The following is a 52310-nucleotide window of genomic DNA, read 5'->3' on the forward strand; positions in this document are numbered from 1 at the left end:
GTTAGTCCCCCAGGGGATGCTACCCATCCGTTCCCTGAGGGAGTCGAAGTCTGCTTTCCTGAAGTCCAGGGTCCGTATCCTGCTGCTTACCTTTCTTCCCTGTGTCAGGATCCTGAACTCAACCAACTCATGGTCACTGCCTCCCAGATTCCCGTCCACTTTTGCTTCCCGCACTAATTCTTCCCTGTTTGTGAGCAGCAGGTCAAGAAAAGCTCCCCCCCCAGTTGGCTCCTCTAGCACTTGCACCAGGAAATTGTCCCCTATGCTTTCCAAAAACTTCCTGGATTGTCTATGATATGGACTGCCATGGGCAGTTCTACTGCACTGCAATCATGGCCTTATACACCAAGGGCAGGATTTGCTCCAAACTCAATATCAGGAAAATCCATTTGCGACCGGGGTCCCAGTGAACTGCAAAGAATGGGGCAGACAATTCCCCAATAGCTGGTGGATATTCCAAGATTTAGCTTTACCAAGCCAGCATAAAACAGCTTCTTTATTATCTCACTGGTTGCCCAGAAGCCAACAACACACTTCCCTTGAAGTAACCCAGCCTCAGACCTCCATCCAGGTACCCAAGTCAAATATGATGAAGATTTCTGAAAATCTTATTTCATCATATAAAAGAAAAGGTTCCACAGGATTGGACACATTACCTCCCAGATTAATAAATATTCCGGATCTTACCCAAATACATGCTACAGCCAATTATTAATTAAACTAAAATTTATTTAAAAAGAAAGAAAGAGAGAGTATGGTTAAAAGATCAATATACAGACATGAGTTCAATTCTTGAGGTTCAGATAAATAGCAGAGATGGTGAGCTCTGTAGTTGCAAAGAGTTCTTTTTAGAATTTAGTTCATAGGTTATAGTCCAATGTCCCATATCATATCCAGGGTGGACCAGCTGAACTGGGATCTTATCTCATGACTCAAACTTCCCCTGATGAAGCTTAAGCAGATCTGAGATTAAAAGGATCAGGGCCCAAGGATCTTTTATACAATTTCAGGTCGTCTTTGACAAGTTTGAGTCCCTCTGGGAACAATAGGTAATCAGGGCATCTTTGAAGTGGGTCCATCACCAGTACTTAACTATATGAATTAATATAAGACAATTGCCTGTTCCTCCATCATTCACCAATGATCTGCTCTACATTTCAAAGAGAGATGAATACAGAGAGATCCTGTGTTTACAATTCATTTAAATGCTAGGATGTTCTTTTGATCTCTGAATTAATAGTTATACTGACAGACAGGAACTGTCTGTTTACATGGCTAGCACCAAAGATACACACAATTAATATTACCTCTAACTTCTAACAACATAGGTTTGCATTTCAAAGTTCTAGCCTATTTATCATGAATGGCCTTAATTACCATTCACATACCTTTCTAACATGACTTTAAAGGTGGGCTCTTGGTCATTCAGCCTGCAAGCTGCTTAACCCTTTCTGGCCATGAGTTATATTTTGTATAAGTTTTGCTGCAATTATATAGCAGTAGTAGCAACAATGGTTTGTATAATTATATTTTAATCAGACAACATCACACCATTAAATCCCACGTTTAGGGGAGAATTGTCTTGTTTCCATGACAAATTCTCCATCATACCTCTCTATTGTGACAGCTCCCCCTGCTGGTGTGTGCTACAGTGACCTCTCCTTGTCAGTCTTAGTCCATGCTTTCCTCTGTCATTGTTATCTCCTGAAAGAAGTTGAATCTACCTGACTGCTGTGAACATCCAGCGCAGACAAGAAGTAATTAGATGTGGCGATTTCCCTCCTGCTCAGTTAGACCCGCAAACGTGGTCGGACAGACCAACATTAAAGGTGCTTTTGGCAGGATTCAAAGTGTTAACAATTTGCTATACGCTAGGGGCCAGATCCTCAGCTGGTGTAAATCAGCATAGGTCCATCAGTGGAGTTACACCAATTTACACAAGCTAAGGTCCTGGCCCTAGAAGCTTCTCCCCGACAACCTCAGTCTAGGGTTGAAAACTGCAGTGATTAATTCTAATGCTATAGATGGCTAGATAAATACTGAATAAGAATATGTAGGCTGTAAAAAGGAGTTCTCAAAGTAGTCCGTAGAAAGACCTGTAACGGATTCACCATCTCCACTGAACAAATGGTACTACATCCCACTCATTGAGGCTGCCATTTTAATAATGCTTCTCAGCTGGAGGCACCGCTTTATAATGCAGAATAGGACATTCAAAAATCTGCTTTTCCATTAGAGAGCATGGGAAATTAGAGTCTGAGTAGTTGTAAAGTCCTTGATGTAGCTTATTCACTTCTGGTTAATTTAACACTTGCGTAAACTCTGTTACATTCATTTTTAAAAATGAAGATATTTACATCAACTGTGTAAGTCCCTTTCCAGCTGTCTAGTAAGAGAGCTATTCTACAGTCCTATTCCGCATTTTTCCAACTGTCAAATTAGCAGCCTCCTCTTTGATGGCTTCCTATTTTTAAATATTATTCACAAGCATTTTTACTGGTTTACATTTCTGTGTACTTAGATATAGTGATTAGAATAACTTGTATAGCACACTGGCATTTTCCTTAAAGCACCAGTAACTGGAAAAGCTGAACACGCTGGTTTTTAGTTTGCTTTGGCATCATTTTATTTACTTTTAAAAAATATATTTAGCCTGCTGGGTAAGAGAAGCATCTTTAGGCCACAGATGAGATAAAATAAATTGAAAGCATGATTGTAAAGAATTTTAACCATAAATTCTCCCCAAACGAACTTTTTCTTTCGTGCTTGAGAAATAGAAATAGGGCCAAATTCTGCTCTCATCTGATGGACACAGGCTTCACTGGGGCTGCACACCTGCACAGGGACTCCCTGCTCACAGATCTAATTGCAGGATTGGGGCCAAATTCACTGATTTCTGTCGACACTGGGGTTACCCTGGATTTACACTGGTGTAAATGAGAACAGGGAGTATCATACAGTGTTTACTACCTAGCTATACAGTGCAACTTCTGTGTGCTTCTCATACCTACCTAATCTACAGTATTTGTGGAAGATTTTATTTTTGTGTAACTCAAAGAACACAGACTGTATTGTTTTTAAAACAGCAGTACCCAGCTGATTGCACACGTGTGGGGCCATTATTGAGAAGTGAAATGTATGTTTGAAAGGGAAATGAGCTGTTATGCAGAACTGCAAGCCAGCTGGACTGGACAGCCCCCTGAAGACTTGATCCTACTCCCACTGGAATTGAAAGAGCCTTTGATTAATTTCATTGCGCATTTACACTTCAGTGAAGTCAAGTCTCTCACGTTTCAGAGTAGGCTGCACAGTAATCTGTGTAAGGTGGCTGAGGGCAGTGATTGTCCAAAGCAAGAAACTGATTGGCTATTAGATGCTGTCTTGGCTTCATCACCAGTGCCTGTTCAACACATGGTTATGACATCGATTGCGCTTTGCCTTCATTTGCATATTCAAACCAGTGACATTTGGTAGGTAACCATAACAAGCTGGGGTAAAATGACTGTTCCTGATTCTGTTACAGGAAGGCTGCATGTGTACACGGATGCTCCTCTTCAAGAAGGTGCAAGTGGCTCACTGGGGCACTTTAGCCTGATGCTTGAGAGGAGGAGTCAGGCATAGACCACAGGAGACAACAGTATCTCTTGAGCAAGTCATGGGAGCGAGAGAACATGAATCCAGTCCATGGAGGTGAGGAGCCAGGCACCGCCCTGAGGGTCGACGAACACACCCCTATGACCCAGGACGGGGAGGAAGGTACCAAGAGTTTGGTCACTGGAGGCGAGGAGTCAGCTGATGTCCTGATGACCCAGCTGTGCCCTCTGAGGCTGGAGGAAGTGGTGGTGACTAAGAATGCTCTACCTGATGGCCTGTTGGAGCATTGCACAGCACAGGCCACTTCTGAAGGTGAGGAGCCATATGTGTCTGGGAGGGTGAGAGGCCTGTGCGTACAGTATCCACACAATAAACATTAGGTGCTGCAGTGTCTCCAACCAGAAAGATCTCCAAAGAAATGGCATTGGGAGGCCTTGGGCCCAACTGCGTCCTAACTACCAAGGTGCTTGTATGGCCCCAACACCACAGTGCCTTTGAATATCACACAAACATTTACGGATCAGGCTCCAACTTTCAAAGGTGCCGCGGGCACTCAACACCCATTGGCTTTCAGTGGGAATTGGGTTCCTAACCCCCCAGGGAAAATCCCAACCTCAGTCCTCACAGCGCCCCTCTCAGGTGGGGAGGGTTATCATCTCCGCTTTACAGATGGGGAAGTGAAATACTGAGAGAAACTGGGCTGGATTCTCCAGTCTGCCAAGTTCTCTTTGCTGCATGCACCTCCTGGGCTGGAGATGCTCTTTCAGGCATTACCGGACTGTGGTAAAGAAGGAGTGGAGAGGTGGTGTGGGATCATGAGGCTCTACCCACCTCCTAAGGGCCTTTCAGTCAGCAGCATAAGCCACATTCCACTGCAGCTTTATCTTGCACCAGAACGAGGCATCTGAGACTCGGGGAGCTGCGACTGGCTCCCGGACAGCCACTTCTCTCCACTGCACCCAAGTTAAGTGACTTGCCCAGAAGTCTGTGGCAAAGCTGAGAATTAAATCCTCATCTCTTGATTCCCATTTCTGTGTCTTACATACAAGACTCGCCTCCTCTGAATGCCAGGGAGGGAGGGGCAGCAGGTGTTTCTATATTCTTTTTCCCCACCATGCACCCCTTTTAACCAGCTACAGCAGAATTTTACCCTCTCCCTTCTTATCAAATTCAGAAAATTCCAGTGAAGCTTGTGGGACAAGAAGGCAGGATGTGGGAGAAAAGGAGGACAAAGTGCAGCCGGCACTGGAGATGATGGCACTGAATGATTGCAATATGGTAGGAGCATGCTCCATGTCTCTAGCGCAGAGGTGGGCAAACTACAGCCCGCAGAACCCTCCTGCCCGGCCCCTGAGCTCCTGGTCCGGGAGGCTAGCCCCCGGCCCCTCCCCTGCTGTTCCCCCTCCCTCGCAGCCTCAGTTCACCGTGCCGCTGGTGCAATGCTCTCGGTGGCAGCGTAGCTGAGAGCCGCGGCCTGACCCGGTGCTCTGTGCTGCGCAGTGGCAATGCTGGCTCCAGCCGGGCGGCATGGCTCTCTGTCCTGGCGCTCTGGGCAGCGCGGTGAGTGGGCAGGGAGCGGGGGGGTTGGATAGAGAGCAGGGGAGTTTGGGGCGGTGGTCAGGGGGCAGAGGTGTGCACAGGGGTCGGGGCGGTCAGTGGGCGGGGAACAGGGGCATTGAATGGGGGCAGGGGTTCCCGGGGGGCAGTCAGGAAGGAAAGGGGGGGTTGGATGGGGCGGCAGGGGGGCATTCGGGGCAGGGATTCCGGGGGCAGTCAGGAGACAGGTAGAAGGGGTGGTTGGACGGGGCAGAGGTCCCTGGGCGGCAGTCAGGAATGAGAGGAGGAGTTGGATGGGGCGGTGGAGGACAGTCAGGGGACAGGGAGCAGGGGGGTGGATGGGCCAGGAGTCCCAGGGGGGCCGTCAGGGAACAGGGGGGTTGGATGGGGGCGAGAAGCAGGGCGGGTCGGATAGGCAGCAGGGGCCGGGCCACACCTGGCTGTTTGGGGAGGCACAGCCTCCCCTAACCGGCCCTCCATACAGTTTCAGAAACCCAATGTGGCCCTCAGGCCAAAAAGTTTGCCCGCCCCTGCTGTAATGTCTCTCTCCCCTCACACTTCTATGCACTTTAATCCAACCATCCCATGACATTTATCATGCACACAATCCAGCTAGGCATTTATGCAGTGCTTCTAAGTGCCTAGGGTTCTGACCTCATTCCATCCACTCAGCGCACACATTCAGGGGCCAAGTAACTTGATTTCTGATTTTACTTCTGTGGGGGGGGGCAGGGGTGCACTTGTGTATTTAATAATTGCTTCACAACAGAGAATGTGTGAATCTTCAGGAGGTGTTTTGATGGGAGCAGTGTCTAATGACTGATGTTTGTCTCCTTTCCATACTTATATCACATGTTCTTTCCTTGCTTGGATGGGTCCACGATCCATGAAGGAACTTGACAGGGGTATCAGCGGGCACGAACAGAAAACGAACTCCCTTCACAGCCAGAAACTCATGGTTGTCAAGCAGATTGTGGTGAGTAAGATCTGCCCATGTGACAGAGTGGGATGGATGAGCTATATCTAGAATTTCAAGGAATGCTGCTCCTAACCTGTCTTACGACAGCACAGATGACACAGGCGTGGGCTCAGACAGAGCTCAGACACTCCAGAAGCAATGAGCTGTGTTATCCATGTTATCCAAATAAAGGTGCTCATTGAATAACCAGAAAGGTTAGTATAGAGGGAGGGGGTAGCTATAAAGGGCCACACATGGGTGGTGAGTTTTCCTGACACGGGGACACTGTTCCAATGCATGTCTTTGTGTATTTAATTTGGAAGGACTCTACTGCAAGCGCCATACAAAAGCCAGAACACTTAGCATTATATCGTCACAAAGGAGATCCCACCGGCCCATCTGTGCTGCCCAGGCAGCAGCAGACCAGTCTGGCACCAGGTCAAACTTTCGGGCAAGCCACCTCTCAGTTCAAGGGATCTCTTCCCCGGGGGCGAGGGAGTTAATGCAGAATCCAAGAGGCAGCCCAGAAAATGATCAAAAATAAACCAACTGGAATAAATGAGCCTTGCAGAGTACTTTAGAGGGAGCCAGTGAGTGGCTCTGGCCTACATCTCCTGAGGTAAATTCCTCAGCAGAGGACTCTCCACTGAGAAAGCTCCATCCCTGGCTTAGCTAGAGAATGGACTTGCCCCAGCTCACTTTGACTGTCAAGCGGGGACACAAGGCAAGAGGGTCAGAGAGGGCTGCTCATTATGGTTTTATTCACTTGGGGGCCTGGCTGGGACTTTGGTCTGGCCTTGGGGGTCAGCTACCCCCCTGTGCTCTCTGGAGATTGGGGTCACCCCCTTGTTAGGGCAGAGGGACAAACACTGGGGTTGGCAGGGCTGCTGGGAGCTCATCACTACATTTGTCTCCTCTGAGATTCACAGAAGCATATTAAATCGCTGCCGCAGGATTCGCTGGACTTGCGCTCCAGTGCCGTGCGCCGTCAGGGGATGCTGCTCATCACAGACTGCAGGTACTTGGATGTCTCACCCTGACTCTGTGGAGCCAGGAGTCCCAACCTCCCAGGAGGGACGTCCAGCTCCCATTGCCGAGCATTCAGAGGGATGGAACGGGGAGCACTCACCTTGCTCGCCGTCTGGCTGGGTGGGTTGTTCAGACTGACATGGAGGATCTTGAATCCAAGCACTGTGAATGGCGTCTGAATGGAGTCTCCCCTCCCACTCTGTTCAGATGTTTGCAGAGGTTCCCCTGTGAGTATGGGCTAATCCTCTCCCCAGCAAAGATACAGGATGCCAGAATAGCCACACCCCTGCTGCTTTCCCCAATGCCAGTCCTATACTCTGCCAGCAGACGAGGAAATGTGGTCTCCCGGTTATGGCCCTGGACTGGCACTCTGGAGGCTGGATCACTTCCTGGCTCTGCCACAGACTCCTGAGTGGGCAAGTCGGTGCTTCAGTTTCCTGTCTGTAAACGGGAGTAGTAATGATACTTCCTCTGCCTGTTTTGGGTAATTAGATTGTAAGCTCTTTTGGGCAGGGGCTGTCTCTAACTATGTATGGGGGCCACTGGGGCCCAAATCTCAGTTATGGCCTCTAGGCACGACTGTAACACAAATAACAATAATATTAATTAGCCCGGTCCCTGCTGTTCTCATCCATGCTGCTCCTTTATGCCGAAAGCATTAGCACAAACCTCTGTCGGCCACGTTTTCCCTTCCTTTCTCATGGTCCCACAGTGACAGAAATGAAAGCCCTGGTGCCCCTTCCACAGCAGGAATGCCAATGGGTGCTTATTTTTCTGCTAGCAAAGTGAAGCCGCCTCTGGAAGGTAAAGAGAAGTTGGATGTGGTTATTGTCTGCGTTGCCAGCATCTTTGCCCTGCCCTCAATCGAGGCCTTGCAAAGGCAGGAAGGCCACAAAGTAAATGTGAAGGTAATTCATTGTCCTCCTCTGAGCACATTGCCTCTGTGTCCTTTGGTTGATTTACACCCACTCCCTTGGCTTGCCTAGAATCTGAATCTGAATCCTTCCTGCACCATCAAATGTTGCTTAGGCACAAACAAGGCTCGGCCATCCCTGTGTATCCTGGGCCATTCTCTGCATGTCCTCCATGTGTTACGTCCCATAAGAGTCCCTCTCAAGGTCCTGTTTGATGGAGGGGTTCTTTAAGGCAGCCCCTTTCCTGTGTTCCTCCAACTGCCCAATGGCACACCTTCCCATGGCAGACACGCTGGCTTCATTCTTAACACATGGCCCAGATAGTTCCGTCTTTTTTTCTGCAGAACTTTGGGAAGTTGTGTTTCTGTAGCTTAACTCCTTTCTAGGAGGATAGGTGGTTGGCCTATCACTTGACTCCCAACCTGGAGGACCCATGGACTGCTTTTCATCTGGTCCCCAGCCTTTGACTTGTCCAGCTTGGGTGTCCCTCCCAGGAGTTGCAGCTCTAACCACCATAGCTCACAGGGTCTTTGGTGCGCACAAGCCTTCCCAGCACATCAAAGTTCTTTCTCCAGGGAAGTTTGGTTTGCCTAGAGCTGATTAGAAAAGGTTTCCCCCTGGTGTCTGGTGCGTAAGAGGCATGTGCATTGTGTGAGGTGGAAAAAAGACTAGAGATAACAGAGCAAGGAGGAGCTCTCTCCACCCTGCTGAGACAATTACACACTGAAGCTGAGTCCTTGCTGGGCTTTGGGTCACGAACAGTGTCCAGAGCCCAGTGATTGTGTTGCAACTTCCCTGTCCTATGCCATGCTGCAGATAGAGCCCTCTTCTGAGAATGACCAAGAATCTGGTTTCATATCAGGCCTCCTGGCAGTAACAGCCAATGGAGGGGTCTGAAGCAGAGATTGTAAAGTGCGTGTGCGGTGTCACAAGACCCCCACAGACAGGCTCCTAGACGTCACAGGCTTTGTCTGATGCCAAGTGCTGCGGCTCTTCTTTGTCTTTTCAGGATTTGTACAACCAGACTGTGGATGCCCTGGAAGTGATGCTGAGAGCTCTCCTGTCAGAGAAGCCAAACCCAGCTGAACTGCAGAACTTCTTGGATGTAAGCAGCATTGAGCTGGTACGGGCAGAGGGTGGGGGAAGTGTCATCTTGTGGCGGTGTGAGGAGTGGAGAGTACGAGGGAGAGACGGGAGGGTTTGTGTTTCTGTTGTTGTCTCTCGAATGGGACCCTACATCTTGCTCCATAGAGCGGAGATCACGTGTAGTGTTAGCTGCTTCAGGGCAGTAGAAAAAAGTCATTTCAATTGAAAACAACGGAAAGGAAATCTGATATAGCTTTTCAGGAGGCTCGTCCTGTTCTTCACAGCCAAGGACTCCCTTTGTCCTTCCTTCCAGTCGCTGACAGCTATGGCAAGGCTCTCCCTTTCCCCTGTCCCTCTCTCAGAGGAATGGGAATGGAAGGTGGGTCTCTAGCATCAGATTGTGGAGCATTAACTCTGGGGTCTCCTGTCTAGCTGGGCGAGTTTGAAACCAGAAGCGAAATAGCAAAGACTCTCACCCTCCTTCCTACAGAAGCTATCAGACCTGGAAAAGTAGGAATGGCTCTCAGGTGCAGAGGGACCCACTCCTCCCTTCCTCTCCAGAGGGATTGAGTGATCCACGGATGGGGGAGTGGTATTCAGAGGAGACTCACTCCCTTGCTTCCTACCTAGAAAGTCCTTGAGGCCCAGGGATGGGGAGGATTGTGAGATCTACCTGAGTCTTATCTGACTCTCTGGACATGACAAAGGGTTCAGAAGGAGAATGGGACCAGCCCTTTGGAGGGATGGAATACTGCAGCAGTCCCTCAACACAGTAGGCTGATTACAGGACACTGCAATCCTGATGAACACAGGGGTGAACCGTATGGTGCTAAAGCCAGATTTACCTCTTTATAGGGGTATGTGTCAGGGGGATTGTCTGTGACACAAATCCTGCAAGGGAGCAGGACTCAGACAGCCTGTCTGGTTAATACTGTGGTGATCAGGTCAGAGAGAGATCAGCTTTCGGGGTTCACTGCAACACATGCCCCTGTTCTGCAGTTTCTAACACAGGCCTCCCTTGCTTATTCCTGCAGCACTTGGCCCACTGGATGACATCAGAGAAAGCTCATGAGCGAGCGAGGGCTGTGAAAACCAGTGTTTGCCTGTTACAAGCGGCAGTTGAGCATCCTAAGTTCTGTGTGAGTGATCTCTGACCCCTGGTAGCCTGATGCCATGCTCTCTTCCCCTTGTGTGGCACATTTATGGCTACTGATGACAGGTTCTCTTTGTCCACCAAACCAACATACTGTTTCCTTCCCCCTTTGATTTTCACTCAGATGTCACACGAGTTCCCCAGGCTGGGGCTCCTGATTGGACGGCTGGCCCTGCGTGTTGGTGACCCGGAGAAGGAGATTGGCCGCCAGGCTATGGAAGGCTTGTATTTCCTCTACTCCCTCATGTGGTACCAAAAGGGTAAGAGGGGGCTTTCCAAACGCAGAGGACCCAAAGCTCGTGCCTGTGTACAGCTGGACACGAACCCTAACACGATGATGAGTCCCTGTAGGAACAGGTGTCTTCTTGGAGAACTAGGCTAGAACACAGCTTGTAAGCAGACGACCATCTTCCCTTCTCTATGCTATAAACGGATTAGTTCAGAAACCCCAATAGGTCTTTAGGTGAGAGCCTGCTAGGGACTTTGCTGCTGCTGTTGATTTTCTGTGGAAGGTTCTCAGATGCTGTGTCGGTGGGTGGCACTATAATACTCATGGAGGGATGGATGGAGAGCAGGGCCACTGTTAATGAAGGTTACATTTAAAAGAGGTATATTTTGTAAAGGGGGGTAAGGGCAGAGTATGCCACAGGAACTAAGCTATCTGTAGGTCACTGTGAGTGTGTAATGTTTTGAGGGAAAGAACCAGTGAAGAATATTCTCTAGGGAATAGGATAAGGCTGTTAGATATTTTCCATGGTAGGGTGTTTGTTACGCAACAGACCTGCTGCTCCATCAAGCACTGTGACTTCAAGCCTGAAGTGCAGCTATGGTTCAGGAACATGAATGAGAATGGGAGAAAGCTAGTCTTTTAAGAGCAAAATGGGAAGCCTTTCAAACATAGAATCATAGAAATAAAGGGCTGGAAGGGACCTTGAGAATCATGAAGTCCAGCTCTCTGCACTGAAGCAAGACTGAGTACACCTAGACCATCCCTGACAGGTGTTTGTCCAACCTGTTCTTAAAAACCTCCAAGGATGGGGATTCCACAGCCTCCCTTGGAAGCTTATTCCAGAGCTTAGCTGTGTTTAGAGTTAGAAAGTTTTTCTTAATATTACCCTAAATCTCCCTTGCAGCAGATTAAGCCCATTACTTGTCATACCTGCAGTGAGCATGGAGAACAATTCATCACCACCCTCTTTATAACAGCCCTTAACATATTTGTTATCAGGTCCCCTCCTCAGTCTTCTTATCTCAAACATGCCCAGTTTTTTTTTTTAACCTTTCTTCATATAAAAGGTTTAGAAAACCTGACCTCTTTTTTTGTTGCTCTCCTCTGGACTCTCTCCACCTTTCCCAAACGTATTGTCTTCTCCTAGAACCTGAGAGGAAGATGAGGTCTGTGACAGCAATGCTACATCAAATGCCCAAAGAGATCTTGGGTATCTATGAGCCCACCAGGACTTGTCATAACATCTCTGAAATTGTTAAGGTGAATCCTCAACACAGCCAGAAATACTTTTCATTACACCCTGCATGTGTGTTCCCAGTGTTGTGCCTCTTCGTATACAGTGCAGAGCGGAGCAGGCTGAAAATAGGAATTTCTGTCCTGTGGAAAATTCTGATATTTCAACATTTTTCATCCCAATTTGGGATGAAAAATTTAAATATCAACATTTTTCACAGAATGGAAAGTTCCAAAATATTTCAATTTGGAAATGTCAAAATACTTCATTTTGGCTCAGTTTGACATTGAATTGCATCCAGCTGCCATGGTGCTTCATGGGAGTTGTAGTTCGGGTGCCTCTTGCCCCCATTCCATTTCATGGTCCAGGATCCCCAGGTGGATTACATTTCCCGTAATGCACTGTGGCAGTTCAGCCAGAGGAGGATCCGGGGTGCATCATGGGAGTTGTAACTCAGCCCATAGAGGAAAATGGGGGCACCTGAACTCCCATGAGACAGTGCAGCAGCACAGGTGGATACAGATTAATGTCAAACTGAAATATTTCAATTTTTTTTCTTGTGAGGAAAAAAATAATTTTCTGGAAAAATTGAACAGAAAATTCCTGACCAGCTGTTGCTCAGAGCCTGTCAGCCATAATACTTTCCTTTCATCTATATTTTACATAATAACTACCTGTCCTTTATCTAAGGCTCAGTGAGCACAAAAGAAGATACCTATGAAGCTTGGTTGGCCTCACTGACTGAATAGTTTGAACTAGTGACTAAACAATATCTACGGGAGTATTGGGTTTGAAGCAGTGACTAAATAATACTCCCAAGGGTATTTGTTTACAGGATCCCATACACGCAGCTCAGGAAAAAGTCAAAGGTTGAATGCATCACACACCAGAGCAGTTGAGCTCTTGTGAAGCATTGGTAAGGTTGAATGGCCTTGAAATTGTTGGAGGCAGCTCATTCTTAAATAAGTTGAAAAAAGCCAAACTTGTCCTTGTCTGGATTCTGCTTATCAATTGTGCCAGCGGCAGAGTTGGTGTCCAGCTGGGTCACCTACATCAGGTGCTTTGGTTGTGTTCTTCCAGGGATTTGGACAATTTCTCAGCCCAGACGAGATGGCAGACCTTCTCCTGACAGCTGTAGAAAGCCTGAAGAAGGCCAATGAGAGCACCATTGAAGCATCAAAGACTATTCTGAATGTAATCCTGGAGAAGTACAAGCATAAGATACAGATGAAGGTATTAGGCTCTTGGGAGTTGGGGAGCATTTAGAATCTCCTGTCCTGGGGTATTGTCAGCGGGACTCTTTCTTCATTGTGATGCTGATATTTTAAGTGTTGCAAGTGGACTGTCTAAAGCTGGGAAATGAGCCTTTGTTCCATTGTCTCGGGACTTGAAGACTGCATCTGAAAGCACAGGGGGTTCTCTTCAAGCTGTTGCAGTTCCCTCTTGTTCTGGTTAAAGAAGTCCTACTGATTTGCTCTTCAACTTTGTTTGTAGCTATCAATCTCTCCTACAAAAGACTAGCAAATCTATCATTGGGAACACTCCTGCCTTGGCAAGGAGAAGGACCAGGCAAAGTTAGAGGTCTTCTATAATGATGCTTGATGTGCTCTCCAGGAAGGTGGAATTGCTCTCATTAATAGTGTCTGCCCTATTATGCTCTGATTCTTACCCCAGAAGGAACCCCTTACACACGTGAACGCACACACACTCTAAGCTGTATTGTTTTCTTCTAGGTGCCAAAGATTGTGGACAGGATCCACTCCCAGCTCAGAGCCATCCATCATTCCCATGCCAGACAGGTAGTGATGACGGCCTTATGCCTCCTGGCTCGTGCTTTCATGGAAGAAGTGTCCACAGCCCTTCTAAAATGTCCGCTTCCGCTGGACAGGTATGAAACTTCCTAATGACCAGGATACTGACAGCTCACTCTTTGGATTCCTTATTCCTTCCTCTCCTCCTGAGAGGTCTCAGACTGGCCGTAACTTCCTTGCTGTGCAGAAAATGTCTTTCTTGCAAGGTTAGATTACACCACTAACCACTGAGAAATGATACCCCCTCTGGCTTCCATCCCATAATGGCACAAATCACAGATTTGCCCAGATGCCTTATGTGACATTTACTAACTATGCTATTCGATGTGTGTCACTCGCTTGCTTGCAATGAGTGGAAGGGGGGAAATCCCACAGAGGAGAGCACCTGAGGCTAAATTCTCCGTCTGCAGAACTGGCGCATGACCACACATATAGCTGCCTGTGCCTGAAAAACAAAAATCTGCATGTGTACATGGGTTCTTGTGTGCACTGGTACCATTGTCTCCAGAGGCTGAACATGCTCTCCCTAGACTCTGGGTGCCTCTAACCACAACTTAAAATTCTCAGTAGTTAGGGGGGAAAAAATCAGAGTAGATGGCTGAAGTCCACTGCCCCTGCCCCCCCACAGCTACCGTCAGATATAGTCCCAAAACATGATTTCCCCAGGCCATTGAATAACCCTCTTCGACCCGTATCCTATCTCCTCCCCAGACAGCCAGGGTAAAAGATGGGCTTTGCGGTGTGTTCCAAAGGGTGACCAGTCCAGGCTGCAGCAGACCAAGAGGGAAAATCCATTCCACAGCTTCCACTGTTCTGTATCAAGGGTGTTGCAGCTTGAGGGCTTTCAGAATCTGCAGCTATGGCAATATGTTATGGGGAGAGATGGACTCCCAGGTAACCCAGAAGTACAGGGTTTTCTTTGTTGGTACCCATGATGGGTTCCCCCCGGGAGTGCCACCTGGAAGTGGGGTACCACTGAGCCCCCTTGACCCACCAGCCTGGGCTCTCTTTTACACTGCACTGCTGTGACACACTCGCTCCAGCCTGTACTTTCACCAGCACACATGCAGGTAGGCAAACACCCAGCTGCAGTTATATGCAGATGCTCTGACTAGCTACTGCATGGGAAGACTCCAGCTAGGGTACTTCCCAGCCATTCAGGCACACACCTCCTCTGGAGTGTAAACCCAAAATTATACCATCTTGCGCTGCACAGGGAACTGTACAGCGTAAGCTCATGAAATTCGCCCCCTCCTTCCATGTGGAGAGGAAATGCAACAGTTTTCTGCCCCGAGTTATGACTTCCACACACTGGGGACACACTAGTTTTAGATAAAGCAAAACCAAGCTTATTAACTACAAAAGATAGATTTTAAGTGATTATAAGGGATAGCAAACAAATCAAAGCAGATTACCTAGCAAATAAACAAAAAGCGCAACCTAAGCGTAATGTACTACATAGCTTGATATGAATAGCAAATTCTCACCATAAGTGATGATACAAGCAGGCTGTAGATTCTTAAGGGGCAAGCTGCACTTGCTTACAGCTTGAAATCCCCAGGTGTTCTATTCACAGGCTAAAAATCCCTTTAGTCTGGGTCCAGCACTTCCCACAGTTCAGTCTTTGTTCCTCAGCTGTTTCCAGGAGTCTCCTTGGGTGGGGGAGTTAGTGAAGAACTCTGATGATGTCACTCCCCTGCTTATATCGCTTTTGCATATGGAAGGAATCCTTTGTTTCAAAGTTTGGTTCCCACGCCAGTCAGTGGAAAAATACTGACACCCCAAGATGGAGTCCAGCACCAGGTGACCAGGTCACATATACCTGTAGCGTCACAGCAGCTATTCCTTGGAGGCTGTCTGTAGCATCCTCAGGAAGGTGCCCCAGGTGGGAGATAAGCTTCTCCGAAGGCCTATTGTTCTCTCTAATGGCTCATTAACTTGAATGGGCCCTTCCCAGCCAGCCATCTAGACTGAGAGGCTTTTGCGTAGTGGGCGTTCCCCAGGTGTAAACACATTTGAAATACAGATACATAGTCAATATTCCTGACTTCAGATACAAAAATGATACATGCATACAAATAGGATAATCATATTCCGCAAATCATAACGTTTTCAATGATATCTCACGTGACCTATCTTGCATAAAATGCATCATAATTGTGTCATAATCGTATCATCATAATATCACTGTGACGAATATGGGGTTCAATGTCACAGTACCAACACCCTGGAATTCCACTTGGAAGCCCACGTGCAGCTCCTAGAACACCAAGGTGATGTGCTTGCAGTGTCAAGCTCCATTCAGGAAATGAACTGCTGCATTCTGGACCAACTTTCACTCCTGAATGATATCAAGATGTAGCCCCAAGGGGCAAGTGGATTACAGGCGTCTAACCTCAAGGTGACAGATAAGATCAGCAAAGTGCCCATGTCCAAACCAAAGGTCACACTTGGCTTACCAAGCAAGAGGAGAAAGCCCTTTGGCATGGCTGTGCCCTGGGCTTCAGTAGTAGCCTTGAGTCTAGTACGACCCCAGAGCGGTACACTGACTCAAAAATAATGGTCGTCCCTCATTGAGGTTAGTGGAGGTGATGTGATTCTAGTCAGTTTTTCTGGTTGTGTCCCACAACCTTCCAACAATCTCTCTGCCCTGTCTGGGCTGAATCTCAGCCAGCTCGGCCTCATCCAAGCTCAAGTCTCCTGTAGAACTGGGGCCATCCAGTCCCCTTCACCAGCAAATCAGCTGTAATGATGATGATACCAGCTGGGTATTGTCCACAAAGAGCTGGCACCATTGCCCATGTTTCCTTTGTCACCCACCTAGCAGCCTTGTGTACACATGAAACAAGAAGTGTGGGCAGAACTCTACAGTATTCCACAGAAGATCAGTCTGGGGGGTGGACAAACTATTCACCGTAATCACTCTCTCAGCCATGCCATGTATATAGGAGCAAAGCCACTTCAGATGGGTTCCATCTGCTCCTAAGCACACTTCATGATCAACCATATCGAAGGCAGCTGACTGACCTAATAAAATCCATGTGGACATGTTGTCTTCAGTTGTAGCCAAGAGACAATCAGCCAGTGCCACTTGTGCAGCTTCAGTCCCATACCCAGTTCTAAACCCAGGGTGAAGGGAATCTAAAGACTACAAATATTGTCATAGGTGCTTTGTCTCCACCTCCATGACGATCCTTCCCAGGAGTGGGAGATTCCATACCGGTGGTAGCAGGACACAGTGGGCTAGGAGCCCCCGCGCATTGCAGGAAGTAATGGTCTGTTCATGGCAAGGGTGTATTTGTGATTGTACATCCCCCAGCCCAATGTAGACACTAGGTCTGCAGTGTGGCGAGGTATATGTGTAGAACCAGCAGTCATCTGTGAAAACCCCACATGCATGTGTGTGACCTGAATGTATCTTTTAGGTAAAAAACATGGCTGGTTATCTTCTAGCAGACTGCAGGTCTGACAGTGGTCTCAGCCCACCATGTTATCTCAAGGTGATGGAACATGTAACATGGGTCACTTACTGCTTTAGGTACATAGTTTTGTTTTCTTGGTATCTGGGATGAGGCCCCATTGTAGTCACCATCTCTCCGATGGAGCCCCTGACCCTAGCTTAGATGTCATTTGTCCAGTCAGACTGTAGTGTTGGCAGAGCTATGTGTATCCGATCCAGCATGCAACTGTCTGTCTCAACTCGTAGAGATGCAGCTGGGATGTGGAGAACATTGGCCAAAACAGAGGCAATCTGTCACTCCCACAGACTTCTGCATGTGCTGCTGAAGGAGCTGCAGGAGAGGCCAAGCACCTCTGAGGATAAAGCCTTCTTCATACCTATAGCTGTAAGAAACAATTCACACATGACTCTCCTCTTCCTTCAAAGAGGAGAGAGGTCTACGTCTGAGGGATGTATTGCTGTGAATTCTCCCTGGGGAAGGGATGGGGAGAGCTGCCCTGTATCTCTGGCAGAGCCCTGAAAATGCTCCCGTTTTCCATTTCTTTGCCTTCCTCAGGAAATGCTGTGCCCCAGACACCAACTGTCTTGTCATACACGGCTGGACAAAGCTCCCTGTGGAGCCCATTTAGCTACTACTTAATGACCTGGAGAGGACTCACTGGTGCCATTCCCTCTGCTTCCGCAACAGGGACTCAGCAGTCAGTCTCCTCCCACTGTCTGCAACACTCCACCTCCTCCCTCTCCTCTTTTCTCCTGCTCAAGATCCAAGCAGGCTAGCTCCTGCCTTCATTGTCAGAGGGTAGGTGCACTGCCTCCCATCTCCATAGTGCTTCCTCTCTCCAAGGCCTGAGCACCCCACTTTGGTAGCAGCCCCAGATATAGCTGGTCCTGGTCAGTAGGACTCAAAGCATTTTCCAAAGGAAGTCAGTATCATTATCCCCATTTCACAGATGGGGAAACTGAGGCACAGAGTGTGGCAGTGACTTGCCTAAGGTCACCCAGTAGGCCAGTGGCAGATCTGGGAACAGAATCCAGGCTTCCTGAATCCCAGTCCAGTGCTCTGTCCATTAGGCCATGCTGCCTCTTCTTTGGCATTGAAACCCTGGTCTCCTGCGTGGCAATGCAGAGCATTAAGCGAACGGGTGGGGGTACCATGACAAAACAATGCAACCTCTTCTTACTGGCAAAGCCCTGGGCTAAGCAGCCTTGCTGGGGTCCATGCAACCGAGGACTGGATAGGAAATAGAAGTGCTGGGGAGAGGCAGAGGATTTTACCTGCATTTGTTTCCTTCCTTCGGGCAGCCAGTGCTCTGTGCGAGGTGTTATCTGTATCCATGTGCACACAGACGGTGACACGCTTCTATCCCCGCCTCCTGATGGCCCTGCTTGTTCAGGTGCACTATAGCATTGGGCTCAGCCTGTCCGACAGTGGGGTCTCCAGGAAGGAGCTCATCCCTGCATGGTAACTACTGAAAGGTCGAGATGCTAACTGTATATATCAGACTCCTCCCCGGGTTCAGCTGCCTGGATAGGTTACTTGTCATCATGTTCCAGGCCTTTTATGGCCTGTCCCCACCCTCCCTATCATACAAGCATAAGAACGGCCATACTTGGTCAGACCAAAGGTCCATCTAGCCCCGTATCCTGTCTTCCAACAGTGGCCAGTGCCAGGTGCCCCAGAGGGAATGAACAGAACAGATAATTATCAAGTGATCCATCCCCTGTTGCCCATTCCCAGCTTCTGGCACACAGAGACTAGGGACACCATCCCTTATCCATATCATCTTTCATTCACTATTGAGAGGTCGACTCTTACCTCCAGTCAGCCCCCAGTGCCAGCCTCCGTCAAACAAGCACCTTCACTGACCCTCTCCCCTGGGTGGCGTTCCGCATACACATCCGCCAAGCTACTTCCAATCCCTTCTTTAAATGCTCCTTTGCCACAATGCCAACAAAAAGCTCGACAGCAGTCAGGCTGCTGGGGTGCTGAGACCACTGCCTGCCATGCGGCCTGGGATTGGCTCATTGTTTGCTTGGCTCTGTCTGTCTGCCTTGTCTCATGCTGAGATGTAACCTGTCTGGGGCAGAGATCATCTTTCACTTCTTGCTTTGTACAGCGCCTAGCACAATGGGGTCCTGGTCCAGGACTGGGGCTCCTAGGTGCTACCGTAATACAAATAAATAATTATCTATAAGACTCCATCGTAGCTCCATGCTTTCCATACACTCACTCCAGTGAAGCCACCCCTCAGCACCCCAATGCTCCTCCCTCTTACAAGCAGTGATGTTACAGCTCCGTGCACGTGTGCTGTGCAGGGTGGGGTGTCACTGATATAGTGCAGTTTCGTGTATGTGCAGTACGCTTACACGCAGCATGGTGTTGGGCTCAACGGCTCAGTTATAGCAGTGCAGGTACAGCATGGGAGCCGTGTGGGCTTGGCCTTGGAGGTCTCGTGTGCAGTACCGGGCTGGCCATGCTGCCTGTTTTAGGCCTCAGTGCCGTGACTGTGCATTGGACATGCAGGGCAGGGTTGGGGTTGCCATCTCTATGACATCGCAGTGTACTGCGAGTCCCGTCTTGATACAATGCAGGTATCTGGGGGGATGGGATAGAGGATTGCTCTGAGCAAGGCCGGTGTTGCTTTAATGTGGGTTTTACTCTGAATGCAGCTGTGTTGTGAAGACCGTGAAGACCCTTCTCCTAAAAATGGGATGCCACTATGAGTTCACCTCTGTTGAGAAGGAGGGAGGCTGGGAACTGCTCACTAGCTCTGAGGAGCACCATCGCGGGGTAGGCCTGCTTGCAAGGTGAGAGGCAAGAGCTTTGCTCTTGCCAGATCTCCCCATTCGTCCCTTCTGCCAACTTCCCCCCATCCCTCCCTTCTGCCAACTTCCCTCCCACACACACACACACCCCGCTGACTCACCTCCTCCATAATAAGGGCATCTGTTTGCTCCCACAGAGCCATGGTCCACTATTCTTGCTGTGAGCTGTGGCGGATCTTGTACCTTCTGGTCCCGTTCCTCGAACGAGGTGATAAACAGCACAAGCTCACAGCGATGGCCTTTTTCATTGAGGTAAAAGTTATTGGCTTGCATCTATTGTGGTACAAAAGACCATGAGCTGCATCTTCCCTTTCTAGGCTCATCAGCTGACCTCAGACTCCAAGTGTCTCCTATATCTGATTCACTGAGCATTTGGGGAAAGCCTGAATAGCCTTTGAGAGTGTTCAAGAGACTATGTGCGTGTGTCAGAAATAGCGATAATACTTTGCCCTTCTGCAGCATCTTCCTTCTGAGGATCTCAAGGCCCTTTGAACATTTCTCCCCACCGCAGCACATTGAGGTAGATGAGTGTTATCAACCCCATTTTACAGATGGGGAAACTGCGTCAACAAGGCCTTAACTCCCCAAGTCACATAAAGAAGTCTGTGGCAGAGACCAGAATAGAAACCTTTTAGTCCTGTGCTTTGGTTTGTGCTCCCTCTCTTTTCCTAAATGTAGGTTTATAGTATGTAAGTATCTTTTATAGACAGGCCAAAATTCTCAAATGTGGGTACCTAGCTTTGAGTACCCACTCTGTCTTTAGGCACCTGAATAAGTAGCTCAATTTTCATAAGTGCTGAGCACCTGGAGTTCCCAGTGCAGTCTGTAGTTGCAGGAGCTCGGCACCTCTAAAAATGAAGCTGCTTAATTGAGTCCCTAAATATGGAGTTAGATGCCCACCTTTAAGCACCCATGTTTGAGAATTTTCACCTTTAGGACAGTCAAGCACCTTCGTAATGGCAAATTATTTTGAAATGTTCGTCCAGTGTGTATCCCAAGTGCCTTTTTCCTTCTGCAAAATGTGTGTATAGTTCCAACTCTTATTGCCACCTGCTGCTACAGCTCATACCTGACCTATAGATTTTTCATTGTCCGAGCTAAGGAGAAGAATGTTTGTAAATTTCCTTTACCTTGTGATGGATGTTTATAGTTCTAAGAGAATCTAACGACTAGCCATGGTTTTACTGAGATGGAGGGATTACAGAGACAGCCCTTGAGCTCTCAGGTACTGTGGTAAGCGTAGTAGAAATACCTCTAAATAAATATTAGCAGTGAGCACTCTGTAGAAACAAAATAGGAGTATTTGGTGCCAAGGTGAAGACATTAAACGTTCTCCTTGAGAACTAATCACCAGTTCCCTTGTAACTGCTGGGGGGCTGGAATGGGAGGAGCCAGTATTGACCTACACTTAGGGTTCCAAAGTGAAGCTCAGCCCTAGTCTATTGCAAACTCCCCTGGACTTGGTTGGGGCCAGAATTTCATGGCTGGTGCTTGCATGGGAACAACAAAGCTGTTGCACAGCAGAAAGGGGGTGTGGCCAGCACGCTGACTCCCACACACGAGCGAGTGGTCTGAGATCATTGCTTGGGTAGCATATGATTCACCTGCATAATCTCAAAAATCTCATTATGTCAGCCCAAGGAATGGGCATCATGCCCACTGCAGACACAAGGGACGATTTTTGCACTTGTTATTGGTGCATGGAATAGACTTCATGCCCACTGAGGGATAGTCTATAAACATATGGAATGAAATTCTTACCTGCCTTGAGCACAAGGAGCAGGCTTCATTCCCCTCTAGGCATGGCAAATAGACTTCATGCATGCTGGAGCATTTACAACAATTTCATGGTAATGTTCATCCAGAGAACAGACAGACAGCCCTCTGTTTTACAGCCTGTAATTGGCCTGCTCTTTGTGTTTTTAGCTTCTCCATATGCCACAGGCAAAGCGGCTCCCAGAAAAATATTCTGTGATCCGTCTGCTGAAAGGACTGACTGACCCAGATCCAATTACCCGAGCGTTGTGCGTCAAAGGACTGATCACCATGGCAGACTGGCCAGGGAAGGTGAGATGGAATCCATTTCATTACGCAATCAATATCTGTGTAATTGCTCCAGAAGTATCAGTAACACTAGCAGAAATCTAGAGTAACTCTCTCAGCACTGAGAAACTACTGCTGATGGAAGTGAAACAGATTCCATTCCTGTTGGTGCAGAACTAGAACTGCTGGCCTGGACCAAGGCTAGGTGAACAGCATCTAGAATTGCTCCAGATCCCACCCTTTCAAAGCAGGCCCAGAACCATTTACCTGGATCTGGGATCAGTGAGCAGCATTTAATATTGCTTCAGATCTCAGCTTTGCAAAGCATATAAAAAAACCTTTTAACTGGATGGACTTGAAAGTGCTACTATGGATATCAGTGAAACTTTCAAGGAAGAGGCATGTTCTCATTGATAGGGCACTACCAAATTCATGTCCATTTTCATCAATTTCACAGTCATCCGAATTAAAAAACGTAAATTTCATTATTTCACCTATTCAAATCTGAAATTTCATGGTGTTGTAATTGTAGAGGTCCAGACCCAAAAAGGAATTGGTGGGAGTGAGGGGGGGGGTCCGCAAAGTTGTTGAAGAGGGATTGCACTACTGCTATCCTTACTTCTGTGCTGTTGCTGCGGTGGTGCTGCCTTCAGAGCTGGGCAGCTGGAGAGCGGTGGCTGCTGGCCAGGAGCCCAGCTCTAAAGGCAGAGCTGCCATCAGCAGTAGCACAGAAGTAAGGATGGTATGGTGTGGTCTTGCCACCCTTACTTCTGCGCTGTTGCCTGCAGAGCTGGACCCTCAGTCAGCAGCTGCCACTCTCCGGCCACCCAGCTCTGAAGGCAGCAGTGCAGAAGTAAGGGTGGCAATACAGTGACCCCCCTAAAATAACCTTGCGACCCCACCTCCACCACTCCCTCTTGGGTCAGGACCCCCAATTTGAGAAACACTGGTCTCCCCCTTAAAATCTGTATAGTAAAGGGTAAAAGCACACAAAAGACCAGAATTCATGGGGGAGATCAGATTTCATGGTCTGTGACACGTTTTTCATGGCCATGAATTTTGTAAGGCCCTGCTCATTGGGTATCTAACACTGCACACTAGAGACAGGGTAGGAAATAAATTTCTGCATTACCAGATAAAATGCAATCTGAGAACTGTTTATGGATTATAGCAGTAGTTTTCAACCTGTGGCCCACAAACCCCTGGGGATCCGTGGACTATGTCTAAGGGGTCTGTGAAAGATTGTTGATTACTTAGAATAGTGGTTATCAACTTGTTGTCTGCGGACCCCTGGGGGTCCACAGACTATGTCTACGATTTGTAAAGGGGTCTGTACCTCCATTCAAAATGTCTTAGAGGTCCACAAATGGAAAAAAAGGTTGAAAACCACGGGATTATATTAAAGAGGACTAGTATTATACATTTATATACAAACGTGAGCAGAAATCAGTCATTTCATTAGCAATGAAATAAACACAAAAGGGAAAAGAAAACCTCATGTCAGCTTTGTTTCAAAGGGTTTTTATTATTGTTTGCCTCCTGTATTCATACATGGTGAGCCAAAAAAAGCCTCACACCATAGCTATGACAAAGTAGTGAATTGGGGAGGGGAAAGAATGTGATGTAGGCTGTAATTTTCAGGGAACAGGGTATGAATTCTGTGGAAAGTCCATTTTAAGCTAACCTTGCCATTTTCTTGAGGGCTTTTTCAGTATTTGGAAAAATTCTCTGATAATTAATGTCTCACATTGATTGTTTTCTTTTTAAACTGAAAGCCAGAATCCTTGGTGAGACAGTGTGGGGTGGTTACTGCATCAACTTCTTCTGTATAGGAGATAAAGGTCCTGGTGCCAGCCATGATAAACAGCTTGTGTGGAGTGGACGGGAGGCTGGTTGTGGAGGCTCTTGCTGATGTGAAGAAGATTCTCAGAGGCTTGGATGGAGCAAGTTATGTTGGCTGCATCACCAGTCCCCTTAGGCTCCTCTTTGATGATGTAAGACAACAGTAAAAAGAAAAGGAGGACTTGTGGCACTTTAGTGTGAAAGGGCTGAGGGAAGGGGAGGTGAGGAGCATGTCCATTGCACACCAGCACTCAGTTGCATCAAATAATGGAAATGAAACAATGTCACTCTTCCTGTTTTCATTCCCTTCATTCTTGTTTCTGCCCCACCACATTTGTGTTGTGCCTGTCCCAGCCCAGTGGACCCTGCTGTCTATGACTTGGAGGCACAGGCCATGCTGTAGCCATGCCTAACAGGTTAGGCCCCTACTGTAGCATGTGATGGGGGCTGTTCATGGTGTGATACTCACATGCTACAGCTGTGCATGTTGTACATGGCATATTCAATTACACAACACACTTTGTGCAACCGAAGGAGTCGCAGGGTTGAAAGAAGAGCGATTTCAGCTCTTATCATATATACTGACCTGTGAAGTGCTGAGTGCCCTCAACTGTGATTGATGAAGTCAGCAGGAGATGAGGGACTCAGCACCTTGAAGGATCAAGCCCTGTATCTGTATATCATGCATCGCGAACACCACGTTGCACAGCTTTCCCTTACCAAAAAGGGAGACTGTGTGTGTGATACATTATGGCGGGGTTCTCAAACTTCATTGCACCACGACCCCCTTCTGACAACAAAAATTACTACAGGACCCCAGGAACGGGGACCAAAGCTTAAGCCTGCCCAAGCCCCACCACCCTCAGGTGGGGCTGCGGGGGCAAAGCCAAAGCTCCACTTCCCCAGGCCGGGACGGCCAAAGCCGAAGCCCAAGGGCTTCAGCCCCAGGCAACCGTAGCCCCACTGCCCAGGGCTGAAGCCATTGGGCTTGGGCTTTGGCCCTGTGCCCCAGTAAGTCTAAGCGAGCCCTAGCGACCCCATTAAAAAGGGATCGTGACCCACTTTGGGAGTCCCGACTCACAGCTCAAGAACTGCTGAATTATGGGAAATGTAGTCCAACTCGGGATCTTGGCCCATAGAGGAGAATGGGAATACAAGGCGCAGACTACAATTCCTGTGGAGCACTGCAATTCCCATTTTCCGCTGAAATCTTTTGGCCAATATATTTCAATCAAAAAGCACATTTTCCACAGAAATTTTTTGTGAAAAAAATTGTTTTGTCAAAAACCCTGATGTGGATCATGGAGCAGCATAAACAGTCCAGTAATTTTCATTACAAACCAAGAGGAGTACAACAGTTCACTAAAAAGACCCCTGTCTTGTTGACTTCCTCTGTTTGTGTGTCTCTCAGGAGAGAGCGAGTGTGCGTTCTGCTGCCATTTCCTTGTTTGGAAAAATGGTCAAGAAGGTGAAGAAGAGTCGGGGGCTTATGAAAGAGGAGGATATCTTGGACAGCTTGATCCCATTACTTCTGCACCTGCAAGAGGGCAACCCTGACATGGCTGAGGCAAGTTCCTACAGTCATTTAGCTCCGAGCCTCAATCATCACTATCCCCAGACACCTCTTTCTCCTGCTCCACCTTTCAATGTAGAATTTTCTCCTAATCTATCTACTCTAATGTGTTTCCTTCTGGAAAAAACTTAGAGCTTCCCTATCACCTTGTGAAGAAGAAATTCCAGAAGATTCATTTTCATTGCAGGTTATTAACAGTTGGAAAATATTGCCAATTTCCAGTCTTTTAACTGTGGGAACTCCATCCTGTCTTGTAGAAATGTAAGAATGCCTTGGATGAATGTTCTCAACTCCTGGAATGGAGACTACCTAAACAGGTGGGCAACAGGAAGGCCTGGCACAATCACCAAGAAGATGTGGATGAAATCTGTCAGTACCTTGTAAGTAATCTCTGCGTTCATTGTTAGAACTATGTGTTGATTTGGTTGAGGGAGGGTTTACACAGAGTAAGATACCCATTTATCAGGCTGTGCGGGTAGGGTCATGAGGGATTGTGTAGGGTCATCCCTGTCATTAAGCTTTCATTCTGTGCATTATTGATGTCTTAGGTGAAGACACGTCAAGAAAATGTCCAAAGGTTCTTGTTCCAAAGCCAGTGCTACCTCAGCAGCACACAGCCCTCTTTACGAAGGGCTGCAGCCATGTTCATAGGTAAATACAGAAGAATTTGCATTTCTTTAGCCAATTCCATAGAAGCACTTTTTCAATCTGTTGCGCTGTTCCCTCTAGTAGTGCAAGTTAATTGCTTTTTGCCAGATACCCTGATTTCTTGACCTTATAGGATTTAGTATTGGGTGCAATACAGAAACAGGAGTCACTCCTGGATTTTATGCTATCAGAATATCCCTAAGGGCTCCACCCATCAGCAACTAATCCTGTGGGCACCTCCAAAATTCCCCTGGATGCTCCTATAGAAATTTCTCTACAAAAATGTATGTCATCATCTTGAAAGCCAGCCTCTCAGTATGACCCCAATCCAAAGCTCATTGGAGTCAGTGGAAAGACTCCAGTTGACTTCAGTGGGCTTTTTGATCAAGTCCTATCTCCTTAGCTTTTCCATCTCAGGATTTAGGAACTTGTCCAAATACCTGAGGGCATCCTTGTGAGAAAGACAAAAACTGTGGAAGTCCCTATTGGAGGGTGGGAGAGTAATGGGAATGCCCTGCTTTTAATGGCATGTTCAGGGTTCCTGGTTATGCACATGGACAACATGATGGAAATGAAAGATTTGGACATCATAAGTAATGGTAAGAAAAGACCTCATTTTTAAATTCCTGTGGCCTTGGATGAGTATGTGTGTGTCTGAGTGTGTATGTGTGTCTGAGGAGGCACTGGGATTTATATGCACAAAGATCAGTACTCTTGCTGTGCAAGGAACTGTATAAATAGTATCGGTGTTAGTTTGACTCTATACCTCTTCTTCCTCTGTGCTTTATTCTTGTTGGCACCCCTGCTCGCATGTGTTTGACTACCACTTCTATCAACACTGATGACTCTCAAATCCACTCTGGATCTCTCAAAGTTCAGTCTCTTTTTTTACACACACTCCAACATCTTATATTGTTTGGCTCACCATTAATTCAAAACTCAGTATAATGAGAACTAAACTCTTCTATTCCCTTTTTCCAATGTTGTAGGCAACACCACCATCCTTCTTGTCAACCAGACCTGTAACCTTGAATCATCTTTGTCTCCTCTCCAGTGTCCATGCTATGACCAAATCAGGTTGCTGCTTCTTCCATCACTCTTCAAAATTCTGCTTCTTCCTTTCTGCTCTGATAGCAAAAGCACTTGCCTACTCCCTAATCCTCTCCCAGACTGATAACGGCAAACTCCTTCTGTCTGGTCCCTTGCATACTCAGTTTATTCCCCGTCCAATCCATCCAAAATCCTGAACCAAAACCATCTCTGTGTTATGACTGTATCATCCCCCTTCTTAGAATGCCTCCACTAGCTCCCCTTCACCTTCCACATCTGTCAAGTTTCCTTCCCCACTCTGAACTCTAGGGTACAGATGTAGGGACCTGCATGAAAGACCCCCTAAGCTTATTCTTACCAGCCTAGGTTAAAACTTCCCCAAGGTACAAATTTTTACCTTTTGTCCTTGGACCTTATGTTGCCACCACCAAGCGTGTTAAACAAAGAACAGGGAAAGAGCCCACTTGGAGACGTCTTCCCCCCAATATATCCCCCCAAGCCCTACACCCCCTTTCCTGGGGAAGGCTTGATAAGAATCCTCACCAATTTGCATAGGTGAACACAGACCCAAACCCTTGGATCTTAAGAACAATGAAAAAGCAATCAGATTCATAAAAGAAGAATTTTAGTTAAAGAAAAAGTAAAAGAATCACCTCTGTAATCAGGATGGTGAATATCTTACAGAGTAGTTAGATTCAAAACATAGAGATTCCCTCTAGGCAAAACCTTAAGTTACAAAGAGACACAAAAACAGGAATATACATTCCATTCAGCACAACTTATCTTATCAGCCATTTAAACAAAACAGAATCTAACGCATATCTAACTAGATTGCTTATTAACCCTTTACAGGAGTTCTGACCTGCGTTCCTGCTCTGTTCCGGGCAAAAGCATCACACACACAGACAGACCCTTTGTCCCGTCCCCCCCCCAGCTTTGAAAGTATCTTGTCTCCTCATTGGTCATTTTGGTCAGGTGCCAGCGAGATTATCTTAGCTTCTTAACCCGTTACAGGTGAAAGGGTTTTTCCTCTGGCCAGGAGGGATTTAAAGGTGGTTAGCCTTCCCTTTATATTTATGACAATATCAAATTACATCCTTACATCAAATTAAAGCCTTACATCAGTCAGCCCCAAAGTGTATATTTGATTTGATCTCCTTTCATGCACCATCTCCACTACTGTGCCACCGTCATCAGCTTGGATGCCCCTTTTTTAATTCTCCCACTACTGCCTTTGTAAGTTCTTCCATGCTCCTTGGGGTGGCTGTCTGTCTAGATATTTTTATCCCATGCACCAGAGTGGCATCTGAGCATTCATAGATGTGTCCATGCCTCATGGAGTTAATGTGAGATCTTATTAATGTAACCATTTTCCTAGCTCTTCCCTTCCCCCCACCTACTCCCCTTTTATTATCCTCACTTGTTGTGTTATGTCTGAACTTATGCATCAATCCTGCAAGTTGTTCCTCGTGATCTGACTACTGTGCTCATGCAGAATCCCATTGACTTCAGTGAAGCTCCCTGCAGGTGGAGGCATCTGCCCCCATGGAACAACTTGCAGTATTGAGGCCTTACATCATAATTTCTTCAGGACCTGCACAGTGTCTAGACTAGTTTCTGTGAAGCACCCAGCACATGTTTAGGCATCAAGCATAACAAAGTCCTGTCAGGCAAGTACTTTTAAGTACTTTATGGTAGTGTTCCGTGGGTGCTGCCGATGAGTAGGAGGATGCAGAGGATCTAGCCGGGGGGGCGTGGGGGGTATGTTACAGGTGCTGTAGATGAGGGGGAAATGCAGGGCAGGGCTTTAGGAATGGCATTTCAGACAGCTGAATGTGAATATGCAAAGACCCCGGTGTGCGGTGCATTTCTGGATATAAATGGTTTTTATGACAGTTCTGTAGTTTCCAGTAAACATTTTGTCTTTTGTTTCAGCTCTCGGGGGCTTAATACATGACCCTGAGGCGTCCGTGTGTATCTTTGCTGCTCAGGCACGTGAACGCGTCCTGGCAGTTTACTGGAAATTAAAGTACGGCCTGGCTGAGCAACACAAAGTGAACAGTGACTCTGCTGAGAAACACAAAAGCCCCCCAAATCCTCCTCCTACCGAAAGCACCTCATCCAGGCTGTTCAATGCCCTCAACCTCTGGAAATTAGCTGCCAAGCACTAACTGGCTCAAAAAGAGAGCCAGGGCTTATGCCCCACTAAGCCCCATGCAGACACAGCCAGACTCTGATTATTTTTCTCAACGTGGGCTGCCTGCTCTGTTTTCCCACCAGAGGGAAAATCAAAGGGACTCTGGAAGGGTCATTAACATGCCAAAGAAAGTGAACTGAACATGGGTAATAAAGAGCATTGGGAGTTTATTGCGAACAAAGCCTGCCAGGCAATCCTGACTTCTTTTCTGGAGCAGAATTATAGTGTTGGTGGGTGTTGGCCACATGTAATAGCTGGATGTTAGTGCCCAGTGCCTTCCTCAGAGAGCGTCTCTGGTTTCTTTACTCACTGAGCTCTCTGCTGCCCAGTTATCAGTTGAGAGCTTTCTTGACCCACACAGTTGGGGTGGTTTCTTACCACCCCCACCAAGGGTAGAGCTGTTCCTGTGGGGGAACAGGCTTCACTCTTCCAGGGCAGTATCTGGACCTGACTCTATGCATTTGTTTCCCCCTCTGGGTTTTCCTCATTGGTTGTTGTGTTTGGGGGGCAGGGGATATTCCCTCTCTTTGCTCCTGTCCCTAGGGCTGAGAGGGAGCTGGCCCTGTTTGTGGGGATGGGGGGAGAAGAGGGGCTGTGTCTCAGCCCTGTCCCTAGGGGGGGAGGTGTCCCTGTCCCCCAGATCCTAGGTTTGTGGAGGGGAGAGAGGGGAAGCAGGTACTCAGCCCTATCCCTAGGCAGTTGGGGAGCTGTCTCTGACCCTAGGCTGGGGGTGGGGGGAGTGGTCCCTAGGTGGGTATGACATGGCAGGAACTCTCCCTAACCTGCGGGGAAGCTGTCCCTGGGTTTTTATGGGGCGGCGGGAGCGGTCCCTGACCCCAGGCGGGGGGGTGGGGGGGCTGTCCCGGGGTTTGCAGGGGGCGGCGGGAGCGGTCCCTGACCCCAGGCGGGGGGGTGGGGGGGGCTGTCCCGGGGTTTGCAGGGGGCGGCGGGAGCGGTCCCTGACCCCAGGCGGTGGGCGGGGGGGGCTGTCCCGGGGTTTGCAGGGGGCGGGGGAGCGGTCCCTGACCCAGGCGGGGGGGTGGGGGGGCTGTCCCGGGGTTTGCAGGGGGCGGCGGGAGCGGTCCCTGACCCCAGGCGGGGGGGTGTGGGGGGGCTGTCCCGGGGTTTGCAGGGGGCGGGGGGAGCGGTCCCTGACCCCAGGCGGGGGGGTGTGGGGGGGCTGTCCCGGGGTTTGCAGGGGGCGGCGGGAGCGGTCCCTGACCCCAGGCGGTGGGCGGGGGGGGCTGTCCCGGGGTTTGCAGGGGGCGGCGGGAGCGGTCCCTGACCCCCAGCGGAAGCGCCGCCCCGGGGCTCGGGCAGGAGCGGGGCGGGGCGGAACGGAGGGTGCCGGGCCGGGCCGCGGGGGAAGCGGCGGCTGCGCGGCAGGAAGGAAGGAACAAGCGGGGGGCGGCCGGGGCCGGAGCCGGAGCCGATGGAGGCGGCCGAGGGGCAGGCGGAGGGGGCCGGGCCGGCCTCCTTCCTCGACAAATTCCAAACCCAGCGCTACACAGGGGGCTTCAACCCGGAGAGCTGGGAGCAGGTGCGGGCCGGGGGCCTTGGCCACAGGGCGGGAGGGGGGCCACCCTGCAAGCGGGGTCTTGTCCCTAGAGATAAGGGGTGGGGGGCGAGGCGGAGGGGAGCTGTCCCTAGGGGTGGGGGGCGGTGGGGCAGGAGGCCCGGGGGGAGGGGGGGTGTTGTCCACGTTGCTGGGGGGCAGGGGGCTGTCCCTAGAGATGGAGGCTGGTGTCTGGGGACCGCAGGGGGTCTGATTCCCAGCGATGGGGGGAAGGGGACTATCCCTGGAGATGGGAGGGCTGTTTGGGGGCAGTGGGTCTCGGCTGTAGAGATGGGGGCAGAGGGATCTGGTGGTGGGGAAGGAGCTGGCCCTAGTGATGAGGTGTGCAAAGACAGGAGCGGGTATTGGCAGGGTGTCCTGCTTGGGCCAGGGAGGGGTCTCCTGTCTTTTGGAGAGGGATTGTGATGGTCCACAGAGCTGGCAGGTGGTGTGTGTGTGTCTCCAAATGCGGGTGTCAGATCAGTCTGGGCCCCCGAGAATAGTGTGGATCTCCCCTAGTGAGGAGGCAGTAAGGGCACCAAAGTTTGTGGGCCTAATGCTGGGACAATCGGAACAACAGAGGTTGAAAAAAAAAAATCTTGTGTGGGATATGAAATGTCCCATTGAAATGCTTACAGAGAAACTCCTCTTTCCTTCAGATGAATCACAGATGAGGGGCTTTTGCTCCCAAATTGAGGTGGGTGTGCTCTGAATGGCTTCTTCCATTCCTTCAATGTAGTACTGGCTACCTGTGCCCTGACTGGGTTGATGTGCTTGAAGAGAATATTTTGCAAGACCATATTGATAAGGACTTAACGATTTCCAGATGTGGACTTAATTCCAATTCTGTGATTGTGTTTTCCACTCTGGCTGTTATTAATAGGAATTTGACAAGATCCCCATGTTTATGAAGAAATCCCCTGCTGAAATTGATCCTGAACAGAATCCTGATTTGGCATGCCTTCAGTCAATCATTTTTGATGAGGATCGATCTCCTGCAGGTATTTCATAATTTCATTAAAATTTAAATCTCTGATTTCACACCATTCTGGTGTTGTGCTACTGCCCTTTGGGATTATCCTTGGGATTTGAGGATTTAGTTGTTTGTAGGTGGGTGTGGTGGGTTCTAGACATCTGCTTTTCTTTGAGTGGGGATTGGGTATGTAAGGGGTGTTTGAATTTTTAGGTATGCTAAGGTCATAGGTAGGGGCGATTTGTTGATTGCATTGCACAATGAAAGATGTTTTGTTTTGTTTTGTCTTTGCAGACCAAGCAAACACCTATAAGAATGAGGGGAATGAATACTTCAAGGAAAAGAACTACAAGAAAGCTGTAATCTCATATACTGAAGGGTTAAAAAAGAAATGCAGTGACCAAGATTTGAATGCTGTGCTTTATACTAACCGAGCTGCCACACAGTTTTATCTGGGTAATGTCCTTATGTTGCATTTTATATCTGACCTAGATTCTGTGTAACCAGAAATGACTAAATTGCTTTGCCTGTTTATGTCATGTGCTTTCACTGTTACAAATTTTTAAAAGATTTTCAGACAGTCAAGAACTGTCCCTGTGGCTCTCAGAGAGACTGGGTGAGCAAGGTAATATTTTAATAGACCAGCTTCTCTTGGTGAGAGAGAAGCTTTCAAGCTACACAGGTCTCTTGTTCCTCAGGTCTGGGAATGGTACTCAGTGTCACAGCTAAATACAAGGTCGAGCAGATTATTTAACATAAGGGGCCATTCAAGGTGATGTAGCCCTGTGGCTCTAACTCTTTTTGCAGGGGTCAAACCTTGGAGCTTCTGTTTTGCACATTGCTAAATTTAAAACTTGTGGCCGAAGCAAAGTGCTTTGGGGAGGAGTGTGAAGTAAACAGGTTGATGCTGGGCTTCTCTGGGCTAATTCCTAGAGCTGCTTTGATGAAGGTCCTGGCTTGGCAGTAACACCGTGAACCTGGGTCAGGGGTTGGGTGCAGGAGAACAGTGATAAAACTCTGGTTCTATAGAGAAGAGATAAGGAGACAGAGAACTATAATGTGCATCAGATTTTGGGTAGGCCTGTGTATTCTCATAGCTCCAACTGAGATCCATGCAACAAAACAAGGAAGTTATAAATATTGAGAACAGTCTGTTGTATGTTAAATGTAGGAGTCTGTGCATTGACTGTCCTAGTTCCTGTTATCCACCCTTCACTTTCCTGGGCACCAGATTTACCCCAATCATCTATTTCTATTGTCATTAATGTGCAACCTCTATCTGTACCTGTCTTGTGGTCATAGAAGATGCATTGTGCTGTGGCTCAGGCTAATGATTTCTGTTGCCTTCAAGTCTACTTGTATTTTAGAAGTTGTTCATGTGAAATGTTCTGACCCAGGTTTTGCTTTGTATAGGTAACTACCGTTCTGCTCTCAGTGATGTGATTGCAGCAAGAAAGCTAAAACCCAACCATCTCAAAGCAATAATAAGAGGTAAGATTTTAAAAACAAATGGATAGTATGGCAGTATTTTGAAGTACAAAGGTAATTTAGAAATGCTAAATCCAGATTAACTAAGGGGTGGGGGGGGTCACTTTATTTTGCAAAACTATATTTTTTTTCAAGGAGTATTTTACTCTGTGTATAATAACACAATGATCATGGATGTTTCAGTTAACTAATCAAAAGGCAAGGTTTCAAAATGCTATATAAGGATAATTTGTTACATACTGTTCTTATGGGTAGACTGTCAGATTTTTTTTTATTATGCTTGACTAAATGTACTTTTTATAAGTTAGTAAATTTGTTTCCATTTTATAATATAGTTTTGTTTATCTACCTTGAATGGCTGATAGTTTGTAATGCGCTTGTGCTTGTCACTGTATTCTCCGTCTGAAAGAAAATCCGTTACTGAGGTGCTTTATCCTGCTTAGAATACATTCCGGGCAGGGGAGGGAGAGAATCCCTTCCTGACCCCTGAAGCGTGAACTTTCAGGATCAGGTGGAGTGCCCCAAGGATCAAGTGGAGTGCCCCAAGGGTTGGTCCTAGGGCCGGTTTTGTTCAATATCTTCATAAATGATCTGGAGGACGGTGTGGATTTCACCCTCAGCAAGTTTGCAGATGACACTAAACTGGGAGGAGAGGTAGATACGCTGGAGGGTAGGGATAGGATACAGAGGGACCTAGACAAATTAGAGGATTGGGCCAAAAGAAATCTGATGAGGTTCAACAAGGACAAGTGCAGAGTCCTGCACTTAGGACAGAAGAACCCCATGCACCGCTACAGACTAGGGACCGAATGGCTAGGCAGCAGTTCTGCAGAAAAGGACCTAGTGGTTACAGTGGACGAGAAGCTGGATATGAGTCAACAGTGTGCACTTGTTGCCAAGAAGGCCAATGGCATTTTGGGATGTATATGTAGGGGCACTGCCAGCAGATCGAGGGACGTGATCGTTCCCCTCTCTTCGACATTGGTGAGGCCTCATCTGGAGTACTGTGTCCAGTTTTGGGCCCCACACTACAAGAAGGATGTGAAAAAATGGGAAAACGTCTAGCGGAGGGCAACAAAAATGATTAGGGGACTGGAACACATGACTTATGAGGAGAGGCTGAGGGAATTGGGATTGTTTAGTCTGCGGAAGAGAAGAATGAGGGGGGATTTGATAGCTGCTTTCAACTACCTGAAAGGGGGTTCCAAAGAGGATGGATCTAGACTATTCTCAGTGGTAGAGGATGACAGAACAAGCAGTAATGGTCTCAAGTTGCAGTGGGGGAGGTTTAGGTTGGATATTAGGAAAAACTTTTTCACTAGGAGGGTGGTAAACACTGGAATGCGTTACCTAGGGAGGTGGTGGAATCTCCTTCCTTAGATATTTTTAAGGTCAGGCTTAATAAACCCCTGGCTGGGATGATTTACTTGGGGATTGGTCCTGCTTTGAGCAGGGGGTTGGACTAGATGACCTCCTGAGGTCCCTTCCAACCCTGATATTCTATGATAACACGTAAACCAGAAAGGATCCCCAGGGCTGCTGAACTCTGCCTCCCACCATCACAAGCAACCCTGTCATACTGTCCCACTCATAAATTTGTCCTGTTGTCTCTCAATTCATTTTAAGTTGTTTGCCCCCCACAGCTCCTATAGGGAGGCTGTTCCAGAACCTCATTCCTCTGATGGTGAGACACCTTCTTGTAATTTCCAGCCTTAATTTGTTCAAGGCCAGTGTATACCCATTTGTTCTTGTGTCAACATTGTCCTTTAGCTTCAATAGCTCTTCACCCTCCAATGTATTTATAGAGGGGAATCGTATACCTTCTCAGCTGCCTTTTTGCTAGGTTGAATCTCTTCCAGTCTCCTCTCATAAAATAGGCCCTCTCTTCCCCAGATCATCCTAGAAGCTCTTCTCTGCACCTGTTCTAGTTTAAATTAATCTTTCTTTGAACATGGGTGACCAGAACTGTACACAGTATTCCAAATGAGGTCTTACCAGTGCCTTATACGATAGCATTTAATATTTCTCTATCTGTACTGGAAGTGCCTCTCCTGATACATCCTGGGATTGCATTTTTCACAGTGCATCACATTGATGACTCCTAGTCATCTTTGATCAGTCTCTCTCCTCGTCTGTTGCTTCCAACTGATGAGCCCCCTAGCAGGAATTCTTCTTCTTAGACCCTAAATGAATGACCTTGTACGCTGTACTATTGAATTTCATCCCATTTCTGTTACTTCAGTCTTCAGGATCTCTTCCTAGAAGAGACAAGTCTTAAATCTTTAAAATAGTAAAGCTCCAAAAGGTTATTGCTGCAGTTTAAATTTAAAGTTGTTGTAAAGACATATAACTCCATTGATTTCAGAGCAGTTACACCGTCAAAGAATTTGGCCAATTTTCAGAGACTTCTGTTTCACTTATCTCCTTGCTACCCCTGCTGAAATCCTATAATTGAGCCTGATCCTGTGAAAGCAAGCTAGCAGGCATGGTGTTTGCTACTTTAAATAGCCTCATTTAAGTCATTAAACTTCGTAGTTGTGCTTGTTTATATTGAGGGGAATATAGACTACTCTTTGTATAAATCAGGAGTGGGCAAACTACAGGCCGCGTCCAGCCTGTCAGACCTTTTAATCCAGCCCTCAAGCTCCATTGCCCTGCTCCTGCCGGGGAGCGGGGTTGGGGCCTTGCCCCGCTCCATCTGCCTGGCACTCCCACGTGTTCAGGACGTGTGTGACCAGCGTGAGGACACGCATGTTACTCTGGCTGTACAACCCAAACACACCTCACATGCCATCAGAGCCTGGAACGTGCAAGCCCACGTGCCTGCTGCTTATTGGCTTAGGTGACTGATGTTTTAGTAGTGTTAATTTTCCATTGTTGAGGATAAAACAAAGAGTAGTTGGCCAGGGAGTTCTCAATAGCAGTTTTCAAAGTTGTGGGCTGTCAGAACCTACGTGGGAGATTTCTGAGAGCAGGGAGCTGGTGAATCTCAATGAGTTCCAATGACTGGAAGTTGATGCCCAACAAATCCAGGCTACAGAGAAAGGGCGTGGAAAGGGGGTAAGTTCAGTTTAATTATTGTAATAAGTTATGATGGTATATTTATAATAGTAAATCAGGTTTTATGTTTATTTCCACTAAAATGTATCTTTATTAAATAAAGTTTATTTTAATATCTCTGAATTTGTTAATTTTGTGAGCATTCATGGCCCGCCATACAATTTCCATACCTAGATGTGGCCCTCAGGCCAAAAAGTTTGCCCATCCCTAGTATAAATAGATTTATACACTGGTCCTATGTCTGAATTTTTAAAATTTCTTTCAGGAGCTTTGTGTCATTTGGAATTAAAGAATTTCCCTGAAGCAATGGCATGGTGTGAGGAGGGTCTGAGGATAGATTCGAAGGAAAAGAAACTTGTGGAAACGAGAGCCAAAGCTGACAGATTAAAGGTAAAAACCAAAATAAAACCTGCCCATGGCAATATAGGATTTACCATGCCAGATCAGACCATTAGTCCATTATCTCACCTCATGTTTGGGAAGTACTTTGGGATCCTCAGATGGAAGGCACTTTATAAATGCTAATTGTCATTTTTTTCCAGAGGGTGATACAGTTTCTGTCCAGCAGGATCTAAAGATCATGGAAGATGGATTGGATAGCCTAATGGGTCTCTTCCAATCTTTAACTTTTGAGTATAGGTCTTGTCCAAATTCAGTGCATCCAATTTTACAGCTAGTGGAGCCAGCATCACTGTAACTAACAAGGGACAGGGTGCCATATTGGAGACCGAACTGCTTATTATGGCTTTGGTTCTGTAGATAAAGAAAGAGACCTCTTAAATCATGATTGACAGAAATTAGACAGGTATTCCCTACTATTGTCACAGAATGAGAATGCTTCCTCCCATACCTGAAAGGTATAGTCTGCCGGTTAGAGCAAGGGACTTAGGTCCCCAGAGTCCAGGGTTCATTTCTGTCTCTCACGGACCATTGGGTGATCTTGGGCATGAAATTAGCATAATTTTACCTTCTTTAACCTTCTGTTAAATGGGGATAACAATATTTGCCTCCCTCACAAGGGATGTTGGAGGTTTAATTAATGGTTGTAGAGAGTTTTTGAGCGTGGAAGAAAGGTGCTATATAAGGACAAAGTGTGAGTAAAATACTAAAAAAAAAAAAAAAATCACCTAGCATTTCCATGAAGTGGAATTGAATGGGGATTCCTAGCCATGTCACTGTAAAGAGATGCAGTGAGACGAATCATAATTTTTCTGGTGACCCAAATTGGTTTCACAGCTTTTCAATAAATAGAATAATGAGAGATGTTGACTTATTTCACATGATTGTGATGCAAACTTGTATTACGTGCAGCGAGCTGAACAGCGGGATGTAAGGAAAGCAAAACTGAAGGAGAAGAAGGAACAGTCTCAAAAGGAAGTCTTACTCACTGCTATTAAGGTATGTGCCTAAGATGTGTTTAGGATTCTCTTTTAAAAGTTGTCTTTTTGAAAAGTTGCCCTTCATATGTAGATATTCAAGTGACTAAACTTTGATTTTTAGGTCATGTTCTCAAATTGATTCTTTCAATGTAGGAAAGGAATATCAAGCTGTTTCTAGAGGCCTGTAAGGAGGAAGATGAAATATCAGATGGTCTGGCTGAGATGTCTTTAAATGGACTGAATTCTGACAGTGCTCCAGGCACAAAGGTCTACTTAGATGATAATGGCAATCTAAACTGGCCTGTGCTCTTCCTGTATCCCGAATATGGGCAGACGGATTTCATCTCAGCTTTTCACGAGGACTGCAGGTGATTTCTGCTTCATGTGAAATCATGATTATATCAGATATTCTGTGTCTTTGCCAGAATAACACCAGACTTCCAAAGTAGTTCAGGGCCAAAATCTAGATTTTATGAGTTCATAGTGGGGAGGAGTGTGGAAATCTAATGATAGTGATGTAAAGGTGACAGGTTATCTCAAGCATGTCTTACTGAAATCTCTATACCATATATGTTACAAGAACTCTATTTAGGAATTAATCAGGACAGTGTTTTGAAGCCACCAGATGCCTTAGGTGCCAGGAGTCCAGTAGTGCAGGTCTCAAAGGAAGAGAGAAGTTAAAGCTGATAAATATAAAACACCTCCAAAAATGACCTAAAATAGCTCTTAGAGACCTGATATTGTCCTGTTAACTCAAGGCTTGAAGTGAGTGCTGCATCACATTAGAAAGGGGGAAACTCCCCTTCTCTTGATATGAGCTTTAATTTCTAGCCCTGCAGGGTTACAAGTTAATGAACTTGAAATTCATAACACTTTATGGTGGCATGTGTATTAACCAAACGTAATATTAATAGATTATTTTTTGTTTTAAATCTCATTGCACATAGTTAGGTAAGGGGTTTTAATGTTGTCCTAATGTTGGAAAGCAAGAGCATTGTACTGTGTTCAAGATCCAAGAAAGTGAAAGTGAATCTGACAAACCAAAGCAGTTTCACTATGTAAAATGACTGAAGTGCAAAAAGTAAACAGGCGGCATAAACAGTGCCATGTAAATTAGATTTTGAAAGTTTTTCATTCTGATCTAAGGCACTGTTAGTAACGCAGAGAGGGGAAATCAATTTTAAATAAATATACATTTATCTTGGCAGTATGCGTGAAAACGTTGAAATCAAAGATTAATGGTAACCTTGGTAGCATTAATGGTAACATTTTTTGTTGCACTGTGAAGGTTGTTAATGAAAGTATGTGTTTAAAGCAAAGTATAAACTTCAGTATGTGAAGAGTATGTTTCTGAAACTTACATTGGCCTGAACATAATCAGATAATTAGTCTTGAAGCTATTGTTTAACCTGCTTATTACTGTAATCTTTGCCATCATTCATATTTAAATGTATGAATTAGAGAAGTTGAACTAGTAGATTTATTAGCATGGATTTATAGTAGCTACTGAATGCTGTATAATGCTGTGACTAGGGTCATAACAAGATCCACCTTGACTTTTAGATTTATTGATCATATACTGGTGATGTTTGCTGAGTTACCTCCTTGGGATTCGGAAAGAAAATATCATCCCAGCAACCTAGAGGTAGGAAATTTAACCCTTCTTCTGTTTTATATTTTAGATGTACATTGGTTTTTTTTAATTAGTTTCTCATAAGCAGCTTACTAAGTATATAAAATATATATGTAACATTTTTGTTTAGCATGCCTTCCTGTGAAATAAAGGTGCGGGCCGCAAATTCATTTGTACATTTCAAGGCTAGGAGGCTTCCTAAATCTATTGCAGCTGTTAGAAATACACAACACTATTTAAAGTAAGAATGTGAAATTTCTCTCTCTCTGGATTTATATTTTTTATTATGAGCTATTTTATTGCCTGGATTCCCATGTATGTAATAAGAAGTAGACCAATAGGTTGTTAACCTAATAACTTTTTAATCCATAATTTAGTGAAAAGTGTTCAAAATAATGTGTACACTAACACATGATAGAAAAGCATAGGGGTAATTGTTAGAAGTAGCCTAGCTCTGAGTTGAATGCTATTACCTATGGAGACTTGATGAGATTAACCCTTTAGAATTTAATTAGGCTCTGACTACATTTACAGTAGTTTTCAGTATATTCCAACATAAATTACTCGCATACAAGTATGTGGGATAGTTATTTCCCACTACAGTTTCATATCCCCAGGCAGCATTGATGGCCCTTGGTGCACTGAGCAGTCCTTTCTGAAAGAATGATAATTCCTCAGGCACTACTTTATCAGGATGGACCTTTTGTTAAGTGCCAACTGGCATATGCAATCTAAGGGGCTTAAATACGTCGGGATAAGTTTTGTTTTAGACCTAGCTGCTGTAATAATGGTTCTTAAACAAAACAGGCTAAATTTATCCCTTGGGTAACTATAATGAAGTGATACCAGGGATGAAATTTTAAAAAGTGGTCCGAAGGCTTTGATTCCCATAACCCTATCACTTCATTGACAGGCAGAGCGTTTCACCTTCTTAATGCAACTGTTCTTTGGCTGGAGACAGTCCTATGCAAGAGCAGTCATAACAGATCAAGTATATATTGGTTTATATAGGGAAAGCCGTGTAGATAGTAAATAAATAAAAAGCCTGCAATCTATACAAAACAAGCTGTTGAAAGGTTTCTACGTCTCTGGATTTTTTCCCCCACCCCCTGCTAGTCCCTTTTAGGTATATGAAGCTCTCAGAGCCCTTAGTGGTACATCCATTTTAGAGACTAGAGAACACACATGCAGATGCTCTGTTGTTTGACCATGTGTGTGATCATGACAAGTCTTTCAGCAGGCTTTTAGCTAGTGTCCCTGGTACCTCTGGCTTGCCCACAGGTGTATCTTAAATATTTAACCTTATGCCAAATTTTATCCAGCTGTATTTTGAAGATGAAGCAAGAGAAGAAATGTACCAGCTGAACACAGAAAACACACTGCTACAAGTGCTGCAGCACCAAAGGTGAGCAAGTGGCCTGGAACTGCGTTTTGTTCGTTCATCTGTCGCGTGAGGAGAAGTAGAGTCGCGCTCTCCGTGTAAAATTCAGGTGCCTCCTCTACAGGGTTAAATGGCTTTTTACAAAACAAATCACACTTCCCGGTCAGACCTTTCGTATCCATAAGCAGGGGAGGAATAAACCACAAGAGAGGGAGAGCGCGCTAGTTTTCGGGTCTGCATCCATAATGTGTGTGTGTTTGGAAGAGCAGAAACAGCAGAAAGCTGCCTCTGTGCCACTTTACTTAACACCTCAATGGGTTATATGAAAATTGCACTGTCATTGGTCTGCTGTTTTTGCTCACATACACACCGTTATTAATGCTGTTTCCTAACAGTGAAATAATCAAGTGCATGGAATTCAGTGGACTGAGTGTATTGAAGGGATCAAGTGTCTGGTACTGTTTAAAAATGGTTGTATCTACATGAGCAGCCCACAGTGTGTATGTGAGATCCAGAAAAACCCATGCTGATAAAGAAACTGACTTCAGCTCCTCAGAAGCTGACAGGCTGACCCTAACCTGCAGTGTAAAACAACAAAAAATAGCATGTGCCTTTAGACTAAAAAAGAATCTATCCTCTGTGTGTGGGGGGAAGGAATACTGTGCTGAGTCAGCATACCACTTCTTTTCCTGCTAGAGATCTTGCTGCAAAGTCACCAGTAAAAACTCGGACCCGGAATCTTGCTGTTCAGGACTGCATCTTAACTATCATTCCATAAAACTCAGCAGCATGCATAATCCTTGCCACTAACCTGGCCTCTTGCAGCTTTACACTGGCAGGATGAATGTGACGTTCAGGGTGACAATACTATCTTAATTTTAATTAGAAAAGTTGTGGGGAGAGGAATTGATTCAGGAACCACTCTCCCCAGACATGCACAGACCTCAATATAACTGGCGCTGCGAATTCAGCCAAAAATTTCTTGTCATCAGCCCTCATGAAGCCAATGTTTTTAATTGTTGAAGAGGGGCCCAAGCTTTCACTCTGTATAACGCTGGGGTAGAAAGGAGGAGGATGAATGACTTTTTTGTGTTCATTGCAGGTACTTCGTAAAGGCTGGGACACCTACTTTTTTGGTTTTAGTAAAGCTTTCTCCTTTCTCTAAGAATTACTTTTTTGGCAAGAAGGTGCATCGACTAAAATGAGCAAGTGCAAGCACAAAAAGGGACGAGAAAAACCCTTGCTGTGGGCTGTATTGTTCATATCCACAAGTGGGAACACTCAGTCTTTCCACCTGTATATTTTAATAATTTTTTCTACTTCAAATAAATGTAACCACTATTGGACCTTTGTCTTACAGTTCTTGCACATGTAGAACTCCCCTTGGAACAAAGTCACCGAGTTCTGAGTGGATACGGACTGAAGCTTGGTTTCCTTCCCCCCCCCCCCCCCCCGCCCGAAATATATAAATGGATGGTAGTCTTCTTTAATCTATTGAAATGGACTGCTGTTCCCTTAAGCCTTGTGCAGTGTATGAATAGCAGCTCTGCATATGTGCCAAACCTTAATTATAGATGAAGTGACCTCAATTTTCAATGTACTTGCATTGTGGAGGAGTGAAGAATTCCACTGCTGACCTCCAGCACTGGAATGGTTGTAGTTAACTGGTTTTGAAGTCAGTGGAACTGGGATATCCTCTAGTAGCACTGGATGACTCTGCATTAATCCACTGGCCCGGAGCAGTCAAATCAATTCAGCAGCAGTTCACTCACTAATGCACTGTGCTATTGAACGAAGGAATGCCAAGCTCTTTATTAAGAGCTGTACATTTACTGATCTTTCACTACCCTTTCTTTTTGTCTGATGTAGATTGCAAATAAATATGTTTATGGTAAGTAGACAGGTTGGTGCCTAATGAATTAGGCTGGCTCAGTTTCCTTACTGTATTCCTGAATGGGAAATTGTGCCGATATCCTCAAGGAAATACCATACAGTAGTTTCAAAGTGAGAGAACAACCTCGTGTATCTCAATAACCAGTAGTCACATAGGGCTAGCACTAAGTGAATTCTGATTCTACAACAGCAGGCTGCTCTAGCTTCTAAGTTTTTTTTTAATTTTTAAAAATATTGGTTCTAACCTAAAGCTCCCTGGTCTCCCCACTTCCAGAGCTACAGTGATCAATAACAGGTGGAAAGATACACTGCATGTGTAGTCCAACTAATGCATCAGCCGTTAAAAACAATCCAGCTTCTAACAGAAGCTGGTATAACTTTTACCCGAAAGAACGTAACCCACCTTAAGAGGATTCTCAAGGGGTTGGAGCATCTCACATCAAGGCTGGATTTAATCTAGCAGCTCTAAGCAACTGTATCAGAACACTACTTTACATCTACATAGCACCTCACTGTGCATAAATAGTACACCCATTTTACAGATAAGAACTAGGAGGTGAGTCTAAGGGAAGAGAAAACAGATCACCGCCTCCCTGCTCTACCCTCACAATCATGCTATCTTTCAGTAACTCCGGTAATTAACAGCGATAGAGGGGCTTTGGAGTTAGGCTGGTCAGCTGTCACCACTGTTGAGTGGAATGACTATTGCTCAAGGCTACAACTATTAGTATTTTAACTTTGTTTACGCAATCAAAGCATTGTCAATAAACACAGAACAGATCCACTCCATGGTACGGCACATAAGCCAAGTGCCTAGTTCATAAGTCAACAGAGGTGAATTTTGCTTCCTAGCGAGTGTGATGGGCCATTTTGTACTCATATGCCCCTTTATTTAGATACAGTATAAAGTTAGGGTTTAATCCAAAGTTAGTTATTTGGTCAAGAGAACCTGTTTGCCCATTCAGAAAAAAAATAACTGGGCTTTTCTGTACTTCAGTGCACACACTGGAGACAGCCTATCTGGATAGCTTGATCAAATAAGCGTGCCACGTACCAAAGATACCTTTTAAAGTAATCACAGGTGCTGCCTACATAAGCCAGGCAACTGCTCGTACAGAAACGATCAGTCTGTCATCAAAACACAAGATCACAGGAAGCTTGGAAGCTTCCTGACTCTTCCCTTTAAAAAAGTCTTTGACCTGCTGCCTCTTTAACCTTCCCTGGTTCTGGTTGTAGCTGAGCTACAGCCCCTTTCAGTGGCAGTGTAAGATGGTCTGGAGAGTCTGCTTTGACTAACTCCACGTAAGGTAGACAGAGCCACCTGTGAGGTACTGCAGAGAGCAGCAACAATGCAGAAGGAATCAAATGATGAGGAACAGCCTAAAAACTAGACATGTATAGCCGGTTTAAAGAGATGGCTGAGGGCTGTTGTGAGCACCACTTCATGGGCAGCCACTTTCATTAACCCCAAAGTAATGATCCACTTCACAGCAGCCAGTGTGATGGGCCTTTACTTTTTTTGGGAGGAATAGTTAGACATAATGTGATCAGCTAGAGGCTAGATTTCCTAACAGTAAGGGTCAATAACACTATAGGTCCCTGGCCCAAAGGAAGTAAAGAATCTCTTTACCTGCAGATACTGAAGCTCATACTATCCAAAGTGTCAGTCATGTTCTGTAGTGAGGCACAGACTGGAAAAGCTAATGCATCTTTTTCCAAATCTTAAGTTCTGGCCATGCAAACGAAGGGTTGAGGTTAAAATTGCCTTTTTCATTTATAATGTACAAAGGTGAGCAGCCATGTAGGACAAACTCGAACCATTGCACAATGCAGCACAGGTTGCAGAGGGAGGAGATGCTGGGTTAGAGTATCACCGGGCTTGACAGTTTCTTGTATTTTGGGTCCAATTCACTCAGCTTAGCATAGGTTTTGTTTGAAAACAGGCCAATATCCTCTCCTAGCCCATAGCGCTGCTCAATCAGGTGTGCGTCTGCTATAACCTCTCAAGTCATCTGTCCGAGCCTGTAGGCATTCTGTGCCGCCAAGTGGCAGAATGGAAGATTGTGATCTGGAAGAGAAAGAGACAAGCCATGAACATTTAATGCAAGTCAGTATAGATGCAGCCTCTCCTTAAATCCTTCCCTCCAACATTCACAAGATTCTGTAAAAGCTCGCAAGCCTAATGGGCTTCTCTTCCAGCCAGATGTGTGCGCGTCTACCCAGGATTTGCTAGAAATAATGAACTAACCCTAGTGTAACAGAACTTAGCAACAGTCTGCCGATGAGGTGACTGTTAGATGTAAGTAAACCTCATTTAATATCTTAAACAGGAAACTGGCTCCATCGTCATTAAGGAGTTTGCTGGGATGAGGTGTAGCAAATACAGTCAGATTAAAGAACGCACAAGCAGAGCTGATATGGAAAGAGTAGGGGAATAGCCAAGACCTGTCTATTTTGAAAGAAGCCGAAGGTATGTCCAGGGAGCTTGCTGTCTGTTACAAAGCCGGCCAGGATAGGGACAGAAGAAAGCAGTTACTCTAATGTGAAGCTGAAAGGTACTAGCTTGAGAGTACTAGAGAATAAAGTATTTCTATTTACCTAAAAAAGAAGTGTAGCTTCAGCATCTCCATGTTGCTGGGGGGAGACCAGCTCTAGAAATCAGAAGGTCATTCAGTCTCCCCACCCACTCAGTGTCTGGCCAGTAGTTGTACCTACATTCTGGACTGGACTGAGACCACTAACTCATGTCACAGAGGCACCCAGACAGCTGTCAGTTGGTAATGACGTTCAGACACTACAAATTCAGGCTGGATTCAAACTGTGCCCTGCAGATACAAAGCTTCACAGCCTGCTATAAGTCTCTGTACAGAAACCCCAACTTTCTAGGACTTCTGTCTTCTTCAGAATCTAAACTTTCATTATTAAAAATAAAAATAGAGTTTTTCTATCAGAGTCTTGCCAAGGTAAGATTCCAGTTTCCAACATTGCTAGTGACTGATAAAGCTCATCTCAGAATCAAACTGATTAAAAACAATGATCAATGAACAATGGTGGGGTTTTAGGATTAGGGTTAGAGACCATGACCTGCAAGGAGTAGACACAAAGCTCTTATACCATGAGAAAGCTTGCAGTCCCAGGCTTCCGGTGATGTGCATTTTCTCAGCTCACTGATTTGAGAGGAGTAGCTCCTTAAGGAAGGGATGCTCAAAAGCACTCAGGTGCTTTACTTCCACTGAAGTCAATGAAAGTTGCACAGTTGACTTCAGTGAGAGCAGGACTCCCCCTCTGCCCTTTACTCCATGCTCTGCACTATGAGTGTCCAATCCTGGTTGCAACCATCCAAGGGCTATCAACATCCAACATGGCAAATGCAATTTCCAGCATACAAATTTGTGCACATTGAGAGTTAAGGTAGAAGCCTGGTAGCATGACAGTGTGGCGTAATGGACACACCCCTGGACTAGGAGTCAAGAGAAGACAATTCTCTTCCTAGCGCTTCCACTGACCTGTGTGACTGTAAGCAAGTCACTTCACTTCTCTGTTCCTCCACTCCCTCCCACACTTTGTCTTGTCTGTTTAGACTGTAAGCTCTTCACTTCTGGGGCCATCTTGTAGATACTTACATGATGTGTAGCACAATGGGACTCCAATTTCAGTGAAGGCTTCTAGACATATAACATATAAGAACAATATTTAAAATGCAGCATGCCAGGTATAAAAGTGACCCAGATCCGCATCCCCCAGAAGGCTGAAAGGAAAATTCAAGTACAGCTCTCTCACTAAGGTTGAGGGCTCAGCATCTGTTGGTGTGGTACTTAAAGAGGCAAAGAGGTTCACTCTCAGCCAGCCAGCGTTCTTATCCCAAGGTCACCGGGTTTGTTACCAAGCTGCTGTTGCTGTCTTCAGCCTGTTCCCAAAGAGGAGGCAAAACTAAGGAATGTGGTTTCATTCATACAATCTTTTTATTAAATGAGGAAAATCTCATCACAGCTACAATATATGATTGCTGGAAAAGGACTAACAATTTTCTCTACACCCTGAGTGACGTTTTTGGTTTGGTTTTTGTTTTGATTTTACTCCTCACAAACATAGGGAGGGTAATAAATCCCTGCTGGAATTACTGAAGGCATTAAGTAAAGCAGATCAGTTAACAATGGGCCCAAGACTCACAGGTTAGAGCTGGAGCTGAATGCTAACAGAAGCTGAGCACATTCATGGGCTCACTCTCATTCACCACCTTGTTAATCTTGGTTCAAATTAGTTTGAGAGAGAGAGTTCCTTAGTACTGCTCACTGGGCTAGCACCAGCCCAACATGCTGACAGATGGGCAATCAGTGGTCAGGTCTGGAGGAGGTGACTAATGGGCAGGGGCTGGGAGAGCTAGAGAAATTATGTGTGTAACCTTTAGGCAGAGGGTGCATGTCCTGGCCAGAGAGCAGTTAGTTTGTGCCATGCACTTGAAAGACTGCTGTGCCACCATGTCTCTAGTGGCTCCTTCACTCTCTCAGCTTTCATTTAAAAACTAAAATCCCTAGGCCCCCTGGTTGCAAAAATCATCCAGTTATGAACCAGTCAAGAAGTGTCCTGTTGACTGTGAACACAGAAACAAGAGCCCTAAACAAGATATGGGCTGTCCCCATTTGTCTCAATGAGGTGTTAACCCTGAAGTCTAATGACAATAACTTCTACAACATGGATTATTTTAGAAGAAACATTCAGCTACTCTGATTTTGGGGCAGAGCTTTCGCAGAGTACCACCACTACACCAAGCCCAGATTGATACCTGGCAGGAAGGATGGGTTACAGAGTAAATACAATAAAAAATAGCAAAAAACAGCCACAGCCACCCCAATGTTACATGGATAATGGCTATTGCTTGAAGTTCTACTAGAATGAAGTCGCTTTTCCTTGGCAAAAGCAGCATCTGATTAAAAATAAAGCCACAGCAAATAAACAGCTTCGGTAGGCTAACGGTGCACAGAAGAGTCTGGGTTTTTGTTTACTCTGCCAAGACCTGAGCTCAGGCAGGCCCTCAGGTCTGGTTCTCCTCGTAACAGTTGGCAATATCCCTAGTCCCTACAGAAGAGAAGAAAACCGTGGTCTTTACTCGGCTGTATGTGTCAATGTTGTGCCCAAGTGTAGCCCAGGGAACAGCGAATCCCAAGGGTCTGGGATCAGGACCCAAGGAAGGGACTGATTTTAAAACCAACTGGGCCGCACCCAAGGATGTCTGCAAGGTGCAACAATTCCCAGGGTTCACCAATTTTTCTACAGGTGATTTGTCACAGCATTCTCCAGCCTGGCTGCACCCATAGGCCTGAAAAAGGGGGTCCAGTTCGCCTGGTCCACAGAGTCTCAGTCAGCCTTTGACTGACTGAAGAGGGCATTCACCCCGGCACCTATCCTGATTCACCCAGACCACCCAACCATTTACAATCAAGGCCAATGCCTTGAACTTTGCCATAGGTGCATTATTAGCTCAACACGAGGGGCCACCTGCAACCAACTCTACCCACATGCTTCCTACTCTTGGAAGTTAACCTCAGTGGAGAAAAAGTATGACAAGGAGCTACTGGCTATTAAGGTTTGGGCTCCTCCTTGACAGAGCCTGATTCCTGACAGATTATAAGAACCTGGAATACTTAACAGACTGTTATATGCCTTAACCAGCGTCAGATCCACTGGTTCCTCTTCTTCGTTCGTTTCAATTTTGTTGTAAGGGATGAGAAACAGGAAGGTGACTGTCCTTTCCCACAAAGACAAATACATTAAACCTGTCAAAGAGCCCTCTGCCACCATGCTCAAGGCATCCAACTTTGTCAACAGGATGATCGTCAGAAGTCTGACGTTCTCCATCTGCTCCCTGATGACCCGTTCATAACCCAGATCTGCCAGACCCTGAATGATATAGGTATCCAACCTGACTCTGAGTTCTGACTGCAATATGGCCTCCTCTATTCCGAGGGTTGTCTTTATGTTCCAGAGGGACAACCTAGGCTCCAGGTATTGAAACTATCCACAATTTGACACTTGTGGGTCATTTTGGACAATTCAAGACGTGGAATCTCTTCTCGAGAAACTTCTGGTGATCAGACCTTTGATCTTACATCATGGATTATATAAGGTCCTGTGATTATCAAGTTCCCACGATCAAAGCCCCTAGGTCTTGTCTAGCCTCTGACAATGCCTTTACAGCCTTGGTATACTATATCAGTGGACTTCATTGTAGAACTGTATGCTCCCAGGGACACTCGCTAATCCTGGTTGTTGTCACCCGCCTAACTAAGATGGTGCACTTCATTCCATGCTGTTCTATTCCTACCACACATGACACTGCTCAGTTCTTCCTGGAAAATGCCCTCTGCTCCCATGGGGTACCAATGGGCATTGTACTGGATGGGGGTTCCCAGTTCATCTCCTGATTCTGGAGGGAATTCTCAGACTCCTTGGCATTGAGTCCCTCTGCTCCTCTGCCTATCACCTGCAGGCTAATGAGCAAACAGAGAGTCAATCAAATTGCAGAGCAGTATCTTTGCTGCTTTTTGAGTAGGGTGATCATACTCTTGGGGTATGTAAGGGTCAGAGGTGAAAGGAAGCCGGTACAGTCCAGTACGGCATACCGGCAAGAGGTGGTATGCCGTGCCGGACTGGACTGGCTTCCCCAGGCCGGCAATTTAAAGGGCCTGGGGTTCCCTGCAGCAGCCGGAGCCCCAGGCCCTTTAAATCGCTCCCCGAGCCCTGCTGCCGTAGCCTTGGGGTAGTGGCAGCAGGGCTCCAGCGGTGATTTAAAGGGCCCGGGGCTCCAGCTGCTGCAGGGAGCCCCGGCCCCTTTAAATCGCCGCCTGAGCCCCACTGCTGGAGCCCTGGGGTAGCGGCGGCAGGGCTCCAATGCTGATTTAAAGGGCCCGGGGCTCCCAGACGCCGCTACTGCAGCCGGAGCCCCGGGTCTTCAAATGTCCCGCCTCTTCCAGTTGAGGCCACGCCCCTGCTCAGGACTCCGGCATACCGGTAAGTCCTTTAATTTACTTTCACCCCTGGTAAGGGTTAAGTAAAAACCTGGGTAACTGCTATAGGAAGTAAAGGCATGAGCAGGCACTGTCTCTTCACTTAATCATAGAATATCAGGGTTGGAAGGGACCTCAGGAGGTCATCTAGTCCAACCCCCTGCTCAAAGCAGGACCAATCCCCAGTTAAATCATCCCAGCCAGGGCTTTGTCAAGCCTGACCTTAAAAACTTCTAAGGAAGGAGATTCCACCACCTCCCTAGGTAACGCATTCCAGTGTTTCACCACCCTCCTAATGAAAATGTTTTTCCTAATATCCAACCTAAACCTCCCCCACTGCAACTTGAGACCATTACTCCTTGTCCTGTCCTCTTCTAGCACTGAGAATAGTCTAGAACCATCCTCTTTGGAACTACCTCTCAGGTAGTTGAAAGCAGCTATCAAATCCCCCCTCATTCTTCTCTTCTGCAGACTAAACAATCCCAGTTCCCTCAGCCTCTCCTCATAAGTCATGTATTCCAGACCCCTAATAATTTCTGTTGCCCTTCGCTGGACTCTCTACAATTTATCCACATCCTTCTTGTAGTGTGGGGCCCAAAACTGGACACAGTACTCCAGACGAGGCCTCACCAATGTCGAATAGAGGGGAACGATCACGTCCCTCGATCTGCTGGCAATGCCCCTACTTATACATCCCAAAATGCCATTGGCCTTCTTGGCAACAAGGGCACACTGCTGACTCATATCCAGCTTCTCATCCACTGTCACCCCTAGGTCCTTGTCCGCAGAACTGCTGCCTAGCCATTCGGTCCCTAGTCTGTAGCGGTGCATTGGATTCTTCCGTCCTAAGTGCAGGACTCTGCACTTATCCTTGTTGAACCTCATCAGATTTCTTTTGGCCCAATCCTCCAATTTGTCTAGGTCCCTCTGTATCCTATCCCTACCTGCCACCGTATCTACCACTCCTCCTAGTTTCGTATCATCCGCAAATTTGCGGAGAGTGCAATCCACACCATCCTCCAGATCATTTAGGAAGATATTGAACAAAACCGGCCCCAGGACCGACCCCTGGGGCACTTCACTTGACACCGGCTGCCAACTAGACATGGAGCCATTGATCACTACCCGTTGAGCCCGACAATCTAGCCAACTTTCTACCCACCTTATAGTGCATTCATCCAGCCCATACTTCTTTAACTTGCTGACAAGAATACTGTGGGAGACCGTGTAGAAAGCTTTGCTGAAGTCAAGAAACAATACATCCACTGCTTTCCCTTCATCCACAGAACCAGTAATCTCATCATAGAAGGCAATTAGATTAGTCAGGCATGACCTTCCCTTGGTGAATCCATGCTGACTGTTCCTGATCAGTTTCCTCTCGTGAAGTGCTTCAGGATAGATTTCTTGATGACCTGCTCCATGATTTTTCCGGGGACTGAGGTGAGGCTGACTGGCCTGTAGTTCCCAGGTTCCTCCTTGATAAAGTTGCCACCCTTTTCCCTCCCCTTCTGCTTGTTAAGGATAGATAAGCATTGCAGCTGCATGAGGAATGTGGTTGTCTGAGGGATGCCCTTTAAGTGAAGAAGTGCTATCTCCCAGCTCCCTACCTTTCCCAGCTACATAAACGAGCTCGGGATCATGGCCCCCTTCCTCCCTCCCCTGTGAACTGCTGATTAAGGGAACTTGTGGCTACAATTACTGCAAAGAAATGTATCTTCAAGGTAAAAATGTCTGTATAATATGCTTAATGCTGTAAACAGGGGCGGGTATAATTATATTCAGTTTATGGCTATTAACATTCATTATGTGGGCATTCCTATGATCAAAAAGGGTTTTGGGGGCATTGTAGTAAATGTACAGTCCATTTCTTAAGCCCTGTCCCGGCCGTCCTGACTTTTTTGGCAAAAGTGGGCATTTGTCCCGTTGGTGCTTGCCCACTTTTGCCAAAAAAGTAAGGTGCGCACCCCTAGCAGGGCAGAGAGGAACGTGCGGAGGTTTGGGGGGTGAGTGGCAATGGCAGCCCTGTGGGAGAAACAGGGTTCCGGCAAGTAACAATGCCAGCCACGTGGAGGGCCAGCCAGGGCTCGGGCGAGGAGCGACGCCACGTGGGAGCAAGCTGGGCTCAGACAAGAACCTGCACATGAGGGAGGCAGAGCTCAGGCCAGCGACTCAGGTCAGCCCTGTGCATAGGAGGGGCAGGGCACGGGACAGCCCCATGTGCAGGGTGCCTAATTGGCTACACCACCTGATTGGTTGGAAGAGTCAGAAGACCAGCTCTTAAGCCCAACAGCAGTTCAGCAGGTGCTCAAGGAGTTTGCCCACGGCGATGATAGCTCCTGCTTGTTCCTCATCGTGCACCTGCCTTGGACAAGACAATCACTGCTGATTCGCTGCGTGACCCTCTGTTTCTCCACCTGTATAGTGCAGCCCACAGATTAGTGACGTGCCGTTTCCTTCACCAACTTTGGAACGGTGCCTGGAGCTCCTCCGATGAAACACCTAGACCAGAATATCATAAGTGCACATACAAGTGACGGCTGAGGACAGCTGGCCCTGTGCTTTGGGCACTAGCCGAGGATGCAGGAGTCCTAGGCTCAGTTCCCTGTTCTGCCACAACCATCCTGTGTGACCTTGGGCAAGTCACTTAGTCTGTAAAATGGGGATGATAGCATCTTCCTACCCCCCCCCCGCCCCACCAAAGGTGCAGTGCGGGTAACTGCATTACAGATTGATAGGTACT

At 46.6% G+C, this 52310-nt stretch overlaps 1 protein-coding gene across 21 annotated transcripts; it reads left to right on the plus strand.

The window, feature by feature from the left end:
- Positions 1–3544: 3544 nt before the first annotated feature.
- On the plus strand, positions 3545–42019 carry LOC144268559 (tetratricopeptide repeat protein 4-like). 21 transcript variants are annotated; one of them, XM_077823506.1, is made up of 20 exons: positions 3545–3906; positions 4769–4872; positions 6044–6127; positions 7039–7127; positions 7920–8046; positions 9062–9157; positions 10173–10277; positions 10416–10551; positions 11668–11780; positions 12835–12987; positions 13488–13642; positions 19696–19833; positions 19989–20103; positions 21778–21918; positions 23727–23888; positions 25148–25303; positions 25567–25689; positions 25858–25960; positions 26494–26556; positions 28943–29374. In XM_077823506.1, the coding sequence occupies exons 1-20, from the start codon at positions 3672–3674 to the stop codon at positions 29176–29178; spliced, it is 2634 nt and encodes an 877-aa protein (XP_077679632.1). In that variant the 5' UTR covers positions 3545–3671; the 3' UTR covers positions 29179–29374. The 21 variants fall into 21 exon arrangements, 20 of the variants coding, with proteins under 20 accessions (XP_077679632.1, XP_077679634.1, XP_077679633.1 ...); XM_077823508.1 differs by having other exon boundaries at positions 25627–25689; XM_077823507.1 differs by having other exon boundaries at positions 7063–7127.
- Positions 42020–52310: the final 10291 nt, after the last annotated feature.

The sequence above is a fragment of the Eretmochelys imbricata genome, chromosome 8, assembly GCF_965152235.1.
Source record: "Eretmochelys imbricata isolate rEreImb1 chromosome 8, rEreImb1.hap1, whole genome shotgun sequence".
Taxonomy (NCBI): Eukaryota; Metazoa; Chordata; order Testudines; family Cheloniidae; genus Eretmochelys; species Eretmochelys imbricata.

What these genes read in the sequence shown, in the direction of transcription:
- LOC144268559 (XM_077823506.1), top strand. Translation starts at nt 3,672, where the DNA reads ATGAATCCAGTCCATGGAGGTGAGGAGCCAGGCACCGCCCTGAGGGTC. An exon ending in TGGTTGTCAAGCAGATTGTG is followed by an intron (nt 6,128 to 7,038) that starts GTGAGTAAGATC and finishes TGAGATTCACAG; the next exon opens with AAGCATATTAAATCGCTGCC. An exon ending in AGCATAAGATACAGATGAAG is followed by an intron (nt 12,988 to 13,487) that starts GTATTAGGCTCT and finishes GTTTTCTTCTAG; the next exon opens with GTGCCAAAGATTGTGGACAG.